Here is a 71,495-nt window from a genome sequence, read left to right as displayed (position 1 = left end):
TTATGCCTCTTACCAAAGGCTATTCACCAGGTTTTTTGGAAAGTGTTCCATTCAAAGTAGCTTATGATCATTTTACCTACCTTGGTTTGACTATGCCTAAAGATCCAAAATTTATATTCAAATTGAATTTTGCAGAATTTGTTTCAGGATTAAAACAGAATATTGAATGTTGGAAACTACTGCCGCTATCAATGGTTGGACGCATGAACTCAATTAAAATGATCTCTCTACCCAGATTTTTGTATTTGTGTCAAAATCTCCCAATCTATCTCACATCAGCTTTTTTCAAAGACTTGGATTCTATTATCCTTTCCTATATTTGGAATGGTAGGAACGCCAGAATTTCAAAAGTGCACTTACAGAAGCCGAAAGCGGAGGGAGGGTTAGGCCTACCAATATTCAAACATTATTACTGGGCAGCCAACGCAAGGGCATTAATGTTTTGGCAGCATGGGATTCAAGACAATCAGGCAGCCCCACTGTGACTTAAGATGGAGGCCAACTCTATAAAGAATTCTTCTTTACTACCTATGTTATTTTCCAAATTTGAAAAACCAGAGTCCTGCAAGAATTTGTACTTTATATTAAGACAGTCCGTCAAAATTTTAAACACGATAAGGAGATTTCTGGCACTACCAAATACGTCGGTACAAACACCTTTATGCTTTAACCAGTGCTTCACACCCCCTTGGCATGACAAGTCTTATCATGAGTGGAGACAGAAGGGCTTAGTGTCAATTATTGACCTGTACATTGATGGTAAATTTGCATCATTCAATCAACTGAAAGAAAAATACGACTTATCTTACTCACATTTCTTTCGGTATTTACAGGTCAGACATTACATTCAGTCAAAAATTCCAAGATTCCAAAATCTTCCAATTGAACATGAAATTTATACAATCTTTAGTAGCCCTCCCAACTCCAAGCATCTCATTTCTAAAATTGTAAAATTATTTGATAATTGTATTATTGCCCACACTGTGAAAACTAGGGATGCTTGGAGGGAAGAGCTAGGTTTGGACTTGCCTGAGTCCATGTGGACCAAATGTTTATCCCGGATTCATTCTTGCTCTGTAAACAGTAGACATCAATTAATTCAATTTAAGGTTGTCCACCGCTTGCATTATTCCAAAGCCAGATTGCACAAAATCTATCCTTCAGTTTCCCCAGTGTGTGACAGGTGTAATGTGTCAGAAGGTACTTTGTCTCATGCTTTTTGGTCCTGCCCCTCACTAACAGGCTTCTGGTCAAAAATATTCGACTGGTACTCCAAAGCATATAAAACTCCACTCCAGCCAGACCCTGGACTAGTCATCTTTGGCTGCTCACAATCAACGAAGACTATTCCTGCTACAAAGCAAAAATCACTGGAACTTGGACTGATTATTGCAAAAAAATTAATATTGAAAGAATGGAAGTCTCCCCTTCCTCCCTCTTTCCAACTATGGGTCACGGACATGTTATTTCTACTACAAATGGAAAGAATCCGCAGTGGCTCAAGAAACACTTTTACAAACTTGTAGAATCCATTTCTGGCACATTTTGAAAAGGCCAACATACAATGACTTTAAACTGAGTCCCTGTTCCTACATTTTATTTTTATTCATTCACTTCTTTATTGATTTATCCTTCCTCCTCGCTGTGCTCTGCACTTATCTGTACTGGACTGGTGGTATGTTATGCATCTGAGCCTTGTTCTGTTTGGTCTTGTTTAAAATAATGAAAAATGAAAATGAAATATATTTTTAAAAAAATGAAATTAAAAATCAATTTTCCAAAATGCAATTTCATTTTCTTCTTCAACACTGCTCATTTTGTGACTAAATGAAAAAGCAAATGCAAATCACATTTGACATCTAATTTTCAAAACGCTCACCAACAAAAAGGGAACAAAATTCAATTTGAAATGTCAAATTCGAAAATGCAAAAGCATTAGCAGAAATGCTTTTTAATTTCAAAGTCATGGCTGCACTATTTGACTCAAAAACGAAATTAAAAAGAAATATTCCAAAATGCAATTTCATTTTCTTCTTCAAGACTGCTCATTTTGTGACTAAATGAAAAAGCAAAAGCAAACTCAGAAATGCTTTTTCGTTTTCGTGCTCACCCCGCAAAATGTGTCTCATAATTCAAACGCGAAAGCAATCTCAAGTGGCGCAGGTACACACGTGGACAAAATTGTTGGTACCCCTCAGTTAAAGAAGGAAAAACCCACAATTCTCACTGAAATCACTTGAAACTCACAAAAGTAACAATAAATAAAAATTTATTGAAAATTAAATAATCAAAAACAGCCATTACTTTTGAATTGTTGATTAACATAATTATTTAAAAAAACAAACTAATGAAATAGGGCTGGACAAAAATGATGGTACCCATAGCTTAATATTTTGTTGCACAACCTTTTGAGGCAATCACTGCAATTAAATGATTTCTGTATTTGTCAATGAGCGTTCTGCAGCTGTCAACAGGTATTTTGGCCCACTCCTCATGAGCAAACAGCTCCAGTTGTCTCAGGTTTGATGGGTGTCTTCTCCAAATGGCATGTTTCAGCTCCTTCCACATATGTTCAATGGGATTCAGATCTGGGCTCATAGAAGGCCACTTTAGAATAGTCCAACGCTTTTCTCTCAGCCATTCTTGGGTGTTTTTGGCTGTGTGTTTTGGATCGTTGTCCTGTTGGAAGACCCATGACCTGCGACTGAGACCAAGCTTTCTGACACTAGGCAGCACATTTCTCTCCAGAATGCCTTGATAGTCTTCAGATTTCATCGTACCTTGCACACTTTCAAGACACCCTGTGCCAGATGCAGCAAAGCAGCCCCAAAACATTACTGAGCCTCCTCCATGTTTCACCGTAGGGACAGTGTTCTTTTCTTCGTATGCTTGGTTTTTGAGTCTATGAACATAGAGTTGATGTGCCTTACCAAAAAGCTCCAGTTTGGTCTCATCTGTCCAAAGGACATTCTCCCAGAAGCTTTGTGGCTTGTCAACATGCATTTTTGAAAATTCCAGTCTGGCTTTTTTATGAGTTTTTTTCAGCAGTGGTGTCCTCCTTGGTCGTCTCCCATGAAGTCCACTTTGGCTCAAACAACGACGAATGGTGCGATCTGACACTGATGTACCTTGGCCTTGGAGTTCACCTTTAATTTCTTTGGAGGTTGCTCTGGGCTCTTTGGATACAATTCCAACGATCCGTCTCTTCAATTTGTCATCAATTTTCCTCTTGCGGCCACGTCCAGGGAGGTTGGCTACTGTCCCGTGGGTCTTGAACTTCTGAATAATATGAGCCACTGTTGTCACAGGAACTTCAAGCTGTTTAGAGATGGTCTTATAGCCTTTACCTTTAAGATGTTTGTCTATAATTTTTTTTCGGATGTCCTGGGACAATTCTCTCCTTCGCTTTCTGTTGTCCATGTTCAGTGTGGTACACACCTTTTCACCAAACAGCAGGGTGACTACTTGTCTCCCTTTAAATAGGCAGACTGACTGATTATGAGTTTGGAAACACCTGTGATGTCAATTAAATGACACACCTGAGTTAATCATGTCACTCTGGTCAAATAGTTTTCAATCTTTTATAGAGGTACCATCATTTTTGTCCAGGCCTGTTTCATTAGTTTGTTTTTTTAAATAATTATGTTAATCAACAATTCAAAAGTAATGGCTGATTTTGATTATTTAATTTTCAATAAATTTTTATTTATTGTTACTTTTGTGAGTTTCAAGTGATTTCAGTGAGAATTGTGGGTTTTTCCTTCTTTAACTGAGGGGTACCAACAATTTTGTCCACGTGTGTAATTTTTCACCCGTTATTCAGGATTTATTTATTTTACTGGGGCATTGCAAGTTAATCAACATTGTATTCTATAGAATCAATGCATTGTAAATTAAATGCACTGACTTTACAGAACACAAAAAGGGTTTTTTTTATTTCTAAAGAGGTAGAACAATAATAGAGACTATTATATTTATTCTACAAAACCTTAACGAGCCCACCCTTGAACTATATAGCTAGCTGAGGTTTCAAACAAGATCTCAAAACTCAAGATGTGAAACAATAAAATAAGAATGAATAAAAACAGACCAAATAGATCATCTTGCTGAATTGTTCCACGCTAAGTTCCATCTGCAGATTCCCTCTCAGAGGAAAAACTGCCTCTTGACTGGACACCTTTACACTTATATATACTTATGACTACCAATAGCTGTGAATAAATGTTATTTTTTTTCCTTTTTATTAGCTTTATTTGACAGGTAAGTAGAGCAGGGCCGGCCCAAGCCTTCAGTGGGCCCTAAGCAAAATTTACATTGGGGGGGCCCTGTTAAGGAACGACTTCAGTGCAAAATCTGAATATATGTCAAGTAGTGATGGGTAGATGACACCCCATCGTGTGTGTCACACTTTTCCCTCATTTTTATCATTCATGTATCACGCAGTGTCGGTTTGACTAATTGGTGCCACGAGTGGATTAAGAAATGTACTGCAGCCAATGAACAATAAAGTTTGAAACAATTTGTGATGAATGAGCTTGACTGAAGGTAATGCAACTATTTTTTTAAACTGTATGTCTAAAAATAAATACAAATAGACTTGAAAGTGTTTTTGTTTGATAGAGAAAGTAGGCCTACATGTGATAAATTGAATGTTATATTATCATTAAAATGCAGGCTTAAGTGCTTTGTGCCTGTTGTGACCACAGTCAATGTCAAGGGTTGTTTATAATTTTCTCAATAAACTCAGTTGTGTTCCCATGCAGGAAATCATGCTGGTAGTAATTTTTAAGCCCCAAAATTATAATTCATAGCATGTATTTCAGCAGTTTTTATGCTTTTACTTTACAGCAAATGCTTCTTTACTTTCACTTCACTGAATTACTTTTACATTTATTGGGGTAAATTTTGACCCAATTTACTTTTACTCAAGTAATGTAATCAAGTTCTTTGATCATTACTGACTATGTTGATGTTGGAAGTTCATTTAGATGTTTTTTTTTAAAGTTTCCTTTATCTTTTAACAGAAATTACCTGTAAGGTTGCTTAGCTTACTTTTTATTACAAATGATTGTAAAACAGAGTATAAAAGTACAGATTGGCATGCCAGAAAAACATATTTTCATATTTGAAAAGGCACATGACATGTTTATATTATTATACATGGAAGATCTTTTCCAAAAGGACAATTCAAAATATTTTGATTTTATAACATACATAAAAAACCAAGTTCTCTAGAACACTAAAATCTTTGCTTTCTTTTTGCTTTTTCTGCTCTCTTTCTCTTTTCATCTGTGTGTAATAATAGGGTTGCCAACTTCCTCACAACTAAATAAGGGACAGGTGCACAGTGCCACTATGGTGTGAGCATGATGTGTGAGCACAGTGTATATTCATTTAGTGATTTAACAGGAAATAAAAAATGTGTATATTCCTTTTAATTTTTAACCTAAAATAATTTGGCCCTTTACATAAAAACATGCAAAAAAAATAAATGCAAAAAAACTCACCAAGTTTACTTTTTCCATGGATACTTTTTGCTGCCCTTGACTGACTCAAGCAGTTTTTTGTCCTTTTGCACAACCAAAGAGAAGTCCTTACATGACATATCACAGTTCACATATATTTGAAGTTCATTTTTGATCAGCTCTGTGCTGCACCTGTTTCTTGACCGCAAAGTCCTATAACTAGCATACGTCTGAATGACAGTGATCTGGAGAAGTTTATTTGTTTATCACTGTACAAAACATCCTCTCAACTCTCTATTGTAACTATCAGGTAGGGATACTCCTTCCTGTTCAGTGCCAAAGTTATCGATCTGCATAAGCAGCACATGGCTAATTGAATATTCATGAGATAAGCACGGTCCAGCCGATGCTGTTGATTATGCCCGGTAGTTGTTATTGACTGAATTCTGGAGTTTGGTCAGCTGCCAGAGTGTAGCGTGAGCTCTAGACCTATATATTTGACAGTACTCTTGTGGTTCTGTAACGTTTTGATTACAAGCATATCTGCCGCTGTCTCAGCAGGCAGCATTTGGGAGTAGACACGCTGTTCCACCACAGTAATGGCGGCGCCCACAAATACGGGACAGTTGAGATCCTGTATGAGACAAATCAATTTAGCCCAATTTACAGGATGTCCCGGCTAATACGGGACAGTTGGCAGCCCTATGTAATAATGAACCCGCAAATGTGAGTCGTGCTGTGTACGTTAAAGCCATGTATAGAGAACGGAAGGATGGATATTGGTTGTTTGTTGGACAAATGTGTTTATATTACCCGCTGTGGTAATCACATCTGAAAGTGGTTTATACCGGCGGATTCGTGAGAATCTAAGCTTTCCATCGGTGTATAATGTTTCTATCATCGAGTTGGCAGTGTCGTTATATTTCGAAAAATGCTTATGTAAATATCAAAACGGCCCGCCCGCGGGCCGCTGAACCTTTACGGGTTTTAATTCCGGTTATGTTTAGAGTCGAGGATTTAGATCATTTTGGGTTAAGTGAAGGGATTTGTTATATATTAAAGGTTAGAAAATGTAATTGCAATTACCAAATATCCAACCGGAGGAGAAAAAGGCGCCGTGGCAAACAAGACTCAGACTGAGCCTGTAGAAAAGGCCCCAAAGTCGCCAGTTTATATCACTGTTTATGATGTATATTGTTATCTGTTCTCAGTTGTTTTATTGCATTCCTAACCTTGTGCATGGGCCTGTTCATGTGATAGTTGTGTGGTGAGTGATGTCAGGCAGCGTGAGAGCGAGTGGGTGTGTGCGCTGGTCTGCTGGTTAGTGTCACTCTCGCAGGACCCTTTGCTGCAGACAGCACGTATGTGCGTAGATGACGGGTGAGTGCGGTTGTTGTGTGACCTGTGTGGTATATATGTGTTCTTTATTCTTACCTAAGTTGTATCTTTTATTTTATTGTAGAAAACCACACACGAACCAAAGACTTGGTCTGTCTCTGTTTGATGCTGCATAAGGAGTAAAGTACAGAAAGTATCAACGTCTGCCTCCCAGCCTTTTTTCACCTTGTACTCTGAGCGGCCTTAAGTGGTGCTCTGGCCGTCACTCCTGGTGTGATCCTGGTTATCCAACCCTGAGTCAGCACCCTATCAGACGAATAGTGATCCACTCCTACAGAGCCCTAAACTTGCGATGCTCACAACATTTATCAAAACAAAAAAGTCATACAACCTACCTTTATCCTTGTTTTTCTTTTCCTGCTCCTCCAACCATTTTCTCTTTCTTTTTGTGCCCCTGAGAGGTACATTTTCTTGGACGGCAACATTTCTGTTTGCTTCTGTCCGCCATTGAGCAATGACACTGTCACTGAACTTGCGCAGCCGCTAAGGTATTCTGCCGCAGGAGTAACTAGGTCCACTTATTGACACCATCGAAGGTTGACATACTTGGCAACCTAGCTGGCATTAGAAAATTATACCAAAATTATTGTTCTACAACCCGAAACAATGGTTATTCCTTGTTTTTTTTTCTAATTTTTTTTACAATTACACTTGCTTTTTATTAGGGACTCTGGGGGGCCCCCTGGTGGTGGTGGGCCCTAAGCGACCGCTTAACTCGCTTATGCCTTGGGCCGGCTCTGAAGTAGAGAGACAGATGGAAAAATAGGGAGAAAACCTACAGCAGAAAGCTGCGAGCTGGAGTTGAACCCGGGCCGCTGCATCGGGTTTATCTTCTTGTTTCCAGATCTCCTGTTCAGTCACCTGAGCTATTGCCCCAGTATATGTGCTATACTGAAAGGAATTGGTGTCTTTTCTCAGTAAACGGTATTAGAACTTTTCTTGGTGTTTTTGTCGGACTGAGGCCACAGACTGTCACCAGTTAATGTGATGGAGATCGTCACACTGCCGCAGTGAAGCGATATTTCCACTCCGTTAGGTGGAAGTCCTCATTAAACCGAGAATTTTACTGGTAGACTGAACAGCTGTGAGTCCAAACAGAGCAATAACGACAATGTTAAAGCTGACAACAAGAACATTTCGGAACAGTTTATTGACGTCTGTGTGTTTTGAACAGGCATCGGTACAGTCACCTATGCTATGTGTTGCCGTTGTGCTGCCTCGCTCACTGAATATCACCGGTTGATGGGAACACCAGTTAATCTTGAACACCGGACTACTCGTCGCCATCTGCTTGCACGTCGAGTCTCCAATGGTCTCCAGTCAAATCTAGTTTTAGTTGGGGTCCGTGACGTCACTTACCTGCGCCACTTGAGATTGCTTTTGCGTTTGAATTATGAGACACATTTTGCGGGGTGAGCACGTAAACGAAAAAGCATTTCTGCGTTTGCTTTTGCTTTTTCATTTAGTCACAGAATGAGCAGCGTTGAAGAAGAAAATGAAATTGCATTTTGGAATATTGCTTTTTAATTTCATTTTTGAGTCAAATAGTGCAGCCATGACTTTGAAATGCAAAAGCATTTCTGCTAATGCTTTTGAATTTGAGTTTTGAGTCACATTCGCTTCCATACTATACAAGCTAGGAGAAACAGTTGTTCTGCAGAGTGATTCTATCGGGCACTGAATCCTCTCACAGGCATGACATGGTGTCTGTGATGCTGTCTTTGTTTTAATAAATCTTTAATATATATAAACAAGACGTGTCGATGGAGAATTTTGCCACCATCTTCACATCATCGCTACACAAGAAGATACAACACTCTCAAAAGGCTTCAACGAGTCTACAACGTCAAATATTTCAACAAACTCTACTAGCTGGCCTCTTAAAATGCAAAACTCTGCAGTCACGCTTTAGACCACCAATCGCAGCTTGGTTCCAACTAAACTTGGAATCTTGGGCAGCCACTTATTCATTCACATTGCTGGATAATAACCAACTTTTAACCCATAAGAACCCAGACTGTCACGCCTGCTCCGGTGCTCAGGCTCGTCTGTCTAATTAAGAGCGGCTGTGTTTCCAGCACAGCTGGCACAGATGAACAATCAAGCGCAGTTAAAAGCCTGGCTCGGCAACAGCTCTCTGCTGGGACATTGAACGCACTCCTCTGTCAGACACATCATGGTTGGACTCGGTCAGCTCCTTATGGACTAATCTACATGCTGTTCTCCGTTGTATGCACACCACTCCTCGGATTCTTGGATTTACTTCGCCTGTTTGTCACCTCTGCTCTGCTCTGTTCTGTACCCCATCCTCTGTCTGATCCTCAGTCTCTGTCCCCCTCTGACCTCGTCTCCCATTCTCTGGACTTTGTGAGTTTCCTCCTTGGTTGTTTAGTTTTATGTTTAGCTTTATCTCGGCCTTCGGGTCCGCCCTTCGTTCTGTTTAGTTTATTTAATCTCCACCATGGCCGACTGGTCCGTCGCCTTTAGTTTAGTTTTCATTCCTGTTCTGTTTGTTCCCTGTGCCTCCTCATATGGCGTGTTTATTTTGTTGAGTTTTTATTAATTAAACTTTTTTTTTCGCAAATCACCTGCCTGTCTGTGTGCCTGCTGCATGGGTTCTAGACGCCCAGTTTCATGACACAGACCCATTTTTCCTTAAAGGACTTAATGAGTTAAGGTCAGACATAAAACTTTACAAGGAAGAGCCTGGGGCAGTCAAAGGGCTTGTTACACTGGTGTCACCATGGGTTAAAAACCAACAGAAGAGGAAGAAAGGAAGAAAAGGGGACCAAAGAACTGAAGAATAGAGCCGTGTGTTACTGTGTACCCAGACCCAACACCAGTGACATTAGGCTCACTTTTGAATGCATCCTTCAAGTCCTGTGGGACCTGACTAAGCAGTTGGTCAAACCCACAATATTTCTTCATACATTTATACAAAACCTCATCACACAGTTCAATCTGATGTTGTGAAACTGCTGAAGCAGGTGACAGTGATGGTGGAAATAGTGTCCATCTGACCTGCTTGTTTAGATGAGCTGCATAGTTCAAATGGCTGTGCTTTCAATAGGGGTTCTGACTGAACGAGCTCAACAGTGATCTACTGGCTGATGCCTGGCCAGCGTGCATTTAGCTTCCTTGTAGGACTGCAGTGCTGACCCATGACCGTCTAGCATATTTATACATTCACATGAGCTGATTATCTCCATGATCGGCATGTGTCCATGAGTTTGGCTACACGCCTGTGATGCGACTTGATCCGGTGATCTTATCTTCCACTTCACTATTTCTGCTACAGAAGCTTGTATTGTTACTTGGACTGATCGACGCACACCCCCATAGCTGACTGCGTCATACAGACAGTTTACAAATGACCCTGTGACCGATTGGTCTGATCAGCATTCTGCTTCATTATGGTGGTATAACCTAACAAAGAAGATATAAATCTGCTGACACCTTTCAGTGCTGAAAACATATTAGAAGGCTGAGTATAAGAAGATATGTATAGTAGGAGCCTGTATTTAACTACTGCACTCCCCTTCAGTTTAAAACAACTATCTGATATTAATCTAAGGCATTCAAAAGTAAGCGTATTTTCTGATGAGACAAAACTTCTACTCCACATCAGACTGCATATTTTACATTTTATGTGTCTTGAGTTTTGGCTTTATTAACGTGTTTAAAAAGGGGACTGACCTGAAATATAATGGAAGGATATTTTTTAGCACTTGATGTTAATTTAAGAGACAAATTTACTATTTTTTCTTTCAGGATGCCTTTTATAATGTCTAACCAGGGATACGCTGATAAAATTGGCCTTCTAAGTTAATGCTGACTTACATTTTTCCCTTGGAACAATGAACACTGTCCCTGTCAGATAAACTGAACTCTAAAAAAGGGAACACATACTATGTATATACATGATTTAATGCAATAGTGCAAAAATACAACATTTTACCTTTAACAGCACTCTTTGTACTTAAGTAGAAGTTTTAGTTCATTACTTACTTTTAATGAAGTGTTGCTCCATTGCAGTTTTGATCATTTCACTTAAGTAAAAAAACTTAAGTAGCATCTCTGGTAGCAGCAGCCACCAGTACTCCTGTACAGAGAACATACTGGAAAGGTATGTAGATTTTTCAGTCATGTGACATGATTAATATCTTCTGCACATCTGTGGTACATAGAAGCTTCTGGAAAATTCCATACGGTGTGTTGTGGAATGATGAAACCCCACAGCTGCCATCTCCTTTCACGTGCCGTCAGCGTATCATAGTTGTCTGTCAGCACTCATCATTGTGAATATGTCAGCACCTCTGTAGGTACAGCATTCATGAGCCACAAAGTATCCTGTTTACTTTTCTCCTTGTGTTTTTATTAGGTCACCTAAAGAAATGCTCATCCTGCCTGCGATGCATCCATGCACCAGGACATTGCATACTCCATACATCACGGACACGGCACTGGAATTATTCATGTACATTAACTCTCCTGTTGTCTTCATTTACGGGCACCAAAAAATATTGTTTCCTGTCTGAAAAAAAAAAAAAAAAAAAAAAAAAAAAAAAAAATCACAAAATTCAGGAAAAATCTCCACAAGTTTATGAAAATTTGCAAAACCTTCAGGAAGAAAACTCCAATAATTCCTTAAAAGTTTGTCCTAAAAGTTTTATATTAAAAAAAATCCCCCAAATTTGGCGAGAAAATTCTTGTAAATATTTTCAAAAAATGAGCAAAAATCTTCCAAAAAAATCCTAAAAAAAATCTAAATTAATTACATATATATCAGTAAAATTTCTCATATTTTAAGAACATTCACAAAAAAAAAAATCAACCAAAATCCAGCAAATTTGCTGAATTTTGGTTGATTGTTTTGTGAATGTTCTTTAAAAACTTCAGTTTTTTACAAAAATGTTGAAAATGTGGAAATTTTCACAGTGAAAATATCCTTTTTATCCATATTTTCAAACTTCAAAATGGATCAATTTGACCCGCAGGACAACACAAGGGTTAAATTATGTACAGTTGCTACCAAAATTATTGACTCCCCAGTGCCAATTTGGGTTTTAAGTACTATCTACAACTTTTAAGTTGTTTGGAATAAATTTAACATACAAGTGGTATCAGGATTCTGCCTCTGTTACTGCCTTTTTGTTCCTTTTCCTGTTTTTTCCTCCTGTGTTGTCTGGTCTCTCTGTCTTCCTGGCTCAGTCCCAAACCACCCCCTACACACTATCCCTACACACTACCCCTCCGTTTGCGCGTTCCTGCGGAGGGTCCGCCATATTAAGGGCCGTACCAAACCGCGTAGTGCGGAGGGGGAGTGGACTGTTCAGCCCTTAAATAGCGAGTCTGCATCGATGCTCACTCTCGACAACTTTTTCAGGAAGTGCAACGTCGAAATGGAGGAGGAAACAACATATTAATGTAAGTTCCACATGCGTCCATTATTTCTCCCACGCCTTTTTCACACTGACAGAACATCACAAAAAGAGTGGTGTAAAAAGATAAAACAAAAGAAACAAATCTTCTTCTCTACTGACGTTTGATTTAATTGTGCACCCCCTGACACCTTAAAATTTGAACACAACTGACAGAATTCATTTATTCATTCATTTGTTGGATTTGAAATGCCAGATAATAGGATTGGAAAACATGTGGGATGACTTCAAATTATTTGAAGCAGAATGTAGCCCCTACATCATTGCCTGCTGATTGTCTGCTTTAAAAGGGATGGTGGCAAAAACCAAACAACTGGTGCGGCTCCGCACAGCACATGATTCCCTCTTTACAAAGAAGAGAAATGCTGCGAAGTAGGCATGGTGCCTTCCTGGGAAGAGAAAAGACTATTGTTTTGTCTGAATATAGAAATATCAGTTTGATCAGTAACTCCATCTTCTCACATTTTGTCATCATCACGTAAATGACTTACAGTAAACCATTTCGTTACGTGAGCACAGGTTGTCATGATCAGTTGCAATCGTGGTAGACAGTTTATGCATCACGATAATTAGCTGACATGATGATAATTTGGTGATGTAGCCTATGTGCATATTTCATGTGATATTTCAGGTTTTGTGTAACTGACGGGAGTCGTATTTTACAGTTAAATGAATTCCCTCACGGAGTTTTGTAGCATCACATTACGTCACTTTTACGAAATACACAGATGACACTGCAATACAACATTTACCTCTTGCTGATGCAGCAGTGCTAACAAACGAAGACGCTTTCGTCTTCTGGAAGCAGCAGCGATCCTTGTTAGTTGCAACCTGTGCCACAGTGCTACAGCCATGCACAGTAGGCGTCTTTGTGTTACCATGGCAATGACGTCTTCCGTTTTCCGGTGAGGCGACAGGGCGTCCCATTCCTGACGATCGTATTTATACCCTCCCCCTTCAATTAAAGTGCCCTCCACAGCTGCGAGTGTGACTTCTTTTGGAGTGACACTCTGTAGTGGGGGGGGGAGTGTGTAGGGGGCAGTTTGGGACTGAGCCCCTCTGTCTGCTGCTCCCTGCCTACTCTGCACCTGGCCTCTGATTGTTGTCACCTGATGCAATCAAGCTCAGACTCATTTCACCTGGTCCTTCCCTCTGTATTTAAGCCCTGCCATTTCTCTCAGTTGTTGCTGGCTCATTATATTGGATTCACTCTGCTTCAGACTCCATTCCCTCTTTACCTCTGGATTACACCCATTTACTGGACAACTCTGCTTTCCCCCCGTTTATGGATTATACCTTTTGGTAGTGATGGTGAGATGAAGCCTCATGAGGCATTGACCCACTTGAGCCAATTGGTTCAAGAATGGGTTCATTTCTTGAAGCTTCATGAGCACACAAAACCACCTATTGGTCAAGTGTATAATCACAGGCAGCTGTATCTGAACCACTTGCCTGATGCATTGAATCATTGTTCATTATAGCTGTTGGGAATGAGTATGAAAAACAAAAAATGTATGATCAAATAATTTCTATAGATAAATGATCACGTGTGTATAATAAAATATATTTTTATGTATTCTGTATGTAAATTTTCCCCAAAATGGTAGTATCATATAATGTAGCAGGTTGTGTAATAATGTCTTTCTGTCACCTTAGGAAAATGGCATGGACTTACGCAGGCAGAGGACAGTGAAAGTGCTTGTGGGACTAGGAAGATTGTACTGAATATGCTTGTGTAACTTAGACAAGGATGTACAGGAAAGGGGAGATTTTATTCAGAAGTAACAGGCTTTCAACAGTTTCTGGATTCCTTTTTTTGACACACACAATAACAAGAAGTCCTCAAATTCATACGACCGCATCGGTCGTATGCACCGTGCACCGGAATACGACCCATGAGAGCGTATTTACGTTAGCGCCCCTACGGGGAAAAGGAACACATTACGGCATTTAATTCGAGAAACGGCTTTTCCCTCGCGAAACGGCTTTTTCCTCACTTTCCCAGCACGGGTTAAGGGTTATGGTTTGGGTTAAGGTGAGGGAAAGGGATAGGGATAGTGTTAAGATAAAAGTTTGTTCATGGTGACGTTTCACCTGCGACACCGGAGTGTCGATATTTACTCAACCGTCAGAGGTCGCATAGTCAAAATGTCACACTCGGTCGTAATACGGGCGCGTACAGACGACCTATGTGGTCGCTTTTAGTTTGAGGACAGGCTGCGCAATAAACACCCCACCTTTGAATAAAATAAGAAACGCTGAAAAATATAATTCTTGATAAGCAAACCTAATGTGTCTGTAATAATGTTAGATTTAGCTTACCTTATTAGGAGTAAAAAATAAATAAATCAAAATTTTCCCACACAGGGGAAATTTTCCACTTCCTGGTTGGCTCCTTCCTATCACCTATCTTTCTCTCCTCACTCTCCTAAATCTCCAAACTATCTCTCTCTCTCTCTAAACTCCCCAAACCATATCCAACTATATAAACACTATCCAGACTATCAAAACTCTATCCAAACTATCCAAACTCTCGACTGACCACAACTCTCTATCAAAAACCCACATTTTGAACGGAGACTGAGGGGTTTATTCTGCTGTCAGACCTCGCGGCAAAATCTGAACCACTTTCCGAAGCAGTCACGTGGTTCAGCCAGGCAACGAGGCTTCGGTCATCATTTTTGGCTCCTCCCCTAAATGAAGCAAGCCTCGATACGCGCTTCGTGGAAACCCCCCCTCCATTACTCGACACACGCTTCGAAGCCTCGGCACATCTCGTAACATCACTACCTTTTGGACTTTGTAGTTTTTGATTTGGACTCAGTTTGTTTCCACCTTCAGTCATAGTTCCTGTGTGTGAGTATCATTTCCTCAGCCCTGTTGTTTGTCACCGTTTTTGTTTATTGTAGCCACTTCAGTCTCGTTTTAGGTTAGTAGTTGTTTGGATTAAATAAACCTTTTTACCATAATGCTCGGCTGTCTATCGACTATGTCTGCACCTGGGTTGACCACACCCCTGACAAGTGGACTTTAAACAGCTGAATGTAACCAAAAATAAAAGGTTTTCTCTAAATTCCACACAAAATGTTAATTTTAATAACTAGCTAACATTAGTACTACAGTTGCAAATTCTCTTTTATACATGCTTGGATTTGCATCTTATAGTTTAATATCGTATCAAAGTCAAGAACACTACCCTAAAAAATAAGAAAAATGACAATGTCCATGCATAAGCAAAGAAATGGATCCAAAAAAGTAGCATGTGCACTAAATTGCTCTAAGAATATTTTTGAAAGCGCAGTTCGCTAGTTAATAGGTTTACATGAAGTGGCCACACTAGCGGACCAGGGAGAAAGAATAACTTAACCACCACTGCCACCAGATTTCTTTGGAGACAAGTGGCAAAATAGCTTGAGTGACTATAAATGAGCTACAATAAGATACTCTGACATCAGGAACTAATCAATAACTGATATTTAGTTGGTACAGTAAGATACAACTTCACACCAAAGGGCTTCTTCAGGTACTCAAAGATGGGAACCTCTATTGACCAACAGCAAACACATAAAAATCAGCTCAAAATTTCTTAAAACCATTTACATAATCCATAGCTGTTTTTTAATCATATTTCCCAAAGCGTTGAAAGAAAATAAGAACTTCTGTAGGCCTGTGATTTATCAGTATATATGGCTGGAGATGGAAGATGACAATACACCCTATCTACAGTAAGGCATGTCGGTGGCCGAATGCTATTCTTGGCCTGATTGGCTTCATCAGGTACTGCAAAACTATAATAAGTAGAAACCGAGATGAATTTCATCAAATAGTATCAGGAAATCTCAGAAGCTAATTTCATGCTGACATTGAATAAGATGATGCTTGGGGACGACATTTGGCTTTCCAGCAACAAGACCATGCTTCTGTATCACATTGTCTACTAAGGCTGGGTTTCCCAAGACATCCTAGAATATTCGAGAGTGGTATTGGTAGTTGAAGGATTTAAATCCCACAGGAAATCTTTATTGGGATTTGGTGAAGACAGTTCAGCAGACATACTCAAGAATCATGCTGAACTAGGACACTCCCATGAGGAAGGAACTCAGATTCTTCGTTTGGATTACCGGAAGGTATTGTTTGGTTAAATATCTTATTTGCAAAAGGGTCATTCCAGGTGAAATGACCAGATATTCCTTGGGGGTGTTGCCGCACCATTTTCAAATTAGTCCTAAATTTGTATGCCATTAGATAGTCACAAAAGTACTTTCTATGCAAAATTGTAGGCCTGTAGCTCAAATAGTTTCTGAGTTGTGGGGGTCTGAAATTTTCAGAATTTGGGCTATAAAAAGCCTTGCCAGCGTTTTTTTTCCATCTTTAAGTGGTTATTTCTCAGCCTCTAGACATACCAGAGAGCTGTGAGTTGGTAAGCAAGGCCTCTACATGTAGCTAGTGCCCCACAAACATCCCCAGGTGTTTCCCTACACTCTGCAGGCCATGGGGGCTTGCTAAAAATACAAAAAAATTAAGAGATACCTACTCACAAGTGGGGTTTGGGACCTTAAAAGTACTAGAAATACTGCACAGAAGTGTTCTAACACCCCTGGGTTCCATTCTACACAAACTTGTGTGATAACTTAGCAAACTGGAGCTTTCTAGGTACCTCAGTTTGGAAAATATGAGCTCCCAAAGTTGGACGAGATTTTTAATTGGCTATTTTTGGTGGCAAAAATCTCAGTGTGGGACAGGTACCAGAGACCCCAAAAATTTCTACAAGACAGTTCCATCTGTCTTCTATCACTGTACAAAAAAGCAGCAGGGTTATATTTGTAGTTACTGAGATATTCTTACTCAAAATGGCATGGGTAATGTCAAAATCGTTTTTTGCTTTTCAGTACTTTAAATTGGGATACAAGTATTAGTAGTCATTCCAATGGTGGTATTATGTATGTTTTGTTCTTTTTGAAATGTTAGTTGTTAAAGGGAAATAACCACTTAAAGATGCAAAAACCGCTGTCGAGGCTTTTTATAGCCCAAATTCTGAAAATTTCAGACCCCCACAACTCAAACTATTTGAGCTACAGGCCTACAATTTTGCATAGAAAGTACTTTTGTGACTGTCTAATTGTGAGCCGGCACAACGGGATGTGGCATTTAATTTGTGTTTTTCCTTATATTTTTGTTTGTTTTGCACGTATTTATGGTTTATTGGGTTTGTTGTGCATGTATTGATTTATTGGGTTGCTGTGTGTTTTTTGGGTTTATTTGCATGTTAAATTAGTAGTTGCCACCTACCTGTCGTTGCCGTGGCTGCCCCAGGCCACATGATGATTTTCCCCAATCACTGAGTCCCAGGCAATTACACTCAGCTGTGTGTGATTGAAGCCAGGGAGAATAAAGCAGCTGAACGGGAGCAGCAAGAGAAGACCAAGCCGACACCAAGGGAAGAGCAGCGGAGAGGCGCCAAGGGCGCCAACAACGCCGAGACCAAGGGAAGAGCAGCAGAGAGAGCAAGACGCCGGGAGCAGCGAAGAGACGCCAAGCCACATCGCAACCGGCCTAAAGGGGCTGAAAGCAAGGCACACGCGCTGGAGACCGCGAGCCCGCAAGTGTTACGACGTGATTCACACGCAGCGGCAGGGAGAATTCCCTGCCGCTGCGTGTAAGTACCGAGAGAGAGTAGTAGCACTTGGCGGACACGAGCTAAGCTAACATTGTTGTCGTATGAGAACGCATACTGCCGCTTGTTGTTGTGTGTCTACGTAAGGGTCCCTAGCGTGCCAGAGGAGTGGCCAGCTGGGTGGAAGTCTGAGACGAGTGAAGCGGCGTCGTGAGCTGACACGTAGGGGCAGCAGTTTCTTTCACCTCTGGTGCGTGTGACCGAGGGGACCTCACCGACCTGGATCGGAAGACTGCCTGCATCCCCAACTGCACTTTAGCCCCCCTGCTCAAGGACGGTGCCATTTTTAGTTTGTTTTAAGTGGTTTTTATTCATATTGTGCAGTTTTGGTCCATTTGTTTTTATTGAATTTTAATGGACTTTTAGCATACAACTATTTTTATTCATGGGCATTTTTACATGGTTTTAATCACATTTTTGTATTAAATCTGAATAATTGCACCTCCCTGTCTTGTCCTCCTTGGCAAATTCCAAGTGTGCTCCACCCGGTCATTACCCAAGGTTTGCAATATTTGCTCCCCTGGTCATTCATTCATTCATTCCATAATTCAACCTTTCCCATAACCCATTACATTATCTTTTTCTTGGCGTTGTCAGCAGGATCGGGTTTTGAGCACACTATTTTCCAAGGAGGAACTATGATGATGCCAGTATACCCCGGTGACCCCTGGCTGCCAAAGTTTAAAGGGCCAGGGGATGAGCTTAAATTTAGTGACTGGAAGGAACAAACTGAGGGGTTGTTGAGGTCTCAAGAATTGACAGAGGACCACAGAGTTTCTATTGTGCTGGGAGCATTAGCTGGAGAAGCCAAAAGACACGTTAGTGTCCTAGAGGATGAGAAAAATACTGCTCGTAAAATTTTTATTTTAATTTGTTATATGGGGACCAAGCTCCAAATGCTGTTCTGAGGTCCGTGGGGCAGGGATTGCTGAGTCACCAGCACAGGTAAGGGCCACAGAAGCATTCATAGGCCAATGTCCAACAAGAAAAATCATGGCTGAAGGAGTTTAATGAGAGGGACTGTTAGATACAGGGTCACGAGTGCCTTTAATGGCTGACCGTGTGTTCTATGAACGTTTCACCCAGGCTAAGCTTGGAAGGACGCCTGTATCGTTAAACTGAGAGCTGCTAATGGTCTGGAAATCCTGTATGTTGGCTATGCCGTACTCGACCTAGGAGTCGAAGGAGTAAGAATTCTGGACAGGGAGTAGTGATTGTTGAAGATAAAGATTGTATATAATCCCTCGTTGTTGGAATGAATGTTGTAATGGCTTTTTTTTTTTTTACCTGTGTTTTATGGATTTTTATCTTTTGCCCCCGCACCAAATGGGCAGGACTTTGTGGACCTTGGCCCGAGGAGATTAAATTGCCCGAATTTCGGCCAGCCTCCAGCTCGGTATCGGGACTGAACTGCTTTTATGTTGCAGGGACTGACAACCTCAGAATGTGGGGGGATGTGAGCTGGCACAAGGGGATGTGGCATTTAATTTGTTTTTCCTTATATTTTTGTTTGTTTTGCATGTATTTATGGTTTGTTGTGCATGTATTGATTTATTGGGTTGCTGTGTGTTTTTTTGGGTTTATTTGCATGTCAAATTAGTAGTTGCCACCTACCTGTCGTTGCCGTGGCTGCCCCAGGCCACATGATGATTTTCCCCAATCACTGAGTCCCAGGCAATTACACTCAGCTGTGTGTGATTGAAGCCAGGGAGAATAAAGCAGCTGAACGGGAGCAGCAAGAGAAGACCAAGCCGACACCAAGGGAAGAGCAGCGGAGAGGCGCCGAGAGCAGCGAAGAGACACCAAGCCACATCGCAACCGGCCTAAAGGGGCTGAAAGAAAGGCACACGCACTGGAGACCGCGAGCCCGCAAGTGTTACGACGTGATTCACACGCAGCGGCAGGGAGAATTCCCTGCCGCTGCGTGTAAGTACCGAGAGAGAGTAGTAGCACTTGGCGGACATGAGCTAAGCTAACATTGTTGTCGTATGAGAACGCATACTGCCGCTTGTTGTTGTGTGTCTACGTAAGGGTCCCTAGCGTGCCAGAGGAGTGGCCGGCTGGGTGGAAGTCTGAGACGAGTGAAGCGGCGTCGTGAGCTGACACGTAGGGGCAGCGGTTTCCTTCACCTCCGGTGCGACCTGGTGCGTGTGACCGAGGGGACCTCACCGACCTGGATCGGAAGACTGCCTGCATCCCCAACTGCACTTTAGCCCCCCTGCTCAAGGACGGTGCCATTTTTAGTTTGTTTTAAGTGGTTTTTATTCATATTGTGCAGTTTTGGTCCATTTGTTTTTATTGAATTTTAATGGACTTTTAGCATACAACTATTTTTATTCATGGGCATTTTTACATGGTTTTAATCACATTTTTGTATTAAATCTGAATAATTGCACCTCCCTGTCTTGTCCTCCTTGGCAAATTCCAAGTGTGCTCCACCCGGTCATTACCCAAGGTTTGCAATATTTGCTCCCCTGGTCATTCATTCATTCCATAATTCAACCTTTCCCATAACCCATTACATAATGGCATGCAAATTTAGGACTAATTTGAAAATGGTGCGGCAACCACCATCTGGTGAAAGCACACGGAATGACCCAAAAGGTTATAATCGTCATAAAATGCTCCAGCAAGTTTTAAAGACACTTGTCATTTGAATAATTTTGCAACTGCACTAGTTATTAAAATTAACATTTTGTGTGGAATTTAGAGAAAACACTTGTATTATTGGTTACATTCAGCTGTTTAAAATCCACTTGTATGTTAAATTTATTCAAAATAACTTAAAAGTTGTAGATAGTACTTAAAACCCAAATTGGCAATAATTTTGGTTGCAACTGTATTTGTTGATCCAAATGCTTTTCTTGCTTTTATTTGCCTCAGTTTGACTATACAGCCGACCAAACAGTTCTTCTGTCCTTTGCAGAAAATACTACCAAACTCAGTCACAACAACGAACATGCAGATGTTTTGCATGGGTAATGTTTTCCCTCCTTGTCATCTTACCTTGCTACAGCTAAGATTGGGAAGAATGTCATTAGTTTTTCAGACACTTGACCTTAAACCAAAATGAAGAAATGTCACCTATGGTGGTCGACTTCAGGAGAAGGACACTCCCACATCCACCAGTGAACATCCAGGGGCAGGACATTGAAACAGTGGACAGTTTCAAGTACCTGGGTGTTCACCTCAACAATAAACTGGACCGGTCCCACAACACCAATGCTCTGTACAAGAAGGGCCAGAGTCGCCTCCACCTTCTGAGGAGGCTGAGGTCCTTTGGAGTGTGCAGACCTCTACTAAGGACTTTCTACAACACTGTGGTAGCCTCTGCTTTCCTCTACGCTGTCGTCTGCTGGGCCCCGGGCAGCACAGAGCGGGACATGAAGAGACTGAACAAGCTGACCAAGAGGGCCAGCTCTGTCCTGGGCTGCCCACTGGACTCTGTGATGGATGTGGGTGAGAGGAGGATGTTGACCAAGCTCTCATCCATCATGGACAACAGCTCCCACCCACTGCACCGGACTGTAGTGGAGCAGCTCCTTTAGCACGAGACTCAGACACCCTCAGTGCAAGAAGGAGCGCTACCGCAGGTCCTTCATCCCCACTGCCATCAGATTATATAACACTACTGTGTAGTTGTTATTATGTGCAATATTATCTTGTTCTTGCACTTTTGTGACTTTTGCACTCCTCTGTTTTTTGTTTCTAAGAGCCCTGTAACGGTAAATTTCTCCTTTGTGAGATCAATAGAGTCTATCTTATCTTATCTTATCTTAGGAAATTCATGGGAGTGTCAAAGTTATTACGATTTATCGTCCGGGTAACATATGTCTGTTCCAAATGACAAACCAACATCCCTGTCCATGTACCTGCTGCTCTGTCACCAATTTCCAAACGTGTCTACACATAAAAACAAATCGAACTTGTGTTCATTCTCAACTCAATTGCACAACAAAACCAATAATCCTCACGCATCAGCACCCATCACCAAGCCCTCCTATATGATTACTATTAGTTTTATTCTCACATTATACCATTTGTACTTTTCTAATCCTCTATTTTATTGTAAATACCAAACACCAGCATTTTTGGTACCTTGTTTTTATTTTGCATGTTAATTGCATGTTCTTTTGTGCATAGTTTTCTTACCTATCTCGAATGTAGCGTGTGTGAGCTACCCCAATAAAGATGAATAAAGTATCTATCCTTATTTTTCATGTTTTTTTTTGTTTGTTTTTTTACATCTGGACATGTGTGCTCAGGGTGAACCTTTTCCTGAATGATTCTAGTTGCTCTGGAACACGTGTCAAACTCAAGGCCCGCGGGCCATATCCGGCCCGTGAGATCATCTTACATTGATCTATTATTATTGTTATTAATGGCCCGACGGTATGAAGTGCTGATAACAAACAAACTACAGATCCCATAATGCAGCGCAACAGCTGCCTTGCCGAATGATAGATTACCTGGGAACATGTCTGTTATTGTCTGCAACCCTATTGTAACATCAAAGCTAGCCCCTAACAATGGCGACAAGAAAAGTTGATTCTGAAAACAGAGCCTTCCAAAGAATTTGGAAAACTGAGTTTATGTATGTTGACATTGCCGGTAAAGCCGTGTGTCTTATTTGTGGAGCTAATGTAGCTGTAATTAAGGAATTTAATCTAAGATGGTACTTTGAGACAAAACATCAGGACAAGCTGAAAAATCTGCATGCAGACCAGAAAGTAGAAGAGTTAAAGAAGAATCTGACATCTCAGCAGATGTTTTTCACCAGAGCGAAAACACAAAGTGAAGCTGCTGTGAAAGCAAGCTTTATTGTGGCAGAAGAGATAACCAAATCAGGCCATTTACCAAGGGAGAGATTCTGAAGAACTGTATGCTGAAGGTGTCCACACAAAAAGCAGATGTTGGCAAATGTAAGCCTGAGTAGAAATACAGCTGCTGATCGGGTTTGTCAGATGGCCACTGATTTAAGAACACGGTTGACTGAAAGAAGCAAAGAGTTTATTGCATACTCTCTTGCTATTGATGAAAGTACTGACATGACGGACACTGCACAGCTAGCCGTCTTCATCCGTGGAGTGGACTCCGATTTGAGCGTTACAGAGGAAATATTGGACATTAAATCGATGCACAGGATAACGACAGGAAAAGACATTTTTGAAAACGTATGTCCAAGTATAACAGACATGAAACTGCCCTAGGACAAATTTGTTGGACTTGCAAGAGATGGAGCACCGGCGATGTGCGGTGAAAAAGTGGGGAGGATGCGAGTAAAGATGCAGGAGGAGAACTGTACTGGTGAGTAGACAGCATATCACTGCATCATCCATCAGGAAACGCTGTGTGGTAAAGTGTTAAAAATGGAACATTAAACACTTAACTGACATGCTGAAGTTGGCTGCTGCTCAGGACATGATGCCTGTCTGATACTGATGCGCTTGTGCAGGCTAAAAGATGTCAAGTTTCAGGAGCAAATACAAAGCAAGAATAAATCCTGTAAAATGCTGCTTTAAACATTGTTGCCCTGGGAAAAAAACAGTTGCTAAATGAAAACTTGCTGTAGTAAATACTGTGAAATTCAGTGTTGGTCATCAGATTCACTACAAAAGTGTTTGGTTGAATGGAATATTATTTCTAATGGATGCATCCATGTTATGTATGTAGTATTTTATGTATATTTTCCATTTACATGTTATACATAAACAAGGCAGGTGACAACTTTACTTTGTATAAAATAGCTGCTACTTAAGATTTAAAGGTGTGCAGAGTTAATTTAGGTGTTCACAATTACTTTCCAGATGTGGAAAACTGACTTCAAAAAATTTCTATATCTTGATAAGTTTGATTTTTTTTTTTTAATTCCAGGACTATGTTTTTAAGTTACACATACCTGTGACTAAATATGTTGTGCCATTGTACAATCACTGTGATCAGTTGTAATGCACACAAATAAATGTTAAACTGAGTCATAGTGTTGTTGAAATTGCACTTACTTTAATCTCTGGTTGTTTCCAATATAATTTTTAAAAGAACAGTTCATTACATATAAAGATTTTTCTAATATACTTGTTCTCCTTTGCACTAAAACGTCGGAAAAACTTAGACTTATTATTACTTCTTGCTAAATATGCCATAAGTTTACTGGTCCGGCCCTTTTGAGATCAAATTAGGCCGTATGCGGCCCCTGGACCAAAATGAGTTTGACACCCCTGCTCTGGAAGTTAGATTAGTTGTTTCTGATTGTTTGGCAAAGTAAGCAGAGGTTGAAGCCCCTCTATGCGCACAGTGAGTTTTTGTCGCTTGGATTTATGAGTCACCTTCGAGAATTCTCCGAAGAATGTCACGACAGCTGAGCTCAGGATGCCACACAGGAATTATTTATGATGGTCCCTCTCGTAAGTTCCAATGATGTAAACCTGTGTGAGTAGGAAAGACATCATCTATAACTGATAACTTAGACCTTCAGGCCTTGCGTTGTGTTTTGCTACATCCTGTCTGAATGTACCAGCTGGGATAAATTAGTGCAATACCGGGCGATGAGCTGTCATGACAACTGTGCCTGTGGCAAGCTACCATACAGTTCACCATCTTGTGAAGAACAGTACTGAAACCCAGCCATGTTTAAAATGTGAACAGAAGATTTTGTCGTAATGGATCAGGTGGAACACAAATAAATACATTAACCCTATATAATGTTGGCATACAAACACAAAGAAGGAAACTGTTTTTTGTTTTTTTTTTAATCTACAACCCTGTTTCAACTGAAGCATTTTGTTTGTTTTACACACTCAACATAAAGTTATGGCTAAAAACCACAACTTCAAGACCTTTAAAATCACTGTCTAATAGAGCATATCCAGTGTGTAAATGAATCACATGAAAGGATTGACACTATTTACACACTACAGTTAATTAAATCAAGCATATTCATCAAACTCAACATGAACAAGAGTAAAGATGTTTCCAGAAGAGCTAGAATGACCTCTGGTGGTGCAGCTAAGAAGCATCATGGAGGAATTTTGTATTGCATCTGCATTTACGCAGCTTCCCCCGTTACATGATTTTGATCTTTTTGTATAAAATAATAATTAAAAAATCATGGCCAACAATCTAGATTTTTTTGCCTACATATGTATCATATCAGATAAGAGAGAAAACATCTTTGTACTCCTGCACCTGCTTTTTTGTTTGCTTGTTTGTTGTTATTGGTGTTCTCCAGCACGCAGCTGTCCTTCCAAAAATTACCCCAATCAATGTTCTTGTCCTCTCTTTGTTTAATTAACATGAATGATCTGTCTGTGTAGATTCTCATCCATTAAATCATTTTTCATTGTTCCTAATAAATGATCTTTTCTACTTCTTGTGGAGATCTGCTTTGACCAAAGTTAACAGCTCATATTATGTACTTTTACAGGGTGACAATTCTATTTTTCGGATCTACTAGCATATATTTACATTTTTGTTGCTCAAAGGACAGATTTTTTTTCATACTGAACATTGTTGCAACACCTCTTATAGCCCTCTGAAATGTTCTATTTCAGTTCCTGTCTCTTTAAGGCCTCCTAAAAAGAATAATCCGTGTTAAATGGTTAGCTGGTTCAACCGAAGTAACGCATTGTTGATTGTGATTGTAACCTCAGTTCTCTGATTCTAAGGATGAACCCCACCAGAAGCAGACAGAGCGAGGAAATACAGGGTTCCCACTCTTTCCCTGAAATTATTTTCCAGGACTTTTCCAGGACATTTTCAGTCGGTACAGACACACGTTATCACATCATACACTAATACATTCCCATCCTCCTCATTCTTTGGAAGTGTTCTTTACTGCAGTTGTAACTTGCATTATAAAGAAACAGTAAAAGTGTAAATTTTCATGAAAATAATGAAACTCAATAAAATTGAGTTGCTGCATCCTTGTCAATGACACACGTCCTCCTCCAAGATGAGTCGAGAAGTTTGAGTCCTAATCTATGCCTGTGTGTTTGCTTCTTTACACCGCTGTTAACAGTTTAGGCTGTTGGATTGTTCCAGACAAGTACAAGATACTTCAGAGCCGTTCTACCACGAGCCTGACAGGAAGAACTCCAACAGCTACTGAACTTTCCTGTGGTCCCCTCAAGGCGACGAGGACAAGCTGGTCCACTTGATGGTGGCCAGTCACTGTGCACTGTTTCCCCTGGGTTGAAATGGCTGTGAGGTGGTGGGGTGTAGGCCAGGGCCAAAGGCAACTAGGAGGGTCCGGGGGCATGCCCCCCCGGAAAAATTTTGAAAATCAAGATGCAAAATGGGTTATTCTGGCACAATTTGGAGCACATTTTGTTGTATTTGTAGCCATTTTCAAAAACTAAATTAAATAAAATTTTCATGTTTCTTTTCTAAAAATTAGTGATAGGGAGAAAATATGACAAATATAAACCCACTTGTCCTTGCGATCAAAACATGTCAACTAGCCCAATCTATTATATTCTGGTCAGATTTCCACAAGCCATTCCAAAATGCCACATCAGTTCTTATTACAAATTTGAAAAAGATGACAAAGGACCTGAATCTGGAATCAAGTGGTGACTTTTACTTTTTTCTAAAAACAACTACATGTTAGGTACCAAATTCCCACTTCATTTTTATTTATAATAAAAAGGTTATGTCATGACCTTCATTTTACTTAAAAATGTGAAAGAAAACTTCAACTCTGGGTTAACAACTGGTTTTCTGAAGGAGTTAGTTCTTTTTTCAAAACTGTTACCTTTTTGAACAAAGAAATAACTTCTTTAGAATACCAGTTGTTAACCTTGAGTTAGAATACTTATATATATATATATATGTGTGTGTGTGTGTGTGTGTGTGTGTGTGTGTGTGTATTTTCCATATATATTTTTCTATATACATATTCCATGACTGGAAAATTGGTCAATCATTTTCCAGGTTTTCCAGGAAGCGTGGGAACCCTGTATGGCAATCTGTGATGAAGCTGCTCAACCTTTGAGGGCTCACCAAACTAGCTGCAAGGCCAGCGTTTTGTAAATTTGTTACATGATGGCATAGACAAGTAACAGAAGAAAAGCCTTGACTTCAGATGAAGCATTTCAAGCAGCTAAGGAGCGATGATTTCTGTGGGAGAGAATAACGCCTTTGATATGTTTTTTGGGGTTTTTGCAAACTTTTAACATGCACAAAATAACGACAACACACTAAAGAAAAATAGAAAACCCTAAAAGCATAAAATGGACCCTTCAAGTGGTTTACTTTCAGATTGTGGATCCCTGTGTAAAAATAGCATTTTTTAGAATAAATCACTTCAACAAATTAATTATGGCTGGAGTCTGAAAAAATATCTCAGACATGTCAACCATTTTAAAATATGGAAGTATTTCTAAAGTGTTTTTTTTTTTTTTTTGCCGAGACCATCAGTGACAGAAGACCATGATGACATTTTCAGAAAACAAGAATTATTTATATTTCGTTCACATGAAGAGCAACAAAACTTCGGAAGCATCTACAGCATTTCATCCCAGTGCAAGAACAAAGACAATCCGACCGGGCTCACTGCACATGTGGTACTCTACAGTCCTCTCATCACATCACATCACTGGTAGAACTTGACTGAAATATGACACCCAAATAAAACTCTATGGGCTGATTAAGGAATACTTCCCAAAACAATACAAACAATAGAGTCTACAGTTCCCTGGTATAAAAGTAAATACCAGCCAAGCACATAATCACACAGTCTGTGAAACTAAGATGGACAGAATGGAATATGGCAAGGGATAACATTGTTCATAATCTGTGGAGATATATATAAAAAAAACAAGATTCCTTAAGTAAAGATCATTTTAATTGTTAAAACACTTCTCTGTACTGTGATTCTTCAAACTGATCCAACACTGTTAACCTAGGGTGCTTCCACCAGCACCCACCCAGAGTGTCACTCTGTGTTTTCTTCAGTTTTGTTAACATCCAGCAAGGTTCATTTTAATCATCCCAGATACATGTAGCTGCCCTGACCATCCACTAGGAGTCACTAGTGCAAAGTTAAGCACATGATCCCTCACCATAGACTGTATATAAAGATGGACGTAGCATCTGGCTCCAAATTTGAAGCCCACCCAGAAGTGTCAAAAACTTGCAATATCACGCCGTCCGCTAGGGTTGGCTCCAAAAAGCTTTTGCTCCATAGACCCCAATTCATTTTTGGAAAAAATGAAATTTGATAGACTGATTTTCTACAGCTCAGGATTTTTTTTCCCGTTAGTTTTCATGGTCAAAATGAGAGATCAGGTGGCCAATCTTAAAATAAATCAATACTGAATTTTAAATAAATCGTTAAAGCTGGCGGAGCCAGGGGGCGTGGCTATACTTGATAGACAGCAACAGAAAATGTGGGCGGGATAAGAGAGTCCTCAGCCAATCCTGCCCCTAGTTGCTCTCCGGTCCAGCCTGTTTGATGAAGCTTTTTACGTCACTGGCTCCAAAAAATCCAAAACGGCGACCAGGAAGTAGCAAAATCCGGGCTTCATTTTCTCAGCGTTGAAACCAACGGGTGACGTCACGGTTAGTTTACGCCTGTCCCTCACCAGTGTTCCCACTTTTGTGTGCTCTTCAAGCACAAAACCAAGATACCTAAACCTGTAGACACACAGATCTGCTCCGTTTCATTTGTAACAGTCATCAGTTCTCTTTTTATGAATGCAGTTTACACACAAATGAGGCAAAGAGGCTCCAACAATGAGACTGACCAAAGAAATGAGAGTCTGATGAAGGTAACCAGGATGTCCAAAAACAAACAATTTTCAGATCTACTGACATCAGTGACCCCGTGGATCATGACAAGTAATGGATTTAATTCTACTTTAAAATAAAGCTAATCGGTGCACAGTCGTATTTAAATAACACCTTGGAGCTTAAGTAGGGGACATTAGACAATAAATAGCTAGCCTACTCTTCATTCATCATTGTACTCTGAAACACTGGAGTAGCTTAAAACTCTGCATTTTTTTTTGGCTGATCAGCAACAGCTTACTGGACAGATTATCAACATAGACATACTTCTATATACTTTGTATCTTCAATATGCACAATAGCCCTTAAAACACAACATTCATGAGCAAAGGGATCTCTTTGTGGTTGTCTAAATCGGGAAATACAGTAAAAAGTTTTGACCAAGGCTCTTGATCAATTCTATGTATACATTTCCTCTTTACACTCTATATACACAACAGAAAGCAAATCCTAAAATGTTTAAAGTCAAGATGTTTAAAATAGTACATCCAAAATCGCAGGGGAAAAGGCTAAGGGGTTGGGCATATTTACATTATAATTACAACTTTACAAGCGCGCATGGAGTTAAAGAGTGACGCTGTCCAGTTACTGCACAGCAGGCAAAAAGCAATCAAAATAAACCTTGTTGATTGGAGTAAAACTGGGTTTATGGCTGGTAGAGGAAGAAAGAAATTAACATTTGGCTCCAGTGTGCACTGTCTGCTCTCACCTAAGACACATTGGTTGTTGATTTAAACCTGCACTGTTTTTTTCTGTACATTGTCTACTGTACACAGTGGGAAGGTTTTTCAGTACATTCAATTGATGCCAACACAAGTTTGGTATTTTAAGCTATCAATCAATCAACCAATCAACCAATCGTCTAGTCCAACCATGACTAATATACCAAATGCTTCAGGTTGCATAAAAACTAGTACAGACTACAATTATATTATTTCTATACTGATTTTCATAGCACAGAGATAAATGGTTAAGGTAACATGAATTCCATCCCTCAAGTAGCAGTATTTTCAGTTTATCCTTACTGAGGATTCTCTTAGAGCTGCACCTTCGCATTCGACTGACAGTACTCACATACACAGTCATGCTGACATTCATCATAATTTGGGTTTTTGAAGTGGCCATTACACAGCTCATACAGTTAGGTGTCTGAGATCCAGCTGGACTAAAGGACTGCAGGTGAAGCATGATTGTCTGCTCAGGCATGAGGTTCAGATGAGAATTGCAGAGGAAGTTTGGTCAACAGCATAAAACATGAGTGTGTGTTGCATCTGACAACACCCTGTCAGACACACAATCAAAGCCACCCTGAGGGATCAAGTACAACTGACAGGACCAATCTCAAAACATCAAACACCCTGTCCACCCACCCAGAGCACAACCTCTGCTGTTGATTAATACTCTGGCCTGGATAGAGGGAGTTATGAGACACAGTCCTACAATAGTGCAAACACTGCTGTTGTCTTAAAGACACACCCCCTTTGCTTGTTACTGGAGTGCAGATTGGATTTAGTGCCCATGATACAGCCCTTTTCGGAGTGTCGGCAGGTTCTCCTCCATCCAGCGCTGGTTCAGTCTGATGGTTTCCAAAGCTTCCTGCACGCTCCTCATCTGAGAGCCACGCTCCTTCAGACTGGAGAAGAAAGCCTGCACCTGCACAACACAAAAACGCACAGAAATGGCAAATCAGACATAACACACATCAAGTATTCTGTTAACATCTCCCCACAAACAAGTGCAATGCAATAAAGCATAAATGTTTTCCATTAGAAAAAAAAAAGCATACTTGATTAAGGTGTGCCTGTGTAGAGAACTGGGAGGTAGCAGATTTGATGATTGTCTGGATAGCAAAGGAGCCCACAGGAAACCTACAGGGAAAAACACACAAACTCTGATGTTATTTTAACTTTTAAATTTTAGAAAATGTACAATATTAATAAAATGCAGCAAATTGTACGAAGCTGATAGGGACAACTTACTTCTCTATGAGGCGGTCCCAGTTCTCTTGTATAAAATCCCAGGCAAACAGATAGCCAGCAAATCCATTACACACAGTGCTGATGACCAGAGGCAACTCCTGCGTCTGGATGATATCCCCCTTCAGACTTGTCTTCAGAACCCTACACAGACCACAAGTGTTCAAAGGCTGTTCAGTGCACTGACACTACATTCCCTATCATGACTACCACATAACATGAATAAATGACTTGTCAAGCCACTGCTACATACTGATATATTATTACAGGCCTTCCAAACAAAAACACAATGTGAATAATAAATTAAAAGACATTAAAACTCAGTTTATACTTCAAAGACAACTTTTTTTATTACTTGTTAAATATCTCAGATTTAGTAAATGACTTTCTTCATTTTTACCAAACATCCCTCTGGATAAAATGTCATCAAATGTAAGGCGGCCTCACCGATATATTTACCAATTTCTTTTATTGCAGATGTAGTTGTTTCAGTGTACATGTTAAAATTGCAATAAATAAATGGTAAACTAAGTATGGGGTTGTTTAAAAACAGAGGCATCTATAAAAATGGTTTGTTCTCAGTAGGGCTGGCCTGAATAGCACGATTAATGACGAATAGCCGAACATTCAGTTCAGTTCGTAACAGCCGGCGTGATCACTGTCACAAGCGAATATTTGGATATCCGGATATTAGGGTCCAGCCCTAGTTCTCAGATAAGCCAGAGACTCCACACAAGTCTGTTACCATCATGGAGGCACAACAATCAGATCAAGACTGTTAGTTGCTTATGTTTAGAAAAGTTACTATTTGCCAGTCAGGCAGCAATACTAAGCAGAGTAATGAACACGGCCTAAATCTAAACTATAGTAAAATAATGACGCAGGTAACACTACAGTCTAAGTCCTTTTGTGTATCAAACCTTGGTCGATGTGGAATCAAGTTTGGTCATTTTAGAATGTAATTTTCAAAATGAAATAATTGTAAGGCGTTTTTGTAGATCTTTGTCTCTAATGAAGATGTACTATTTTGTGAAGTGGTGAACTTTATGTCTTCCTGCAGGGGTTGAGAGGAGTGAACTTAGTCCAAATGACACTGACTTGAAACTAGCCTAACTAACGCAAACACAAACACTTACCACACTAAACGTCTTGTGTCCTCAGTCGATGCTAGGGCCTGCAGCATTTTTCGCTTCTCCGCATCATAGGTAGCATGTGCATGCATGTTCAGCAAAGTCGTCCAGCCTTCATCTGACTGAGCTGCCACTGAGAAGACAACATGCTGCAGATCACCTGGAATCCTACAGAAATAGATATACAAAGAATAAATATGCAAAAAGACTTTAGATTGCAATTTGTCCACTTCTTCCTACAACTCAATTGCTAGATACCCATTAAATTATGCCCCCTCCCACACATGCTAAGTCATGTCATCATTTTTTTATACAGTACATTTACAACAAGAAAAGCACTCGGAGCACGGTACTCCAAAAAGGCTGCTCGGTTGTTGCATAATTTCCGACGGATAAGTCCCAATAAGTCCGTAGTGGTGGATTTGTAGGAGGATCGCAATCATGTGATCATCAGCAGACTGCTGACGTAGCGTTCACTTGTTGTCATAGTGACAGTGATACAATGATACAGAAATCTAATCACTTGATCCTTGTGTCATTTCTGACCTTCCCTGAAAATTTCATCCAAATCCGTTATTCCGTTTTTGAGTAAAGTGGTGCACAGACAGACAAACGTATGTCGATCACCACATAGATCTGCTGCGTTCCTTGGTGGAGTGACAATAACCATTGCACCAAAGTGCTTTCCAGCAAAAAAAAACAAAACAAAAAACCCTTATAATTTACATTACATATGAACCTAACAAGTCAGGTCTATTTCTTCATAGATTTTTGGTCTACGCTGCCTGCTGCCACCATGATCCTGACAGAGTAAGAAAATAAAATGTTTCTCATGTTCTTTACGTACCTAGAGGTCCCATTGGAGTCAACATACTGTTTGAAGAGGAGTTTTGCTTGCTGTGTGCAATTTTCTTCTTTCAGACTGCAGGCCATCCCCAGGAGGGCCGAACGCAGCTCCTGTTTAGAGACACTCTTCTCCTCTCCCCATGTTTGACTCTTCATCAGAGAGCCAAAATGGCTCAGAATATAGCTCTGTTATATTTAAGACAAACAACATGGATACATTAGCAGACTGAAACACTACAGTACACACAAAGACTTCATTTAGTTTCTGTAACACAACATCAGACATCAACATTTTTAGATAAAATTTTAGCTGTTGGTGAGTGTAGTTTAATTAAAAGAATATACATGTAACTAAGGTATACATTATTGGTCAGTAATGAGAAAGGAATCACTTTTGAGTTAGGAACAGTTAGTAAAGCTGTGGTAGTATCAACTGACTAAACCTGCTTTTATTTGAGATTTTTATCAAAGTTATTCCTTATCTAAGCCAGTAAACTTTAGCACTACAATTAAATCACTTCAGACAGCACCTATTCATTTCTATATTATACGCTAATGTTGATGGATATGTGGTTCACTGTGAATCTAATTTCTTAAGACTGAGTAAAGTACCTTCATGCGGGCCACAAGACCAGACTCCTGTCTTTTGTCGAGCAGCCTATAAATCCTGTTGAGCTGTAATAAGGCCTCTGTCACAGGAGCAGACTCCGTTTCACCGGGAATATAATTCAACAGGTTGAGGACTTGTTGGAAGGAAACGCGTCCAAATCTATCGATAACACCGGACAGAGAAAAGGCAGAATATACCAATAAAGTACAACAGCTGGAAAAGAAAAAGACTCCTCTTCATTTATCATTGACTGCAAATGAAAAAGACAGTTTAAGCTGTCTTTTATACCTGGAGAGAGCAAAGATGTTATGCACAAGCGATGCACGGTCCTCATGGGTAAGAACACTGACATTTTTGGACAAAGCATCTATAAGAGCTGTCCAGCCCTCATTTCCATAGTGGACAATGTAGAAGCCTGTGTTTCTGTAGTTCAGCTTGAGCCACTTTACACTTTCTGGAATCTTAAGCGTGCCTAGAAAGGAACACACACACACAAAAATGTATTATCAGACACAGTATTTGAGACTCGGAGACTCAGTGTAGAAGGTTATTACTTAGTGTTTTACCTGACTTGGTCTTCAAATTGAATACCTGTCTGCACTCAGGGGCCAAACTACAGCTGTCGTTTACGTATGTCACTGGAATATTCCACAAGCTAAGCAGAGAGCACAGCGCAGTTAGAGTTGCGTTGTGTTGTACGATCTGTGCTTGTCTGTGTGTGTGATACTGTAACCCACCTGGAACTATGCGTGGCATTCTCAGATGTGAGCAGGAAGTGCTCTTGCGTGAAGTTCACTTCATCTCCGTTGCGGCTCACAGTGACCAGTGGGAAACCTTTCTGTGACGTCCATGAGTTCATCATCTCTGAAACATTCTGGTGATGTGTGGAAACCTCAACCTGTGGACAAGAAGAGGAATCCAGTCTGGTGTCATGTTCATTTGTTCTCCACAAAATATAAAACCGTGGGAATTATCTGAAACTATGTAGTTTTTTTTTTTTTAAATTCCAATCCAAACTCAAAGGGTGTGTTAACAAATAAAAAAGAGTGGAAACCCAACACACATGGTTTATTCAACACCAAATCCATCAAAAACAATGTCTTTGGATTAGCAAACCAAACGCCAACTCTGAATATTCTCCATATTCCACATTTTTAAGACATGACATTCAGAACTGAGGCGAACAACCAGATGATCTGTGTGAGACTAAGAAGGTGGAAGTTAAACTTCAGCAGGGGCAACACAGACAGCAGGACAAAAGTCATAAGTTGGCAGACTGCACTCATTTCAAACCCTCTTGTTAGCAATTGTACAATCTGTATGTACATGTCTTGCGCTATTATGTGTAGCCAATGTATCAAGGGAGTAACGCTAAAAGTGAACAGGGGATCAATAAATGATTACATTATCAACTATTTTAGTAATTTTCTGGCTTTTAAGTGTATAATGCAGCTCCAGAGTAAGAATGGGTACTGAAAATTGTTCATAAATGGGCCCTGTAGATAAATTATCATTGACCAAGGAACATTTTCAGTTCTGTTTTGAGTACTGTAGAAATCAAGAAATAGCATTTCCTACCGCAACATAAATCTTATTCAGCATATTTGATTCACATTTTCTTAGAATTGTCTCTCTGAGTCTGTGTGTGAGGGGTAGCTCTCCTACATGCTGCAGCACATACACACAGACTCTGCTCTGAGTGACAATGCCAGAGAAAATTAAATGTTCAAAAGTGTGATCGCACAAGAGGTGATGCTGATCATGCTCAGCACTGCAGGTGTAAGAAGTATTTTGCACGTAAGAGCAGAAACAAAGTCAATCTGTGCAAACATCCAATTAAAGTGAGTCATGTACACGGTCCATCTCTTGCTATCGCTGATGTTATGTATGCTGGCAGCCGAGAGCCCTCACATGAAGTTAGCTAAATTATACGGACACAGGTTTAAAATAAAAAGTAACCATTTACCAGCCGACTGTCAGGCTATGGATTCAAAGAAAGTAATCTGAAATGGCCAGAGCATCATTTAAACTGTTGTTCAGAGATTCACAGTTTCAGAGCACTCCAAGCAGAGCCGGTTTACTTACTGAAGATCGGCATTGAGTACCGTCAAGTAACAGATCAACAAGCGATACTGGTAACATGGTTCAAATTTTAACAATACCTATCCCTGCTCCTGTGGCACTTCTCTGTGATCACCCGTTATGTGAGGACAGAAAAACAAGGTAAATTCAGACAATACCAGGAAGAATATATTTTAGTTACATGCAAGCTGTTAAACTGTAGAGGGGAGTTCAGGGATAAACTATTGTTGTAAGGCATGACTAGAAGATGAAAATAACACGTAACAAAAAAGCATACAGATAAATGAACACACAAACACACACGCACCTCTGTGAGGCTGTTCCAGAGGTCATTAGTGTCTGTATTCGCCCCACTGAACTGCTTTAGGTATTCAATGATGCCCTTTCTGAACTGCTGGTCTCCAGGCAAGGAAGTGTTCAGCATCAGAAGAATAGATGCACCCTGGAAGATAAAAAGTACCAAGCGACAGTGATCAGTCCCAAAACACATCATTACCACAATATTAACTGTGACAGCCAATGCTGACATTTCTTCCAGAGATAAACAACTGGATATTGAAGTTCAGTAAGTTTGTGAGCAAAGCATCTATGTATGTGCTTCTATCTATAAAAGTCTACCTTTTCGTAGGACACAGAATCAAACATCTCTTCCACTTGTTCCGAGGTATTAACCTCTGTCGACACAGCGTGGGACGAGTTAAGTGCATCTTTGTCCATGGCTCTAAACCGCACTGACAAGAACAAATTACCCTGCAAACAAACATGAATTACAGTACTGCAAGAGCACATAGAGAAGCACACAACTTTAACCATTTTGAAAATATGCAAGGGGAAATATATGAGACAGATGTGTGGACTCACAGTGTCCAGCTGTGGCAACACTGTCTGCAGTGACATATACTGCATGTAAGTGGCAAAGCCCTCATTGAGCCACAGGTCATTCCACCACCTCATAGTTACCAGGTTTCCAAACCACTGAAACACAACATCAGATAAAATATCCTGCTGAACATATTCAACTTCCCTGTTCCTTTCACAGACACAAATATGAACATAACTACCTGGTGAGCGAGCTCATGTGCTATGACAGAGGCGACTACTTGTTTTTCCAGTTGAGAGGACTCTTTGCCCACCAGCAGGGTCGTTTCCCGAAAAGTGATGAGACCCCAGTTCTCCATGGCTCCTGCCAGGAAGTCTGGGATGGCTACTAAGTCTAACAAAAGAGAAAGGGAGTATATAGAGGAGTAGAGACAGAGGAGAGAAGTAAGATCAATAACAAAGGATTAAAAAGAAGGGTGCACACTGTGTGAAATCCAGAGGTGTGTGTGTGTGTGTGTGTGTGTAATTACCTAGTTTTTTGAGGGGGTATTCAATTTCAAAGAAGCTATTGTAAAACTCCAGCAGTTTGGAAGCTGTGTCCAGAGCATAGTCAGTGTGCTCCTTTTTCTCTGGCACAGAGTAGACAGACACCTAAAACAAGCAGACAATACAGTACACATGCACATCCACTTAGCTTATCAGCCACAGCACAACGTTGCCAATTTCTAATGGCAGGAAACAACATACTGATTTAAACATGTACAGACTAAACTGAAAGTAAAATGGAGCTATATCCCTGCCAATACGTACCAGGGTGTTTGAAATATTTCTGCTAATCGGGGTGAAGTTAGAAACGATGAAGGCAACTAGATAGGTGCTCATTTTGACGCTGGTCTTTTCAAACTCATCTTGCACAAGGCCATTGGGAAGTGGTGTCGACTTAGCCTGAAACACATAGAATAAGAATGAGATAACTCTCAGCTGTTGAGCGTAGTATACTCTAGCCTAAATCAAAACTGGCCTGCTGTCAAACTAGTGTAGAATACAGCACTGAAGGCAAATGCCAATACACTGTCTGTTAGCTTAACTGCGCCCACGCAAAGAGCTGAGAATTCACAGTGGGAACACGAATGACTCACAAGATCCTCGAGAGTGGAAGTGACATAATACAGAATTTTTACCATAATGTTGTTCAGTAAATTGTGACACGACACAAGATTGTTGGTGTTGCTGTAATTGACAATATGTTAGGGAAGAGAATGAGAATGTGCACACCGATCAAGTTCGTAAACCAGTCACATTAAGCTATTGATATGAAATTGTACTTCGTTTTGTACATGTCAGGGGTTACTGGCCAACAGCTGGCATCACATAATAACATCTGAGCTAACCTAGTGAGGCTGAGCTCAAACACTGACAAACTCTGGTTCTTCCTTACAACAGAGAAAGTGTGATCACATCTTGTTTGTCCACAAAGATGCCACAAGTAGGAAATTGTGCCACACTATTGAAACCAAATGTAACTCTAAACTGTGTCTGCTTTATGTCACTGTTTTAGTCCTAATTCTCAAATCAGATACTACTTGTCCTTACAATTAAACTGTAAATGATAAAGTGGAAAAAAAAATAGACCAATCATAAAGAGTAACTTACCACAGAAGTAGGATCATACTAAAAATCAACAGATGATTAAAAATTTTACTATACCTTAGGCATGTTGGAAAGAGTCATGTAGCCTTGCTTTCTGTTGATTTTAATCAGGAAAGTGGCCTTGAAAGATGGCTCATCAAAACAAGGGAAGGCCTTCCTGGCATACAGTGGCTCAAACTGTGTCGCTGCTAGAACCCTGAGGACAAGGAAGAGGCAAAAAATGCACATTCTGAAGTAGATAAACGCTGTAAAATCCATCAAAAGCATCAAAGTTCAATTTCAGTTTTCAGTTGATATTAATATAACATTGTTTTGCTAGTGCCTGATCTTAAGTTGAGTCGAGTCCATATTCTGCAGCACATCTTCAACCTGTACTTCCAGCATCAACTAGTTAAGTGTACCTTTTGTTTCCATCTTTATCAGTGTATGAGCTGTTGTAGAAACCATCATAGGTGTGTGAGAGGTTTGCAGAGTAATCCAGAGTTAGAACACAGTATTGGCCTGCCTTCAGATCCTCAGAGAACTTCACGGCTAGCTGCTGTCTGGGTTTGTACTCCAGTACTGTCACTTCCTTGGCCTCGCCATCATCCAGCTACAGGAGAGAAAATTTCAGTCAAGACGTAGCAGACAATGCACCAGAAGCAATAAGTCAAACATTTGGTTCATCTGCACAAAAACCCCTTTCAATCCTACCTTGAAGGTAGCTTTGGTAATGTTAAGGTTGGCACCGTGCAGGACGATGCGGTTTGTGTTGTGAAGCACAGTCATGTTGATAACAGTTTGGCCGGTGAAGGTCGTGTCATCGAGGTCGGGGTTCAGAGTGAGGTCGTAGCTGATAGGGTGTATGCTGTAAGGTAGTCGGAGCTCTGCCCATGGAAACAGTTCACCATTTGTGGAGTTAGGGTAAACTGGCTGAATTGGAGTGGTTTTGTTTGGCTTTCGACAACCCGCCTGCAGAAGGATCGAGGATTGCAGTACACCAGGAAATTAGGACACTGATTGAGCATGAAGCATGCATAAAAAGGGAACGTGACTGACAGACAAATTAGCTTAATGCATAGTAAGAGTGAACGTTGTTTTTCTATATATTAATAAAAGCCCAAACTAAACAGAGGTAGCTAAACATTTTCTTACCTTGGTAAAGGTGCAGCCAGGTAAGAAGTACAGTACCATGGTCATAGAGGCTACTATCACCAGAAATAACACACATACAACCATGGTACGGGCTGAGGGTCGTGAACATGACCTGAAACCAAGAAGAGTTTAACATTAATTACATTAACCAATTTACAGTTGTGAGGAAACAGGGAGCAGCAGTCTTTTTAAAATAGCTATCAAGGGTGGTGCTGCAGAAGACAGAGGCCGCAAAAATGAATCTCCAACAGTTCCTAAGTCCAGCCATCCATTCTCTATACACCGCTTTATCCTCACTAGGGTCGCGGGGGGTGCTGGAGCCTATCCCAGCTGACTCGGGCGAAGGCAGGGGACACCCTGGACAGGTCGCCAGTCTGTCACAGGGCTACATATACAGACAAACAATCACACTCACATTCACACCTACGGACAATTTAGAGTAATCAGTCAACCTCAGCATGTTTTGGACTGTGGGAGGAAGCCGGAGTGCCCGGAGAAAACCCACGCATGCACAAGGAGAACATGCAAACTCCATGCAGAAAGATCCCAGGCCCACCCTGGGATTTGAACCGGGGATCTTCTTGCTGCAAGGTTAAAGTGCTAACCACTATACCACTGTGCAGCCCCAGTTCCTAAGTGCACACCTTAATCGGTACATATATTATGTTCTGTAGAGTATCTGCACCCTGAGAGAACTTTCAGGTTGTGTGAAATCGATCTTCTAAGTAAGATTTGATTAGGCAGTAAATTGTTCAAAAAATTAAGGTAAACTAATTTTGATGCAGTCAAACATCTACCTTCTCAACAATCACAGCAAAAACAGCCTGATCTCTTCAGCGCACCCATTCAAACTGGGAACAAAGTCTGTCTCTTCTGTGGAGAGGATCATTCTGAGAAAAAACTTACTAAACCTTGAGCGATTCCTCCGATAAAGTTTCAGGACTTTGAATTTAGCAGCAGTTTCGGTAAGCCTTTGTACACAGATGTAATTTACAACTGTACATACATTTCTGTACGAGCTAAGGTCATGGTAGTGAAACAGATGCTTACAGAGCACACAGAGGCTCCCCATTATGCTTGACTTCCATCTAAAGTTAATACCTTATTAAGGGCTTAACTATTTTTAAATGTGTTTCCTAAAAATAAAAAAGCTCTTCAGCATTTGCTTCATAGATGTTTGAGAAATTGTTGCATTCATTGAAGAATTACAGCACAGCCACCTGTTTCAAACAGTTGCATATCGCCAAGTTCCACACACTAATCACAAAAGTCACTGCGTAATTATTTATGGAGCACTGATTTGAAATGTTACAAGGCATACCACAGTAGAAAAAAGACTTTTTATGCAAACATGCTGTACAGCATCTTAAATAATGGCCTTTTCGGTGCATTACCTCGGTGGAGCTTGTCTGGCATAAGGGGAAGAACTGGATCTGTGCGCAGAGCTACGATTCATGAAGGACATGCCCAGGAGACGAGCTGAAGACTCACAGTCCTCCTCATCCTCGTCCATGTCATTTTCTCCCAGGCCTCGCACAAGCAACCGTGAGCTACGAGGCTCATATGCCACCTCATCTGGGTCAAGAGCAGGAAACGTCTAGAGAAAACGTGCAGTACGCTCTGTTATTTTCTGGGTAAACTCTGCAGTGTTTGTCATATAATAACAATAACTGCAAAGTCTCCCCTAGTAAATTATATGTATAATTAATGAGGTATAATTTAAAACAATAACAACAGAAAAGACTCAATAAAAACTAGCTGCAGATGACAGGTAAATTTCAACGATAAAAGAGAGTGAGAGAATGCACTTAGTGTTGGTAAGGTTTTGTTTATGTGGTTTTATGATACAGTATATCTGTGGTGATGGAGGTTTAATAAACCGCAGCCCCGAAGAGACTACTATAAGGACAATGTAGTCACAGCATTGTCATCATACTAAAATGAAGCTCCATTTTGCTCGAATTAATTGATTCAATTTTGATGACAGACAGATGCAGCGGATAGCAACAAAATAATTTAAAGGGAAGTGAAAGATGTACTGAGCTGACAGAACGCAAATGAGCATTTTTGGTTGCCCGTAAGTGTCAGCTATTTTTGAATTAACTGGTCCTCATTTATAGAACCCCGGTCTCTTTACATTATTAGTATGTCAAACTGTCATACCGGAAAGGCAGTGGAGTCTTTGGCCAAATCTACCACATCAGGCTCTTCTTCAAACATGCTGTTCTCAATCATGTTCCTTGGCAGGTTGGCGTGCTCTGCAACACATAGAGGAAGAGAAATCAGACAGAAGATTCTCAAAAAGGGAAGAAAGCGTGACAGGAGAGACGTACCAGAGTAGAAATGATTGTCACACATAACAGTGCAAATAGGCGTACACGTAAGCGTATGTGCATTGTTTTGGGAATTTCAGCGTTTTCCGCAAAAAGCAGTGGCAACAAGACAACGATCAACACAAAGTTTTGTTGCTGTCATTGAAAGTGCAAGAAACATGAAACCATTTAAAGTATTTCTTAAATGCGGTTTCTTGCAATTTCCTGTTAGTTCACCTCGAACAGTACTTCCTGGCACTTTGACCTGAATAAAACTGGTTCATCTGGCTGGTTATACGCTGTTACTTACTGCCATTACCAAGCCTGTTAAGAGCAACATCACTCACTCTCCTTCACAGCTAATTTGCTAAGCTGCAATGAAACTAACTGAGAATATCTTACTAAGAAAGAGCAAATACAATAAATATTCATCATCTGACCATGTTACATGCTACTGCAGTGTACAAAAGTTTGCATCTCCTGAAACCAACCTGCGCCTTCAGCATCATGATAAGAGTTAAGCCTTGTCTTACAAAATTCCTGTAATTTTTTTGGCAGCCACGGTCTCCTAGCAGTAATTCCTGAAACAATCAGAGGCATGTTCAAGTTCTTAATTCAATATCTAAACTAGTGAAAAGCTGTGCGAAGTAAAACTCCCATTCTGCCTTGCAATCCATTCATGGTTTTACAGGCTAAAGACAATGGATATTCAGTCTCAGTTGTTGGTGAATTTGAGTGGAAAGCGCAGAGGAGACGACAAACATGCAGTGAATACATGCCATTCACTCAAAGACGAGTACAACTAACAAAGATGAGCCTTAACTCTCCAAAAGAAAGGCAACACCCCAGAAATGTAAGAAGTAAATTATCTGGCTTCTTGTCTGTTCAGTACAGTGTTTCTGATATGACTGCATGGGTTGTCACAATCTCTCTGTCTGGACCTCACTGCTGTGGTATGAACGTCTATTAATAGTCTAGAAGCTAAGTAGCAGGTACTGTGTAAGGTCCAGAAAAGTTAAGGATTGAAAAAGGAATTCACACAGAAACACATCAAACATTAATAATCGTCATATTGTCTATTTCCAGCTGTGGGGATACGTCTCTGTTATTATGATGGAAGATATTTCATATAAGCCAGATGACATGCTGAGACAACAGAGGTCGTTATCATCAGCCAGACAAATGTGAACAAGCAACAAGATTATACGTAAATACAGCAGTAAAACATGTTAACTGCTGACTGTCTTCTTCCTGTTGACTCGAAGCATGTATTAATCCTACCTTAGCATCACAGAACGAAAGCAAAATAATGGCTTTGTCTGAGTTTGACAGGTGCGTCAAATAATTCAGGTCAAGTCAGAACACACAACCAATACAGTAAACAGCTACAGAGTGGTGAGCCACAATACTGTTACTGGTTAGTTGGTGGCTAAAACAATAATAACAAGAATCTGCAAAGGCCTTTGCATCATTATCTGATTAAAAAAAAGTGATTGTGAAACAAAAGTGTGGTTTTACACCAAAAATCCCAAAGTCATAACCTAGAGCACACACACACACACAAAAACAGGAAGTCCAACTGCTGTGATTTGATTGTAGCTCCCTTCAATTCAAGAATATTTATCTTTCCTGAGAGGTAGTACAGTGTGTGCACTTGCCTTTTTGCTTGTTTTAATAAAGCCCTGGACGCCCTGGGAGCACAGCAGAGGCAATAAAGCAGCTGACTGCTGGTAGCCGGAGCTGAACATGACTTATCAGAGCTCCACACAAAAGACAAAACACAGCTACTAGCAAGCCACCGGGCTTAAACAAGGAAGACAGTGCTGCTGTGTTTTAACAGACAACTTCAGTCCTGACAGAAGAGGACACTGTTTATCTGTCAAGAGTTTCAAGATGTCCGTTCAGAAATGTATTGCTGGTACTGATCAGGTCATTAATTCAAATAAAATCGAAACGTTGTCTGAATAAACCATACATTTTCTTACAGCGCATTCTGCTTTTTGTTTATGAGGAAGAGACAGTCGTATGCAAATGTTATCATGTTACTGCAGGACTATCAACAGATACTGAGATTAAGTTAGCTCCGTGTAAATCCACAACTGCAAAAAGAAACCAGTTACTCAGAAAACATAAAGTTGTTGTCATTTGGTTTGTCAAAAGCCGATTCCTCCCTTCTCAACATGTGTCCTCGGGTGAATGTCACTCCCTGTGAGCTTGCAGCCAGTGTCCCGATAGTTATTAGCTGGCCTGCTGCTGTTAGCTTGCTGTTACTGTACCCACTGTCCTCCCTTCTTACCTGTGCTGTTACTGTCAAACAGATCCATGGTAGGATATCTCAAATACCTCCTTACGTCCAGAACCGGGGACCCTCAGCTGGTTTACAGGCGCTCGACAGACGTGATGTTTTTATAGCCGACCACAACCCACCGCAGGCTATCAGACGCTCACAATAAATAGCAGCCAACCCCCACTGTACTAACGGTAGCTAAATACGTAGCAGCTAGCTTGGGACTAGCCAACTTCTGACAATTGCAACTGACTGAAAGACATTCAGTGAGCTAACGTTAGCCGCTTTCCATAACTTTATCGTCCATAGCTGCTTATTAGAACATTAAGTGGTTCTCTCAAAATATAAAACCTTACGCTAAAAATACGTGAACAAATACCCCCTTGATGCCACTCTAAACTAACACACACGCAAATGACACTTTTCTTCCTCCCCGACCAGTTGTTGACCATAGTGTTGTTGACAACGTCCCATCAAATTAGTGCTGTCACCTGATTGGCTGTTCATGCCGGGGGGCGGGGCCTGTACGACACGACCATTTGCTCACTGTTTTGCTGGACTTGTAAGGACATTTTATTTCTTTGCAGTCATCCATGGAGGTCAGCCAAAATCCATATATGGTTTACATCACCCAAAATTTGATGAAACAGTTCTTACCTTAATCATAAAACCAAGTGTGAACCAGAAAACAGTTAACATCATGAACATCAAGCATATTATTTCTGAACTTATAAGAACATTATACTGTTTTCCATTCAGGTCCTGGAGGCCAGCCCAAGCCTAGATTCCAACCTAGAAATGGTTCGTATCAATAGCTTATTATTACCGTGCTGCAGAATAGTCTGGTTATGCGACACTACTAATAGTTTAACAATAACCAATGTGTTGAATGCAAAGAGACACAAAAGCGCAGACACGGTGGCTCTACTTAATATGAGCATAATACAAGGATGTGTTTCAGTTGATATAACACACACAAAGGTGGCAGGAGGTACAATGAATGAACCCTTTTATTGTCCATTTGGTGAAGAGTCCATTGACACAGTATTTGTGTCAGTTTGGAATGGATCTCTGTCTCTCTCTCTCACACACACACACACACACACACACAAGACAACACAATATCCCTGGTACAAGCACAGCTGTAACACATAACCCTCCCAAAAGTGTACAATTTATATATAAAACTATCAATTATTCACTGTTGTCAAACACTAAATTGAAGCACACATACACATTAAAAAAATCTTCCCTTCTGTGCTATGCTGGCAGCCACCACCTCTCTTCTTGCTGTCTTCACTGCATCTGCTCATTCAGCCAGTTTCTCAGAGTCTCGAGGTTCCTCTGAACCCAGCGAACATTTTTCTGCACATTGTCCAGGGCCACCTGAGTGGCTCTCAGCTGGGAAGCTTGCTCTTTGATGGACTCAAAGAACAGCTGCACCTGGGGGTCAAACACACATGCATTTAAAAAAACACAAACAAGGAAAAAAAAACTGAAGGAAAATTCACAGATGCTTCCTCACAGCATTATAGGGTTTCATATGGTAAAGTGCTATTAGAAAAGTAGCATTATATAGATATTTTTGTTCTAACAACTATTATAATTTCTTGTTTTTCTAAATTTTAAGCCCAAATTCAGGTGCAAAATTGTAGCAGTTCTTTTAAGACCACAGTAGATTTTATCACTAGTTTAAGTTTTATTAAGTTAAGCAGAAATACAGAATAAAATATACCCATGTGAACTTTTGGAAAATAATGGCAATGTTTCTGATTCTACCACCACCAATGCCAGACAGTCTAAATAGCATGTCAGTATGGGTGGATGTTTACATTGCGTTGTTCAACAAAAAGTATTTCTGGATTTAGGAGTATATTTACTTCATTGAGTTCCTCCTGAGAAGAAAACTGGCCTGTGGTGCCAATGATGATGTTTCTAATACAAAATGAGCCCAACTGGAACCTGCAAAGTCAGAGAGATGACAGAGAGGACAGTCTCAGATCAAAGTAATGTTTGTGGTTGTCAGAGAGACCTTATAAATCAAAAATCTGCTCCACTTGTTCTTAATGAAATACACTGGCGTCATTAAAAAGCTAAGACTGATAGTGTTTGAATCCAATTACAAGATCAGCTTGAGGAGGCTCTAGAGTGTATATATACTTGGTAAAATGTTATTGGAATATTTTAAAAAGCCATGGAAAACTGCATCATAATGACATCATGTGTTTTACTGATAGTTTATCATTCAGTGTCTCCATCATGTCCTACTAACTTTTGAACCAGTGTGTCCCAGTTCTTTTTGACAAAGTTCCATGCCAGGTTACATCCTCGTGAGTTCCTGGCCACCATCAGGATGAGACTGGACAAGTCCTGCGATCGAATGACCTTCCCCTCCAGACCCAGATCCAGCAGTCTGCAACACAGTCACACACACAGAGACTAAAATCTGCAGCACACATAACACTTTCACGTGTCACTTGTGTCAGATTTACATGAGATTACATTTTTGTACATGTTGTGGCTGCATTGCTTTGGTATAATACTACTTGCCACAAGATGGCAGCATTAAGATATACCTTTGCAGTTTGTTACTGTCTTTGCTGCTGGTTAGGGCAAACAGGATCTTGTGTTTTTGTGCTGCAGAGAGGGAAGTCTTATATGTGCTCAAGAGCGAGGCCCAGCCGTGGTCGTCCTGAGCTCCGACTGAAAACACTGTCTCTGCAACATCAGTGGGTGGGCTAGAGTAAGTAGGAACAAGACGACATCAAATTATACCATCCATCCTGGAACAGAAGAGTTCTGTTGTTTTGTGAATCATCTGTGGTTGCTGACTAATAACAATGTGTGTTGAAATACAATTTACAGACTTGAGAGTTCCGTTGGACTGAAGCCAGTCTTTGAAGCGCTGACGTGCTCGCTCCAGACAAGGAGGGTAATCCAGGTGACAAGCCAGCGACAGGACCTCTGACCTCAGCCGTCGCTCTGACACAGAGCCGCTGTCGCTCCAGGTCTGCTGGTCAATGACAGCGCGGAAAAACTGCAGGATGTACATCTGTCCAAGAACAGACAGAAAGATCAACTCACATTAACTCAATTTCATAGTGATGTGCAGTAAAAATCCTGCGAACACTTGACTCTTGTTGTCTTACCCCCAGGTTTTGTGTTAAATCAAGCTCATCCCTTTTCTCAATTATATGGTAGAAGGCTTCCAGGTAGCCCAGTCCTTCAAGAAGAGGCACTGTGTGCATCTCCTTCTTCAGGTAACCAATCAGGTCTAAGGCTTTATTGAGCGGCAGATGGCCTGCTCTTTAGAGAGATACAAAAAGATTTGAAAGAATGCATGCTAATTCATGTTGGATCACCAAAGATGTTTTCTTACAGACACGCAGAAAAGTACAAAAAGGTGTGTTGTCTCACAGAGACTTACAAACTCGTGGACACAAATACTTACGTGACCAATTGAAAGGCATTGTGTATCAACTGAGTCCTGTCTTTGTAGCTCAGAGCAGTGTGGTTTTCCCTCAGTAGTTTGGCCATCACATCCCAACCACCTTCCTCGTAATGAACCACATAAAAGCCTGTCATGTCAGTGTTTACCTTCACCCAGCTGGCTTCCTCTCCTATGTGTATGCTGTCTAAATGAAATATAAACAGAAAAACATAGAACAGAAAGCTTTATAATGGGAAAAAAGTTGGGGATGCAAGATTTGTAAGTAGCATTTTATCTTACCTGTGGGTGATGTCATCAGGTGTCTGTGGATGGTGCCAGAGACATCAGTCTTGTATGTCAGAGGGATGTGCCAAAGGAAACTATAAAAACAGAAAACAGCATCCACTGAAAAAAGTAGATAAAGGTTAAACCTAATCTTTGCTTAAAATTAGTCTGAGTAACAGTGTATGGGGAGCTGCAAGAATTAAAATGCAGACCAGAAAAGCAACAAAAAGCGTGTAAATAATATTAAACTAAATAATAAAAATAATGCAGAAGTGTACATGTCCTCTTACTCCTTCTGAAACGAGGACCACAGAGGATCAGAAGGCATCACAGTCCTCAGGAACCTGTCCTGTCTGAGCAGCAGACGAGGCCCCTTCCTAGTTACAGTCACCAGAGGAATACCTTTCTGCAGAGTCCATGTATTCATCATGGCTGTCAGGTCCAGATGTTCCCCTGCAAACAGGTACTGAAGGACACAGCAGACTGAAGATCAATATCTAAACTGCAGCATGTGACATCTACATGAAGGAATCTGCAAAGAGAGGTGAGTGATTTGATGCTTAAATGTTTACTCACTGCATTCTTGGTGGCCTGGCCACTGTTGTAACAGTGTTTTCCTGAGATGAAGTCCTCCTCTGAGCATGTCTGAAAAAAAATACAATTTAGCATTTAATTTTCTTTTGTGACTGCAAGTTCAATTAAAACACCTCAAATTTTTGCATGTCAGTTTGTTACAAATCAGATGTACCTTACATTACTCGTAGTAATACACAACAGTTTTTCAGATTTTTTGGATGTGATTTTCCTTCGTTCATGACAGCTGTTGGTTTCAGGTCAGTTCAGTGCAGTTGGAAAATTAACTTTAAGAGACTTTGAATGTGCTTAAAATTGGTAATCCATTACAATGAAAGCCAAATCTGCTTTTGTTTTGAGTGAAATTCTGTTACTTTTGCCTGGAAGGGTAGCATACTCTTTAAATCAACCTGTTCTTGACAACTGCTTAACCAAACACAGATACCAGAGCTTAGCCTGCAGTGAAAACAGACATCATGTTCACTTTGCTTGATTTCCTACTTAAAGCAGCTTTCAGATCTCAGCAAATTGATTTTTGCATCATAATAAAACGAGTCGAAAGCAATATTCTTCTGGACGAAAGGGAAACAAATCAAAAAAATATAAAAAGGAAAACTGCAGCTGGTAACTGATTTGTAATATGTATAAGAACTTACATAACAAAAGCAAAGGGAGAGAATAAGGAAATAAAATGTAGGACATCTGCAAATGGATCACTCTCTGTTTACCACCTGATGATAGTGCCACAGTCATAAAAAGGTGAGTGATTAAACTGTCAAACAGGACAAGTCTAACTTCTTTACTGCTTTCTTTGTAGGTAAAGTTTAACAATTCTCTATTCTCTTCCACTTCATTATCCATTGATGTAGTTTGTGCCACATACAGCAAAGTAATCCGGCTCTTAATCATTTTGCCCCTGTTGTTTCACAAAGAGATGATAGAGAATTACACAGTGTATTATACAATCAGTGTAACTTGGACTCTTACATTGGCTAGACTGTCCCACAGGTCCTGATTGTGTGCATTTTTGTAGCTGTACTTGCGGAGGTATCGAACTATCCCACTCTGAAACACCTCGTCTGTCAGGAAGTGTCGCAGCATGTGCAGGACACATGCTCCCTGGAAGGAGTCACAGAAAAACAGTATTTTAGCAGTTAACCATGACAGGCCACAAATGAAGGACTGAGTTAATGCAGAAGTTTGGTTTACCTCAAACGTAATTTTCTACTCAGCATAAACACATAAATCACTCGTGTCAGCAATTTCATTTTTAAAACTGACCAAGATTGTGCTATTTAATCAGTACTTTACAGATAAAATTAAATTGTCTGTGTGGTGCTCCTTGGACAAAAAGAATGAAAACCCACCTTGTCATAGGAGACTGTATCAAACATCTCTTTGATCTGAGTGGGGTTTTCTGCTGGGCTGGATATTGGCCGAGAGGAGTTCAATGAATCAAGACCAACTGCTGCAAAACAGGTGTGCAGTAGATATTCCTCCTGCAGGATTGGGCACAGAGCATGAATATCAATCCTCTTTCCTATGCTTAATATTAATGGATCAGTAAATGATTGAGGCACACACCACTTTGAGGTCAGGGTAGGTGGCTTCCACTGAAATGTACTCCATGTATCTGGCAAATCCTTCATTCAGCCAGATATCGTTCCACCACTCCATGGTCACCAGGTTTCCAAACCACTGCATGAACCAATTATAATTTTACTAGTCTGCATTGACTTATCATGGGGCAAAATGTCATTAGTGTGCAGATACACTGTCATACTCTCACCTGATGGGCGAGTTCATGGCCAATCACCATGGTAACCCAAAGTTTATCAGAAACAGAGGATGTGAGAGGGTCGTAAAGAAGGCTGGTCTCTCTGTAGGTGGTCAGACCCCAGTTCTCCATTGCACCTGACTGGAAGTCTGGGATGGCAATTAAATCTGAGAGAGAAAACCAGTCAGGAAGCAGAAAGTGATGAAGAGGTACAATGCTTTGCAACTCGATCGCAGAAAAAAAATCAAACAATGGTTCACCTTGTTTGGGTAAAGGATAGCGGATGTTGAAATAGTCCTCGTAGAAGTCCAGCATTTTGACAGCAACCTCTAGGGCATAGTGGGTTTGTTGCCACTTCTCAGGGACAGCATAGATGGAAACCTACAGTCCATAAAAATGCAAACAAACAAAGCAGCATTTATGACTTAGAAAGTAATACTTTAAGCAAAAAATGTAAAAAAATTTTTTTACAACATATCATCATAGACACCATACCTGCACCCCAGAGGATGTTGTTCCAGTGACAGACTTAAAGTCACAAATGACAAACGCTACGAGGTACGTGCTCATCTTTACACTTTCAGCAAACTGATCCTCAAGCAAGCCGCCATTTACTTCAACTGTCTTGACCTGAAATACACAAACGCTAAACTGAAGCCTGTATTTCGCACACATTTAAAAATGTGTGACAACTAACGACCATGCAACACTCACAACAGGCATGTTGGACAGAGAAATGTACTCCGGACTCCTCCTGATCCGAACGGAGAAATTGGCTTTGAAGTTTGGCTCGTCGAAACAAGGGAACGCCATCCGAGCACTTGTGGGCTCGAAGTGAGTCGACGCTAAGGTTCTGGAAAGAGGCATGAGCGGATACTATCATAGTGTAGTAAGGTTGCAACACACCTGTATGCAGAGGATAATTTATTATGCATGAAGCAAAGCAGTGAACCTAATCTCACCTGGTCTCTCCTTGACTGGTCCGGTAGGTACTCTTATAGAAGCCATAAAACCCTTCTACAAGCTCTGCCTCAAACTCAATATACAGGAAATATTTCTGCCCACTGCTGAGCACCCTGGGAGAGAAAATGCCTATCTGCTCATGGGAAGGGTTGTGAAGAACTGGAAGAACCTAGAAGAGAAGGAGATTGTCGTGTTCACTGTACATAACACAGACAAATCAGCTGATCTGCATTTACAACTACCTGGTCAGACAGATGAGCGAGGTTCTGGTCTAAAATAGTGGCCTTGGAGATCTGTAAACCCTTGCTGTGCAATACAACCCAGTTTGTATTGTTCTGGACATCAATCTGGATCTGCACTGAGCCAGTGAAACTGAGACTTGTGAGGTTGGGGTGCAGGAAGAGGTGGTAGTGAAGAGGAATGATGTACCTGAAATAAAAAACACATGTTACCATTTGAATAAATAACTCAAAAGACAGATGTCTGGCAGTTTTCTTGCTCGTTTCTGAATGTGGCCACTAAAAAACGAGGGTGAAGCATACCTTGGCAAGCGAAGGCGGCTCCAAGGGAAGGACAGACTACTAGGATCCAAAGGAGATTGTTCTCCTGCAGGATGAGGAGGACTTGACACCTGTTGTGAACTCTGGGTGGGCTGAGACCCAACCAGAGACACATTGAACAGAAACAAAACCAGCAGCCTCACAGAGACCATTGCAGGGGGAATGTCCTTCAAATGCTGATAAAAAAAAATGCCAACCCGAATGACAGGCTGACAGCTAGTACTGATATCAAACAATCATAGCCCAAACACAGGGAACCACCTGATGTGAATGTTGGATGATGATAAGGTTGAAGAAAAATGTCAACGTCTGTAAATCAGGACTTCTTGTCTGGAACCTGAAAGACACAATAGGAGGATTAATATGTATCACTCAAAATGATTTATTCAGACAAATCCAGTATTCTTTCTGTGATCTAGCAGAGGTGTGACAACGCTTTGTTTCCTTCAGTCAAGTCAAAGGTCACAGCATTCACTATAAAACTAGGACAAACATTAATAAATGATTCAAAGGTTACGGCTTGCTTATGTTAATGAAACAAACAGCTTTCCACACAGCAACAGCTATAAAGACTCTTCACTCATTGCTCCAATTCTTCCTGTGTTGTATTTTTTCTCATACAGCATAGCAGGCTTTGAGGGGGCCGGAAATTATGCTTTCAGTAACTGTGCTGTGCTTAAAACACATGCTCGGTGCCTTCTGACAAACTGAGCTTTGTTGATTACTAGGCCACAACACATATCAGCCTGAGAAAGACTCAAACAAAAACACCACATGATTTTCCATGTGGACAAAACAAGATGAGGACACAGCTATAACTGTAAGGTGACAACAGCTGCAGGAGCATAGCTGCAGTTCAAATCAGGTTGCATAGGCACGAGTTATACTGTACCATACTGAAAAGATAAAGCTCTTAGTTACAACCTGTCTGAGTTCAACAGGGACACAATAGACTGTGGAGGAGAGCTAAAACAGTGCAGTTTGTAAACTCATATTTGACTTGTGCTTGCTTCAGAGGCCATGTTTTAGGGAAATGTAAAAATGTCTTACCTCGATCATTTCAGCTTTATCATGCTCTCTTCATTTCCCTGTTGTTAAGTTTCACTTTCTCTTTAAGCTCCCTCCCACTGCTGAGAGAAAAAAATGTCTGAGTGTGTGTGTGTGTGTGTGTGTGTGAGAGAGAGAGAGAGAGAGAGAGAGAGAGAGAGAGAGAGAGAGAGAGAGAGAGAGAGAGAGAGAGAGAAATAACACAGTTAAGCTTCCCATATTTGGACACATGTTAGGGCATTTTACCACAAACACATGTTACACACTGCTGATGTGGTTGATGGGAGAACAAATAATGTACACACTGAAAAACTTGTGTATGTGTGTGCGTGTGTGTGTGCAGGTGTAACCTACAAGGGTGTTTTCTCCTGTTCAGGGTGTGTTGATATAATCAGTCTCTCACCTCAGATCTAACAGCCACAGACAGGTGTGTCCCCAGTTGTTGAAGCTATTCTTCGCTAAAGTCCTGTCCTCAGTTTTGTTCTTTCTTTATGACACAGTGGAGCTGAGTGAGAGCTCACACCGTCCTCCCCTCTTCCTCTCTCTCTCTCTATTCCCCTGTGCCTGTGTCAGTGTTTGGGTTGGGTGGGGTAAGGGGGTTCCATTGTTAGTATAAGGTCACAACAATGAGACATGTCGCTCCCCCATAATGCAATGCTCCTGGCAAAGCCAAATGGAATGCCCCCGTTTAACACACTCACACACAAGGCACACAAACACGCGCACAAACAGAGCAGCCGTCGATCAGCAATTATAAAAGTCACACTGGCTAAAGCAGACATGACTGAACCTTCCAGAGGTCTCTTTTACCTCCCTATCATCTATCTATGGACAGGTGAGAGCTTTTCATTTTTAACACAATGTTCTGACCCCTACTGTGAATCTAGAGCAAAGAAAATTCACTGTTGAAAATCTCAAATGTCTAAAATATCAAATTTTCAAAGGTACGTTTTTTTTTTCATTTAAAGCATAAATGCAATTTTTCAGATTAGATCAGTCCTGATAGTTAAATTCAATTTAAGTCAAATCAGTATCATTTATGATCAGAAACACAAAGTTGGCTCAAAGACCAGCGTACGGTTTCCTCTGTCAGTTGAGTTTTATATTATCTATAGTAGGGGCTTACATCAGTATTAACTCCTTCTATGAGGTTATTCATAAAGACAGTCCAGTGTTTGTAAGATTGCAGCACAGGAACTAATTGACATATCGAGGGTTGTATGTGGTAATAATGTTAAAAGCACAAAGTATTTACAGCGCCCTCCATAATTTTTGGCACTCCTGGTTAAGATGTGTTCTTTAGCTTCTAATAAATTCAGTTTTTTTTTCTAAATAATATCGGACCACAATGAAAAAAAGAGGACAATCCAACCTTTAATTCAAGTGCTTTTATTCAGTGGGGGAAAAAAATCACACATTAAGAAATAATTCTTTTACATTAAATCATGTGTGCCACAATTATCAGCACCTCTGATGTTAATATTTTGTACAACCCCTTTTTGCCAACAAAACAGCACCTAATCTTCTCCTATAATACATTTTTCAACAATTTTCAGTGTGAGAGTATGCTTCTGCAATAAAAATTGAATTTATTTTAAGGTTTTCAACACATCTTAACCAGGGGTGCCAATAATTATGGAGGGCGCTGTAAATGTTAACTTGTGCAACTTATGTCTAATCTGTTAAGCTAAAGAAAAAATACACTATTTTTGAAGAGGATGCCTCATGTCAACTACTCTGCATTTTCTGTGCCTCAGTGCAGCAATACAAAGCTTTGCACATATCCTGTTGTTGGACAACTACAGAACAAGATCTCCTTGCATCCTAAACAAATTTCCTATTTGCCTAATTACCCTGGATCAGGAGGAGTGGACGCCAATGCTCTGGCATCTCTGGCGCCTCCGGTCCACCTGTCAGGGGAAAGGCTTGGCTGGACTCTGCTGGTCTGTATGGTGAGTGACTTCAGAAGAGGACGTCTGGAGGTCAGGTGGAGATCCGCATCAGAGGGCCACATGTCAACCGGACCATTGAGTGTCGCTGTAACCAGGAGGCATCGCAGCCACAACGCTGTGGCAGTAATCACAGTAGCGACCAGTGACTGGCCATCGTACAGATGCTCTGTGAGCCACAGACAACGTTCAAAAGTCACGAGAACACACCTCACCACTTCATCAGGTAAAGTTTGTTCACCCATGAACACATCAGTCTGAAGCTGTAATTTCAGCTTTTTAACACATTCTATCATTCCAGCTGATCATGACAAGATTTGCTATAAGGATGAAGATATGAAAGGTAAAATTTAGCTGTTTGCAAACATGTCAAATAAAATCCCAGTTTAGATGCTTTAAGTTGGTCTGTGTGCTTTGATCTCCAGATATTGCTGTGCGGACAAACGCGGTGGTTGTACTGGCCTTGAGGCTTATTCTCATGAAGATCCTTGTCTTTGATGCTCTGATGACCATTTATGTTGTTATTAAGTGGTAAGAGTCTATGTTCAGTATAGAATTAACCACAGAGATATATAGCATGTGTACCTTTGTGTGTAGGTAAAAAGGGTGTTGTTTTTTTTAATATATATTATAGATTTTGTACTAAATGGATTTGATCATTTCTTGACAGTGTATTTGACTTTTACTTTTCAGATCATTGGTACTAAAAGGTATCTGATGCACCAAGTGACCATGGAAAGAAAACTAACCCCACAGAGGGGAATTTTTCTTGTCTGAAGCCTCCACAGAGAAGACTGCTGCAGTCAAAGACGATGAGTGTGTTCCCGTCTCATGGTTTATTTCATGAAGATGGGTTTACTGCGAGGTTTTTGGAAAGTTTCATGAATCAAATAGGAATTGTTTCACTCTCAGGATCACAGGAGTAAGTTTTGTAATGCGACAAATCCTTAGTCGCGCCTTTTTCAGCCTTTCACACCAACTTCACAGGTGTTACTGACTATGGCAGTTGAAAACAGAGCGAGTTTGTGAGGCCAAACCTGGTATCTGATTGAAGCCTAACCTCAGACAGATGGCTTAATGCTCCTGCTGTTGTATACATGTATGTGCTTTTGTGAGAAGATATGTGTGTCTAGTCGTACCCATATTACTGACTTTCTTAAATTATCAAAAAGGAAAATTGTGAGTGCTTGGAAGTTTCCACATAATTTCACTTTTGAAATAGCCTCATTTTGCTTTTTATATTCTTCAATGTAAATTCAATAAACACAAAGTAAGTTTGGAGTGTTTCAACTTTATTGTTTTTTTAAATAAAACACTGGCAAACAGTTTGCTTCCTCGATTTTTTTTTCCATTTTTTGAGCGCCTTGAGTAACACACTGACGTAGCAACAGAGCACCACTAGGTGGTAGTACAATCACATCTGACATTTTTTAAATTATTATCCAACAGCAATAATATGGAGCTTAACATCCTCTACAGGACACTACGTTCATAAATAAGTTAAGTATTTCAACATTGACCAGTCACTCTCCACCAAACTGACACTCACACATGATGTAAGAGATCACAAAGCCAGGAACTGAGATTAAGCTTAAATGATCAAACTAACTGGGCAGAATTATACAGAATGGTACATGTTTAAAAGGCTCATAGTCTCATCAGTTGACATTTCTACTAGGTATCAGATTCCAGCAACACAATGCTGGAGCTCAAACCCCTTAGTTTCCTCAGTAATTTGCAGCGTTCTCTCTCCAGTATCTGACATGGATCCTAATAAGGAGCAGCTTGTCCATTCTGGCAGAAGGAGAAAAAGCAGTCTACAGTAGCAAATTTAAAGACTTGTTAGAAGGAGACTCGGAGAGGGAGACAGGTGCTGGTTTTGGTGGTGAGTTATGATTTTCTTTGTACATAAAAAACATCCGTTATCTGTCTTTGGCTCAAATTATAACAACAACAAAATCACTGAGTAAAAAACATGAGCCAGTTTAGTCACAGCATCTTGGCAAAAAGGTGGAAGTACCTCTAATGTGAATCAGATGAAATAAAAACACATTCAAACATGTCACCAACAAAAAAACAAAGAGCGCGCACACACACACACACATACACACACACACACACAAACACACACACAGTTGAAATCAGGAATGACAAAAAGCAACAAGTTCACATAGCAACAAAATAGTACTGATGGCATTTGCTGTGACAATATTCATATTACATTCAACAGAACAGCTCACATCGACTGACTTAAAATGAGATGCTGAGTGAAATCAGCTCATGAAAGAATGGCGCATTTTAACGAAAATGGCAGCTCCTAGTATTCAACTGTCTTTTACTCTGAAAGGATCGAAAAACCTACAGATCTCCAAAACTTGAGCCTTTGAAGATTTTGGTGGAAAACAGCGAGTGAAAGAAACAAAACACTGATGTGGATTCGTGAAAAAAATTTAAAATAAAGTGCTTTTGTTAAAACAAACATCCTCTGTCTGAGGTATTACAAAAAATCACATCAAATGGCACTAAAACAAACTCTACACCATTACACTGTGCACTGAAGACAAAATGAACTATTTACAGTCAGTTCACCCACACGGAAACATTTGTGTCATTGTCAATTGCGTTCTATCCAAAGATAAAGACAGATTGTAGAAGCTGTCATCATGTCTTCTTTGTTTTTCTACCTCCAGAGAGCTGATTCGCCAAAGCAAGATGCAGTTCGTGTTGCCAGTATCTCTTGCGTCCACTGGGAGGTCTGTCACCTCTTTTTAAATCTAAAAAACTCCTAGTTCCCAGTAACTGTCCAGTCTGCGGTTTACTCTCTACACGAGAAAGGAGTGTTCAGTATCAGTGCTCTGCGAAAAAAACTCCCAAAACTCACTTTCTAGTGCACACACATTAACAAAGCCCACATGCATGCAGGCATACTCAAAGACTCCCACTTTTACATCAAAGCAGCGCTCAGAGCACACACCAGGAGCAGAGCAAACTGTTTGATAAGGTGAGAACCAGAGTGTAAGGTGGAGATGGCAGAGCCGCGGGGGTAGATCCTCCATCTATCCCTGTGTGGATGCAGACTCTCCATGTCCTTCTGGGCGCTGTACGCTGCCACGGTGAAGTTAACATCCCCGGTGGTCAGGAGATCAAACACACAGGAGTGGAAGTAAATGTCCTGCACCTCCAGCTGCTCCCTGCAGCGCTCCTTCGCCCCCTCCACACCAAAAACCTGCGAGCCACCATAGGGGGATGCTTGTGTCAGTGAGGAGTAACTCGGCCGACGCAGCTGCTGCAGGCCAAGCGCCGGAGGGGAGAGGGGCAGGGGAAGGTGCCCCGCCTGGTCGATGCGCTCTCCGTTGGGGCAGCCGTTCAGACAGAGCTGCAGGTCCTGGGTGGCATCATAGGCCTGGGCCAGCTCCTCGGGGATCCGCACCGCCAGGGTTAAGTAGCGCCCCAGCTGGCGCACAATTACAGTTACACCGATGTAGCCAGCGTGCAGCTCCACGTGGCGCCCCGGGCTGCGCTCAGAGATCCACAGAGCCCGGACCTTCCCAGATACGCCGTCTGCACCGGCCGAAGCGTGGATGGGGTCTCCACTGCTCACGGTGCCGTCGTCAAAGGCAGCTGGGAGGTTGTCTGTGACGGCCTGGTAGACCCTCTGGTCTGTGCAACCCTCATAGGGCTTGAAGATGATGGTGATCTATAGAGCAAGAACAAGACAGTGCATCAGTTATGTTATAGAGACTTTTAGAATTTAAAGTCCAGTGAATGACAATGTTAAAATGCAACAACTGAGATACTATTCACTATTACAGTCAGTTCATTAGTTACTGGACAAACACAACTTTTATTGACATCATGGATACAGCTGAATCTGAAGTCAGTTAATTAACCGGCAACTAATCTGATAATCAGTTACTAATCTCTAATCTTTTTGTTTCAGCTTCTAAGGTGTGAGGACTAACCATTTTTCTTTTCCTCATATGTGAACAATTTCTCTAGGACTTCCACAGCTAGATAAACAAAACAAGCATTTTTAAGGTTTCACTTTGGGTGCTGGAAATTTGTGACAAAAAGATATTTTTACATTTCATTGAATAAACGATTGAGCAGACAATCAAGAAAATAATTGAAGAACTAACTGATAATGAAAAAAAAACATTAGTTGCAGGCCTGAACTAATAGAAATTAATAACTTCTGATAATTGCTTGAAATAATTTTTCAAGCAAGAACGACATTCTCCACTGATGACTTGTGACTTTCTCTGTTTGCGATGTGGTCAGAAAATTCAAAACTGAACTCTGTTTATAGACTAAACCATTAATCACAGAATTAATGAAAGAACAGAGGAGAGGTAGGAGAGGTGAAGTAAAGGGACTCTAACACACACACAAATATGAACATTCACCCATTACACAGGTTATTGACTCTCATCACACTACATTTGAGAAATGACTTAATGACTTTTTAACAAGTTGTAATTTGACACAGCTATGCAAACATGCTGACACATGTGCACCCACACATACGTGCAGGGCGCCGGCGGTGAGTGGAAGCAGTGCTGGATGCAGGGTGTGGTGTGAGCATTACAGTTAGCACTAGCATCATAGTTCCGGTGAATGGCTGCTTTGTTCACATGACAGCCGTGAGGAATGAGGACTGGCAGGCCATTAAGCTTGCAGGGCTGTTAATGTGTGTGTAAGCATGTGTGTAGGAGCGTGTGTGTGTGTGTCTCTAATAATCGTGACTAATAACTTGCCCCACCTCTGACACAAGGTCAAACCTTCAGCTCTACCAGAGTAGCAAACCTACTATTTGCTTAATGTGTGTGTGTGTTTCTGTCAGTGTGGGCTTGACTAAGTGTATGCAGGGGTGTGTATGTGCTTTAATAATTAAAACTATCGACTAAGCTAGAGGGGGCTGATCATTGGGGGAAACATCAACATTGCTTCTTTAACACCACAAAGATCTCCTTGTGTGGCTCGTCATCTATTTGGTGTTGTATATATGAATGTGTGTTTGTGAGTGTCTTTTCTGTTGTTCGGGCACCTTTAACACACAGTGTTTCAAGCTGAGTGCAAGGAGAGCCACTTATGAACTTATGGGACAAACACACACACACACAAATGCTTGCAAACACACATTAGTAAACAGTGGGTCCTTTCACACGCCTCATTCCATGTTAATAGAGGTCAGGCTATATGTAGCCATTAACCGAGTTAGGTTTCCAACACTGCCTCAGTCACAAGAGACAGTCACAAGATTAAGGCCGTTTGCCTCACACCTGTGAGTCTGTGAGAGATTTCGATAAAGAGAAAGTAGAGCAGAGAGAGTGAGGGTGTTTTATAGTCTCACACTGATAAGACTTCTTACCTTGAGGCGCAGAAAAGAGACTTAAACACACATACAATAGTAAACCAGATTACACCAGCTGCTCCCACTTAGGAAGCTCTTCCATCCTTAATAACAGCAAATTAGACTCCAAAAAGCCCATTTCACAGTTCTTACCTTATTGGTTGCTGTGGCACTGGAGCCGGGAACCACAGGGACATTAGTGACCTGCACCGACAGATAATCATTATCAATGAGAGGCCAAGCCCCCTCCACCTTGCAAGTCTGGAAGCTGTCCTTAAATGTCCTCAGATGCGGGTCCCCGAACAGCCCGCAGAACAGGTACCCAGGCCGAGTGTGGCTGTGGCTGTGGCTGTGCCCGCGGGAGTGTGCATGTGTGTGCACGTGGGAATGTATGTGGGCGTGCTGGGTGCGACTGTGGTAGTTGCAGGGCTCCAGGTGGATCTCAGGGTGCGTAGAGGAAGTGGGCCCGTCTCTGGAGCAATTCCTCTGGCTCATGAGGTCTGAGATGCCGAGCACAGCCGAGTGGAAGACCAGGTTCCCCCGGCAGGACTTGGCCGTTCTCTGGGTGCAGGCCGAGTACGCACGCAAAGCCTTGCAGAACTCGGTGTGGAAACCATCCACGGCCGGAGTCAGGTGGGAGGTCAGGGAGACAAAATCGGTGGTGCACTTCTGGATACGACATTGAGGGGTGGCCACCTGGCACTGACCTGGAGGGGACACACAGATACAGTCAGAAACACTGGCAGAAACCCATAGAAATATAATAAAAAAGGTATATGAGAAAAACATGCATGTATGACAATTTACATTTTAACTAGACTGAGAGCTGGATCTTACTAGAAATGGAAAGTTTGCGCACTCACATAAGACAGCTATGTTATAGTGTGAAGAAGCCTTTGATCTTACGCACACAATGGTACCAGCCTGTTACAGTCCAACCTAATAAAACTAGAAAAAGAACCAGCTGCTGATTGAAAGTCCTGATCAGTCAGCAGAGCCGCTCTGTGAGTGTAATAAACCTGAAGTGTAATAAACCAAAGAGCAGCCAGAGAGGAAAGACAAAGTGCGTTTTCCCACAAGGAGTGAGATAATAGTGTCTGCATGGCCAAGGAGCACCTAACACACACAGAGGAGGCAAGACAGTGCAGGTGTGCTGTTCATTCCCGTGGCTTAGTGATGCTCTGTAGTGTTCAATCTGTGTTGCAACTGTATCAAAAAGATGCTGATAAGGTTTTGAGGCATTCTCTTGTGATGCTGTGTAGCTTTTGCAAAAGAAATGCACACTGAAAAGTTAACAAATATGAAATCTGACATTAAATTAGCTTTTTTAGTTGTTTTTTTTAACCAAAAGATTGATTACTCTGTCCTCATACACCCACCAGGAACATACCCTCTGATGTGTTATCTGTTTCTTCATTTCTGAATGTAACAAGGGTCAAACCAGCCTTTTATATCATAGATCATCAGAGAGAGAGAGGGAGTTAGAGTGAGAGAGAGAGATTAGAGAGCAGACCTAATGCATCAGTCACAGCGTGCTCCTATTAGATTAGACCAGAGAGAGGCTCTGCAGTGTATGGGCAGCTGCTTACACACACACACACACACACACACACACACACACACACACACACACACACACACACACACACACACACACACACACACACAAATAGCTTTCTTAGAAAGAATGCTGGCCGTACTTCCGTTAAACGCACACAGTCAGTGATCTTCAGATGGTGGTATGATCTCCTAATGGCCAATCAAAAAGCAGAAAGTCCATGGGTTTTTACTGAAATCAACAAATTCCCTCAATGTCACACCATCGTTTTACAACCGTAAGTTACCACCAGCACGTAAACACACACGAGCCAACAGCGCATTCCAGCTTTTCTTTGTAGATTTATTTGATTTTGGGGCATGACGGATTTGGGTGCCGCCATTTGGGGGCAGTACTGCTCTGAGCTGTGGAGATCAGGGTGCAGGTACGGACCCCCACTCACACCAGGCTTCAGAATCTCTCCCCTGCCTGTTAAATACTGACACCAACCCACAGACACACACACACACACATACACAGGCTGCCTGCCATGCCAGCCACCACTGCACAGACGGTCTGAGTACTGAGGACACATTGTGTCTTTGACTGGCGCACCAACAGCCTCCTGCTTTCCCTCCTATCTAGCCTGCAGTGCCTAAATACTGCTCCCAATCTAATCAGAAGGGGGTTTATTCTCTTCCAGAAGGTATCAGGATCACGAGCTGCTCTAAAAAACACACAAAAGCACATTCAGTGACATTTTCCCAGCGAGATGGGAGCTGACCCTGTAACTGGAGGACTTGGGTTCACATCTCTGACTTATAAAGGTTAAAACTTTGCTGACGTCAAGCATCTGCTGAAGTTTACACCAGCTCCCACTGTCTGGCTCTGTAGCTGGCCGTGCATGCCAGCGTTCCTGTGAATTATATCAAGCGAAACGAGGAATTCCATGCAATGATTAAGTTCTGAATAATATTATGTTCTATATTAAAGCGGAATTTTCTTATTTTTGTTCTTCAAGGCTTTCCGTGAGCTCTCTTTTGTGAAATAGTCTTCTTAAGCGGGCTTTCTAAGTATTCAAAGCTGTACTTTCAAAAGAAAATCCAATCTATGCATATAAATAAGCAATTTCTGATAAGTCGGGCCGAGATGATGAATACTGAATTGACTTGAAAATATCGTGAAGAAGGGAATGAAGAACTGCTCGTGTGAGGAACTTCTGTGTTCAAGCTCGGTTTCTATTATAATTCCAATAGAGACACAATAACAAGGTCAGCAATGCTCACACCGATGCTTCCATGTCCTATATGAACCTTTCTGTTTCACCCCATCCTCCCCTCACATCTGACTTTATCACATTTCTTTCAAAGCCGAGATTTTTTTTTCACAGCTTAAATCACTTGCCTCCACCAACACTTTTCTGTTTTCAGCCTGATTCCCTATACAGATACTCTCCTCTCTCCCTGGTCATCTCGCCTCTTCTCTTCCACATCCTGAGGCACCTTCTCCAACATCAGACGGAGGTCAAAAGATCCACCGGCTGAATCTCCCAGGCTCGGTTTAGCAATTCTTTGTCTCCCAATCTGGCTGCCTCCAACTTCTCTCATCTCGGCAGATCAGAAAAGGGATCTACTGGGATCATCTCTCAACCGAAGGAATGGCTTGTGAAGTGCTTATTGATCACCTTGTTGTGTGCACTCTCTCGCATGCTGAGCTCAAATCACACAAACAGCCTCCCAAGCTTAGAGATACAAAGCTGTGGAGGCGCTATGCACTGCCTCTCTCTCTCCTGCTCTCGGCTAGACACCGCGAACAATAGTCAACAATTCGGACGCCCCTGCCTCTAAACAGACACATGCTGCATGGAGCAACAATGAAATATGACTAAACGGCCCGAACGTGTACAAGTTTTGACAAATAAAACATTCTGTTTGGCTCAACAGACTAAATAATACACATTCTTTCCAGGTGACGCATGTGTGGCAGTAGGTGCCAAGAGGGTCTTTAATGTGGAGTTGGTCTCTCTTTTTCCCAACCAGGCTGAGTGTGCAGAGGCGGTTTTGTCCTGCTGCCTGAGCCGTGTTAAACTAATTACTGGAGGTGTGACTGCTCAACAGACAGCCGCCACTAACCCCGACCCCCTGCGCACACAGAAACACACAGACCCAGCCAAAAAATAAAATAATAAAACACACAAAAAAAACCCTGGTGGCTTCTGGAAAGAGGACATGTCCGGCTTTTTGCGCCAGATATAAAATGCATCTGTGTCTTTACAGATGCATAAACTAACCGGGAATGTGGCAAATGAAAATCTCTGTATAAGCAGTGTAGAAGAGACAGAAATGCCGTAGTTTGGCATCGATAATCCTTGCAGACATTTTTTTTAACTTTTGGCTTTCTGTTAAAAGATGGATTTTTGCAGCATGTGTCTTCGATTAGTATGCAGAAGATAAACATTCACTAACACAAAAAGAAAACTGTGAAAGAATTTCTTAAATATAACTACTAGAAGCTATTATTATACTATATTGTTATTCTAATATTTAGGCACATTATTGCTGCTTCTTCAATTAGCACAGTTTACATGACTATTGCATGCTCTTTTGTATATTGTTTCTTCTATCATCTATCTATCTATCTATCCAAATAATATTCTTACATTTTTTTAAAATCTGCATCAACTGGACATAAACTGTGCTCCACAATAGGTTCAATCATATTTGCATCTTACACTGCAACTTTTTGGACAAGCTTTCCTGACACAGATTCAGTTTTTCCTTATGTTGCACTGAATAAATCTGTTCTATATGGACATGAGGAGAGCTGGTCGCCCTCTCTTCCCCTCCTCCATGAGCCATTAAGGGGCAGACAGGAGAATGACGGCCCAGGAGAGAGGAGGAGAAACTCGATCCGTGCTCAGACTGCTGCACTGCCGCTTTAGAGAGAGCCATTGTCAGGCAGCACTGGGCCCAACGCAGGGATCGGCCACACTGTGAATACAAACGCCTAATAACTAATAAAGTAGCTCCGATCACTATCAAGTGCACCAGACAGAGGAGAAAGTGTTGTCACCGTGGTGACGGCGCAGCGCACAGCAACTCAACTGAACAGCAAAAGTGCGTAAAATTAAAAAAAAAAAAATCACATTAGTTTGTTGCGACTATGACTGTGACAGTAGTTGAGGCAGTGTTAGAGTGGAGTTGGTTACCTATGTGAGCACCGCAGCACACCACGATGACCAGCAGCAGCAGTGGCCGGAAGCGGCGCACCATAGACGGGGAGGCGAGGCGCTCAGCCCCGCGGCAACAGCATCCGGCTCTCCCCATCCCCGTCCATGCAGGGCCAGGAGGGGAGAGTGGACAGACTTCCAGAGGGCGAAGAGGGGTGTTGTCCAGGCCTTCTCGCCTCTTCTTCTGCCCCTTCTTCTTCTTCCTCACTCTTCTCTCCTTCCTCTGCTCCTCGGGTGCGCAGGGGCATTAAAACACAGCTGCTCCGCGGAATGCAGGGCGGAGGGGGCGCACAGGCGGACAGAGGAGCAGAGCAAAGTACAGCCACAAGTCACTTCGACGACACTTTTACTTTTTCTCCGTACAAATCCACAGCCCAACGTGATTTAAGTGCGCTCCCTCGGAGGTCGGACTTTTGCCTTGATTATGATCACTCTCCTCTCTCGTCCCAAACACGCACAATCACATCTCTCTCTCTCTCTCTTCTCCTCCACTCCTCCCCTTTCACTTTCTCCACCTCCTCCTCTGCCTCTCCAACAAATCAATAGAGAATCAACCAAACCCTGCTGGCGGAAAACCCGCCTACCACTGGGAGACACACGGAGAGAGTCTATAACATTAGTGAAGAAGTCTGAGATAAAAGTTATAAAACGTTGGCGAGATGCCAGGAAATCAGTGTGTGCGCAAGACAGTAATGTGTTTCAGATGCATTTGATAGAGTGGAAACTGATAAAGACAAAGCAGAGCTTGTTTTTAGCGTTAAGATTGAGATTATTTCTCTTCTTGTGCTTAAAACACACAGAACAATATTAAATCTTCATATTTTTTGTTTTTCTTTTGGCTTCTTTCATGCAGTGCAAGAATACTAACAATAAGAATAATCCTTCCACCTGTAGAGCAAAACTAAACATATTGAAATGTCTGAAAAGGTTGTTACAGCCAGTAAGCCCAGTAGTAATTATGTAAATTGGTTTTACAAATGTCCCTGTAGATTCTCAGTCATCCAGCTCATGGAAACCACAGAGCTTCAGAGCGAGACAACTGGAGGAAAAAAAAAGTCTAATTTCCTTGAACTGAAACTCTTAGGTTTTAAAAGCAGTAATAGTTGTTCTAATGGCTTTTATTCCAATATAAATAAACTGTGTTGGTGATGCAGAAATAAATGAAAAGAGCATCAACATCATCAAAGTCATAACAGCAGTAAAATTATATGAGCAGAGTGGATCAATGTACATGAATGATGTTTGACTGTGCGAAAGTAAAGTTTGTTTTTTCTGATGCTAAGTAATGCAATCAACTCAGTACATATAAAATTGTGATTTGTATGGTTTTTTCCATGCAAAGAAAGCCAAAGAACCCATAGAGATGTTTCATAAGTCTTAACTAACAGGCTGTTTTTCATTTGTTTCATCTTTGGTTGTTGTTTTTTTTTCAGTGGTCTCATTTTGAGTTGAAATGATCGCATAAAAACATGTAAACACGCTCAAAATCAAAAAATGATTCCATAATTTGAATACTTTATGTTGATTGTATTTCTTCAAACTTTCGTGCAGGATGTCTCTCTGTTTTTCTGTGATATTAATCTGCCTTTGATGTACTTGAGCCAATGGCCAAATAAGCTAGTTATTCTGTGGAAGAAATGGATGGATTTCCACTATCAACGGGTTAAGTACATATCTGAGTTGCTGTTTAATGTTTGCTGATTAACTCCTCCAGGAATTCACCCTGCAGTGGATTTGACAAAAAACAGAATGTAATAAACAGAAAATAGAACACAATCTGACACAAAGCAGCCCAGATGTGACAACACAGAAAAAAACTGAGCAGTTTCTCACAGCAACAGTCGTAAACTTTATCGCCAAAAGGACAAAACTGCCGAAAGAACAAAGTGAGCAGACAATGTAAACACCCTCAAGCAGTGATGACAGACACTGAATGTATGCAAAACAGCTTGTACCTGGTTATTGCCATTGTTCCTCCAACCAGAGCCATAATTCATGAATGAATAACTTCACACCAACTTTATGAAGGCAACTGAAATGCATTTTTATTGCAAAGGAGTTGAACCTGACCCAAACTCACTTTTTCAAAGAAAGGTTATAAAATTGGACGGGTTTCAAAGCAAGTACCGAAGCAGCTACAGTTGAAGATAATTTTTTACTTAGTGTGCAAATCTAGACTCTGTTCTGTCTCCATCTGTGCTGTAACACTTCGTTACCTACCACCAAACTGCACTCTGGATTAACTAGCTTATGTGTATGTGCATAAGCGTGAATGTAAGTAAGTGTGTGTGTGCGTTTCTTTTAGTATGCGTCTTCACAACTGTGGCTGCATTGCAGCAAATAAGGCTTCACTGTGGCCTGATATTTTATGTGCTGTGTGTCAAAGCTCGGGTAGTTTCACTCTAACATGACTCACCTTCAGTATGTAAACTCACATCACTGCTTTCCATAAGTTTGGTCATGGCCACTCGTTCCATACTGATTGTGTCAGTAAAATAAACAGTAAGAGTCACTATAAAGCTCATGAAGATTTGTCAGTAAGTGTAGCCAGAGGAGATGATGTGTGCAACTCAAACAGGCCCTGATATTAGATTATTCAGTGCTAGCTTCCTGTTTGTGCCAGAAGCCTCTGATCTCACCAGTGAGGAAGTCTGCATGTGTGTGTCTATGAGTGAGGAAATCTTGTCCTAAGTGTTACTGCAGCGTATACATTTGTATAATGTGAGTCTGTAGTTTGTGCCTTTACAGCTGGCCTGGAATAGGGAAACAGATGGGCGAAAAATTGAAGAAAAAACATGAAAAATGAGTGGAGAAACTTCTGCATGGAACACAAAGGACTCCTGAAGGAGTTAACAAGCAGTGGGTGAACTTAACTGAGCACATCTGAGGAGTGTAAGATAGTTTTTTCTGACTCAAATATTACCTGTGGAGCTATTTTATCTGTGCACCAAAAGGAGTAGCAGTTGTGTTGTATGCAGAGCCTACAAAGACTAAAAACACTTTCTGAAACAACTGATATACTTCAATGCTACTCCATTTTACATGCAAAGATTACACATTTTAGTTCAGTCAGTTCAGTCTGCGTTATTGGCATGAATGCTGGGTTACTGGCTGCTGTGTGTGCCGTAAGCATAAAAGGCTGCTTTGAGAAAATATCATATTCATTGGTGTTTTAATGATTTGAATTATGTGTCCTTCAGTTTGTGACAGTCACATGTTGTGCACTACATGAATCTGTTTGTTTTCATTGTTGTCATGTTCGGTAAAGTTTGTAATTAGCAAACAAACTATAGAAAGTATTCCCATTTCATTTTATTACATTTGTCACAGGTTAGCAGAACATGGATCTTTTTCTGTCTCTCATCTTTCTGCATCGATCACAGACCCTTAGCAGCCACAACATCTTGTGGCGTCCTCTCTGTGGTTCAACTGAGGTCACTGAGTCTGTATTGTATCAGGATTTGTCTCTGAGTTGCATCTCTGACAGCAAAAAGATGTATTTTTTCCAATAAATATTAGTGGTTTATGGGCCTGGCATCAGAAAAGACTGTTTTGAGTTTTGGTTTGATACCACTAATGTTGCAGACAAGCATCTTTTGTTGATGTAATAATTTGGTTGATTCTAAACAACTTTTCCACATGTATTTGACAGCTGCAGCCATCAGTAACTTTTCAGGTTGAGCTTTTCATCCGTTCAAAATATATGTTGCATCTATCCATCAGCTATACCCGCTGCATCATTGGGGGCAGGAGTCTGTTGCATCTAACTTCGGCAGAACAATTTTAAATCACCAATTAGTCACAATGCATGTATTTGAAATGTGAAATTAGCCCACAGCACCCTCGCAGGGCTAGGAATGCTCTGTGATGTAGTGTTCCAGCTGTAACTGCTTTTTGGTATAAAAAATGGTAAAGAAAAAAAGTTGAATACGTACTGTGTTTATATTTAAGTTCATTTATTGTAAATCATTGGTTTTCCTCTTTTTTTCAGTACTTTATAACAAGCTTTTTTCCCCCTCCACTGTTGAATATACATGAAAATCACTGGGCTCAAATACTAAACATGTACATATTCCATGGTGACTGTGAATGAGGTTGTATCTTTTGGATGGATTGTGTTTTTCCAGTCAGTGGACCTCAGGTGACGCTGTTAGAGTCTCCTAGTGGTGAAACACTCTACTGATGGACTTAATGCTGTTTAACTTTAATTTGCCACCCAGCTGTACATCCTGGATACCAAATATTGGGATGGGAATTGAACAAGCAGCTTTTTGATTGCTACACGGCCTCTCCGACCAGCTTGTCAACCTGCTGCGCACCTCTCGGCAGGATGAACACTACTCCAACATTTCATTTACGCCAACACGCCCGACACCGAGTGGTTAATTCAATTACACGTGTGCGTATGGCGCTATTCATCAGGACTAATTTCATATTTCATTCTAATCACACATCTGCTTACACGGACACACACAAACATCTAGATAGCACATGACCCTATTCATGCAGATTAACTCTATGTTTCATACTAATTCATTTCATCAATTACACCACAGCTGAGACCAGGCAGCGGGAGGAACCAACTCACCCCTCCACACACACACACGCACACACACCTCCCATGAAAAGCTGCTTTCCCTCGTTGCATTCACACACTGGCCTCAGGCACAAAGACAGCCTGTTTCTGAACGTCCAGCTTGTCTTCACCTCCACACCTCTGCCTCCCTTCTCCACTTCTACCTCTCTCCACCTACCCCCCCTCCACCTCACCCCAACTCCAAACAGGCCGTCATTCAACAGCCCTCGCAGCTCCATAATGCACCTGTGTGTGTGTATCCTGTGTGCAGAGTGCGCGAGCGTTGAGAGTTTGCATTGTTCCAAACGTGTCGAAGGTTGTGTTCTGATAAAGGCGACGTGATGCAATGATCCTTTCAGTATCATGAAAAAAAAAGCAACAGATTAGGAAGAAAACTGTTTTATGTAAAAGCTCACTAATGTAAAAGTAAAGAAACGTTTTTAGCAAAAGTATGATTATTACTGACGCATTCTTGGGTTTACTGTGGCAGCTGGTTGTGGTGCATTCTTCTGAGGTAACTGAGTCCTAAAAACTCGACTGTCTGGAATGTATGGACTGTATGTTATGGAAATGCTTTAAGTACATTGATTGGCATTGAAAGCATTAGAATTTTTGGATATTTTGAGAAGTTTGGAGGGTTTGGAATCAATTATAAACTGAAAATATTTGATGAGGAGGTGGAACAAATGCACCATTTTTTGTAAAGGAAGCCTTTGCATTGTTATAATCAGTTGCAAAATAAGTAACTAAGTTTCTTAAATGGATGCCAAGAAGTAAAAAAGTCTGATATGTTGCTCTGAAGTGGATACATTTGGTAGAAGATTACAAAAGTATGATGCGGAACGTGAAGGGCAAGTACTTCAAATTGCATTTGGTCACATTCCACCACTTCCCACTGCACAGGGTATTATATTCAGTTCTCTTCTATTCATTCTCAGTGCTAACCAGCGTAGCACACACACACAAATCCCACACACCTGAATCCTGTCTCACAGTTGTGTGGTAAAGGTAACGGAGGGGGACTGCAGGTGTGTGTGTGTGTTTGTATTCCTGATGTGAGACGATAACATAACAGATAAAAATCCAGGTATCAAAGCCTACTTGTAATGCGAGTTGAAACCAAATCCTTTAATAGCCTGTTTGATAGCTGTTTCCCTCCCAGGCCAGACTCATGTTGTGTTTTACCTGACTTGGCCTTATCAGAGCGTCCCGCGGCTGCACATTCACTCCACTGTTACAAAGAGAAGACAGACACTGAGGGCTGGTTTCAGGTGACTCAATGCAGAGAGTGTCAGAGTGGGAAAAGCAAGAGGGGCTTATCATGGGGTCGGTTTATCTTTAAAAATGCTGGAGAGAAATGTGGCATCATCAGAGAAGTCCGATCAGTGGGAGAGGATTCCTTTAATGCAGGCCAGAGAGGGAGGTTGTCACATTGATCCTTCTCTCCTTACACTCTCAACCCCAGAGTGTTTTCCGGTTTGCTGATGTGCACTGACTGACTGCTACAAGACCACAGCTTTAGCTTTATGTAACTTAAGTATTTCTGTTTTATACGTCTGTTACATTTCAGCTTTTTAGAATGTTTTTATTCCACTCTATTCATTGAGGGTAATACATGATACAACAGTATCACAACAACAATAGTATCATGATACAGCAATTCTGTGATACTCAAAGCATTGCAAGACAATCATCTATGATACATCATGGTATCTGTGTAAGGAAAGAATAATAAAAGCTGCGAAAATCACTATATTTTGGTTTAAGTGTGAGTGCATGTGTGTTTGTTTTATCATTATTATTCTGTTTTAGTAACATGTCCGTTCAGTTAATTAGGTCTAATTCGCTGAAGCCATTTCCTCCACTCTCAGTTCACTCACTTTATGCCACCATTACTAATCATAAAGTACAACTGTGGTTAGTCAAATTGGTTGTGAAAATCTTTTTAAAGTCTGTTCCTGGATATTTTAACTATAATATCAATACTTGGCACAACTTTATTAATGATGTGTCACAAGAAGAAGTGATAAGATATACTGTATTGTATTGATATTTTGTCCCACCCCTGACATTTATAGCTGGAACTACTGGGACTTTACATGAAGATTTAACAAACGAAAGACGTAGTGAGATTAAAATACGATGCCTGGTATTGACTAACCCATAAATAACATGCAAAGGAGGTCAAGTGATTTCACACCGACCAGCTACAAATTCAAATGACACGCTTACATGTTAATTCATCAATAATAGTTATCCAATAACAAAATAAAGACAACAAATTCTCACCCAAAAACAGATTAGGACCCCAATAAATAGTTCAACTTTCAATACCTCAATTAGATTTTTGCAATCCATTTATGTAAGTGAGGCCTAGAGCATTTTAACATTTTGGTCATATTATTTAAGCCAAGACGTGTTTTTTGAAGCTAAAATCAAATGTAGATCAATTAAAAGCCTGGTAGGACTATATATATATATATGTACATTTTTACGGAAAACAACACACCTGTCATCTCAGGAGTCACTGCTCCACAGGGACATTTTCCACTTTTACCCTGACAAGTTTTCCTTCCTTTAAAGAAAACATACCGCCATGATAAA

General features: G+C 40.9%; 3 protein-coding genes and 1 long non-coding RNA gene across 9 annotated transcripts; 1 reads left to right on the top strand and 3 right to left on the bottom strand.

The window, feature by feature from the left end:
• Nucleotides 1-27,416: 27,416 nt before the first annotated feature.
• Nucleotides 27,417-44,097, bottom strand: lnpep (leucyl/cystinyl aminopeptidase). 3 transcript variants are annotated; one of them, XM_022197666.2, is made up of 22 exons: nt 43,622-44,097; nt 41,177-41,271; nt 40,408-40,610; nt 39,014-39,125; nt 38,573-38,830; nt 38,281-38,471; nt 37,937-38,075; nt 37,040-37,174; nt 36,760-36,880; nt 36,472-36,623; nt 36,272-36,385; nt 36,029-36,160; nt 35,718-35,852; nt 34,066-34,226; nt 33,895-33,983; nt 33,617-33,800; nt 33,331-33,487; nt 32,720-32,904; nt 31,879-32,040; nt 30,746-30,886; nt 30,553-30,634; nt 27,417-30,419 (listed from the first exon to the last, which is right to left on the bottom strand). In XM_022197666.2, the coding sequence occupies exons 1-22, from the start codon at nt 43,647-43,649 to the stop codon at nt 30,276-30,278; spliced, it is 3,120 nt and encodes a 1,039-aa protein (XP_022053358.1). In that variant the 5' UTR covers nt 43,650-44,097; the 3' UTR covers nt 27,417-30,275. The 3 variants fall into 3 exon arrangements, with proteins under 3 accessions (XP_022053358.1, XP_022053367.1, XP_022053350.1); XM_022197675.2 differs by having other exon boundaries at nt 43,669-44,097; XM_022197658.2 differs by having other exon boundaries at nt 41,177-44,097.
• A 507-nt stretch (nt 44,098-44,604) lies between these two features.
• On the bottom strand, nt 44,605-52,790 carry erap2 (endoplasmic reticulum aminopeptidase 2). Of its 4 annotated transcripts, XM_022197687.2 has the most exons (22): nt 52,651-52,790; nt 52,251-52,347; nt 51,183-51,537; nt 50,883-51,069; nt 50,640-50,809; nt 50,392-50,530; nt 50,173-50,307; nt 49,938-50,058; nt 49,690-49,844; nt 49,485-49,598; nt 49,268-49,399; nt 48,888-49,019; nt 47,904-47,972; nt 47,618-47,793; nt 47,343-47,422; nt 47,064-47,247; nt 46,762-46,918; nt 46,480-46,664; nt 46,189-46,350; nt 45,885-46,025; nt 45,493-45,574; nt 44,605-45,055 (listed from the first exon to the last, which is right to left on the bottom strand). In XM_022197687.2, the coding sequence occupies exons 3-22, from the start codon at nt 51,350-51,352 to the stop codon at nt 44,909-44,911; spliced, it is 2,838 nt and encodes a 945-aa protein (XP_022053379.2). In that variant the 5' UTR covers nt 51,353-51,537; nt 52,251-52,347; nt 52,651-52,790; the 3' UTR covers nt 44,605-44,908. The 4 variants fall into 4 exon arrangements, with proteins under 4 accessions (XP_022053379.2, XP_051806694.1, XP_051806695.1 ...); XM_051950734.1 differs by having other exon boundaries at nt 49,690-50,058; XM_051950735.1 differs by having other exon boundaries at nt 49,690-50,058; nt 52,251-52,330.
• A 170-nt stretch (nt 52,791-52,960) lies between these two features.
• On the top strand, nt 52,961-55,521 carry LOC110953610 (uncharacterized). Its single transcript, XR_007943241.1, has 5 exons — nt 52,961-53,082; nt 54,111-54,422; nt 54,498-54,539; nt 54,622-54,727; nt 54,890-55,521. It is a non-coding gene; the product is annotated as an uncharacterized LOC110953610 (long non-coding RNA).
• rgmb (repulsive guidance molecule BMP co-receptor b) lies at nt 55,468-64,819 on the bottom strand. Its single transcript, XM_022197699.2, has 3 exons — nt 64,295-64,819; nt 59,703-60,256; nt 55,468-57,893 (listed from the first exon to the last, which is right to left on the bottom strand). The coding sequence occupies exons 1-3, from the start codon at nt 64,410-64,412 to the stop codon at nt 57,141-57,143; spliced, it is 1,425 nt and encodes a 474-aa protein (XP_022053391.2). The 5' UTR covers nt 64,413-64,819; the 3' UTR covers nt 55,468-57,140.
• Between the last annotated feature and the right edge of the window lie 6,676 nt (nt 64,820-71,495).

Source organism: Acanthochromis polyacanthus, chromosome 7 (assembly GCF_021347895.1).
Source record: "Acanthochromis polyacanthus isolate Apoly-LR-REF ecotype Palm Island chromosome 7, KAUST_Apoly_ChrSc, whole genome shotgun sequence".
NCBI lineage: Eukaryota > Metazoa > Chordata > Actinopteri > Pomacentridae > Acanthochromis > Acanthochromis polyacanthus.
Note: the sequence above shows the minus strand (reverse complement) of the source record. Positions and strands in the feature narration are given on the sequence as shown.

Coding starts and splice junctions, on each gene's coding strand:
- rgmb (XM_022197699.2), bottom strand. CDS start 64,412: ATGGGGAGAGCCGGATGCTGTTGCCGCGGGGCTGAGCGCCTCGCCTCC. Junction 60,257..64,294: donor GTGCTGCGGTGCTCACATAG/GTAACCAACTCC, acceptor TGTCCCCTCCAG/GTCAGTGCCAGGTGGCCACC. Junction 57,894..59,702: donor GTGCCACAGCAACCAATAAG/GTAAGAACTGTG, acceptor CTTGCTCTATAG/ATCACCATCATCTTCAAGCC.
- lnpep (XM_022197658.2), bottom strand. CDS start 41,371: ATGTGTGACAATCATTTCTACTCTGGTACGTCTCTCCTGTCACGCTTT. Junction 39,126..40,407: donor GCCAGACAAGCTCCACCGAG/GTAATGCACCGA, acceptor TCTTGGTTTCAG/GTCATGTTCACGACCCTCAG. Junction 33,801..33,894: donor CAATTTGAAGACCAAGTCAG/GTAAAACACTAA, acceptor GTTCCTTTCTAG/GCACGCTTAAGATTCCAGAA.
- erap2 (XM_051950734.1), bottom strand. CDS start 51,352: ATGGTCTCTGTGAGGCTGCTGGTTTTGTTTCTGTTCAATGTGTCTCTG. Junction 50,059..50,172: donor CAACATCCTCTGGGGTGCAG/GTATGGTGTCTA, acceptor TATGGACTGTAG/GTTTCCATCTATGCTGTCCC. Junction 45,575..45,884: donor TGGGACACACTGGTTCAAAA/GTTAGTAGGACA, acceptor CTGACTTTGCAG/GTTCCAGTTGGGCTCATTTT.